A 64,321-nucleotide genomic window follows, 5' to 3' on the forward strand; every position below is an offset into this window, starting at 1 on the left:
CCAGCCAGGGCCACGAGAACTTGTCTCAAACCAAACAAAAAAAAAAAAAAAAAAAAAAAACAAGAACAAGAACAAAAACAAAAACAAAAAACAAAACAAAACAAACAAACAAAAGACCCTAGGGGCTGGAGAGATGGCTCAAAGGTTAAGAGCACTAGCTGCTCTTCCAGAGGTCCTGCATTCAATTCCCAGCACCCACATGGTGGCTTGTAGCCATCTATAATGAGATCTGGTGCCCTCTCTGGCCTGCAGGCATAGATGCAGACAGAATGCTGTATATATAATAAATAAAATAAATCTAAAACAAAACAAAACAAATTAAAAAACAAAACTAAACCCAACCAAACCAAAAGTCTTCTGGGGTAGGAGGTGGGTGGGGAAAAGAGAAAGGCAGAATGCATATAGCACCATCAGGAAGGGTATACTTGTTAAATAATCAGGGATTAAATAGTCAGCATACTAAAGGGGTCAATTCTTCAAGAGAACAAAGTAATCCTAAATATTTATGTCTGAATGCATAATTTCAAAACACATGGAGCAAAAGTTATGGCACTGAAAAGAGAAACAGAAAATCCCAAGACACCCATATGCAACAGTTGGTGGAATAAGCAATCAGAAAGCATGCAGGGGACGGCATGAGCAACACAGTCACAGGCCCTCCTCTGACATCGCCAGCACCTTCCATCCCAAGGCAGCAGGCTTCTGAAGGGTGAGTGGAAAATCTGCCAATACAGACCATCTGCTTGGCTATGAAGACAAGTCTTAATGAAATTAACAGGGCTTAGATCACACCAAATATGTTCTCTAATCACAAGGAAATTGAATTAAAATCCTATAAAAGCCTGAAAAATTAAAATCCACAACAGTAGCAGCACAAAGGACAGGGATGGGAAATGGAGACTGTCACAGTGAGACAGCAGACAATTATAATTCAGACTTCAAGGGGTTAAAGATGCCCATTGTCAGTCATAACACACAGGTGCACACGTGAATACACATACACACACGCACAGCCCAACTCCCAACTTCCTTTCCTCCCTCCCTCCCTCCCTCCTTCCTTCCCTCCTTCCTTCTTTCCCTTTCTCCCTCCATTCCTCCTTCCTTCTTCCCTTCCTTTCTTCCTGTACTGTGGGTTGAACCTTGAGTCTTACCCTTGCCTGGCAAGTAACTTACTACCAAGATATAACCCAACCTGGCCTTGGTCTTGCCCACCTTGTTAAGGCTGCAGACCCTCCCCCCTCTCTGTCCCCTTGTCCCCAGGCCCAGCCTCCATCACAGCTCCATACACAGGAATCTCAGTGCCCTGAACGTCCTCTGACCATCTATCTACTCATCTCTGCCCTTCTCCAGATTCTCACAACCCCCAACCCATTTCCTGTCTCAGTCGTTCCTACTTTTCCAGATTGTCATAGGGTTCAAGTCAAAGAAACTTCCAAGACTGTCTTCTTTATTGTGTGTATTTAAGCCCCTGACACGTCCTTTTGTGACTCAATGGCTTATTCCCATGGTTGTTCTTCACTGTTCCACTAGTTCTGTTGTTGGATGTATCACAGCTTTCATCTATTCAGCCTCAGAAGGACTGCTTGATATGTCCCAAGTTTAGGAAATGAAGAATAAAACTACCACAAACATTTCTGTGAGTTGTTATGGGGATATAAAGCTTCAGTTCCGGGAGCTAATTATCTTGGTGATGGCTGATTGCATGGTTATCTGAGAAACTGCCAGACTGCTTTATGGAATGGAAGAACCCTCTCACTTTCTTATGGGGAGTGAGTGTTCCTGATGCAACATTCTCAACTATGTTCAGTGTCCTGGATCTCAGCTGTTCTTTGGGGATCGGGCTGGTTTGGTTTGGTTTGGGGGACATGGTCTCATGTAGCCCAGGCTGGCCTTAAATTAGCTGTGTAGCCAAGGCTGATCTGAAACTTCAGATCCCCCTCTGTTGACCTCCCCAATGTTGGGGTTACGGTTGTGTACCATCACTCCCAGGTTATGAGGTGCTGCGGGTCGAACCCAGGGTTATGTGAATGCTTGTCATGCACACTACCCTCTGCGCTGTGTCTACCCGCCAGAATCTGTGTGGCAGATTTGGTAAGTTTTTAGCTAAGATATTTGGCCCAGGTTTGAGACTGAGTCGCCTTCTTAGCCACCCTTTCGGATTTCATGCATATTCCAAATAGTCATTGGTAAATATTTTCTATATGTTAATCTCTTGAGCATATCATTCACAGAGCATAACATTTTAATCGTCAGCTATGAATCCTTTCTTTCACAAATAACTTTTGTTGTCAGATCTAAGGAGCCACTGCCAGGTCCAGGAGCACATAGATATTTCTGTCATCTTAGCTTTGGGGTTCCCATGCAGCTAAAGTAACTTCAGGAAGGATTGTAGGGTCTTTGCTTAGATGCATTTTTTTTCCAAGTTGGATGTCTAGTTGTTGCAGTACTATTTGTCAGAAAAAGTTCCTTCCCCCATTAGATTGATTCATGCCTCTGTCTTTTAGGAACTGCTACTATACTGTCTTGATTCCTGTAGCTTTACAGCACATTTCAAATGCGGTTGTATCAACAACCCAATGCCACAGCTAGACAGATTATGCCACCAAGTAAAACCTCCAGTGCCTGGAATGAGTTCCATCTTGTTGAGTCATTGGCTACAGAGATCCCATGGACCTCTCCTCCCCTGCAACATCACAAGCGATTGCCAAGGCTATTGGTTACTATCCACAGTCTGATGGGAAGGCCCTATTGCTGAAGATAACACTTACAGAGAAGCTGAGCGGGTATCAAACTCAAAGCTTCACCCCTGCTGACTATCTATCATTCATGGTGCTGGCAGGTGCTTTGTATGGTACTGGAGGAGATAGGTAATCATTACCATCACCCAGCTACAAACACTGTAATGTACAACAATGACTTGCCTGCAAAACACACTGGTGCAATAGTGGCACACATGTTATAAGAGCAACCAACTTTAATGAGTTTTAAGGTCCACTTTATGAGACAGAACTCATACCTGACCCTGCTAATGTGACTAATAACCTGAAACTATTGGTCTAGGGGAAAACCTGTTACTGTTATTCTGCTAACCCAGTGGTTCTCAGCCTTCCTAAGGCTGCGACCCTTTAATACAGTTCCTCATGCTCTGGCGACATAAAAGTATTTTCATTGCTACTTTGTAACAGTCATTTTGCTACTGTTATGAATTGTAATGTAAATACCTGTGTTTTCCAGTGGACCTGAGGTGACCCCTGTGAAAAGGTCCTTTGACCCCCAAAGGGGGTCACAACCTGCAGGTTGAGAAACACTGTGTTAAAGGAACATAGCAATAAACAATTTCTAATGGCATATTGTTAACTCCCATAGATCAGCGCATCTCTCAGTTCTCATCAGAGAGGCGGCTTCTTGCAGTGGGTGGGAAATGCAAAGATTTAGCTAATGGCTGTCACTATGGCTGCCACTGAGGGTTCTTTTTTTGTTTGTTTGTTTGAGACAGAGTCTGACTAAGAACTATTTTTAAGAACGAAGATGACTATGAATGATAGGTGACAGTCTGACTATGAATGTTTCGGCGTATGACAGTCTTAGCCATAGACCTCCACAGCAGAAACAAATAACTCACACTCCAGGTAGATGCTCCACTTACAAAGCGGGTGAGGTCTGTTCATTTTTTAAAGACTTTTAAATTTTTTTTTTTTTTTTGGTTTTTCGANACAGGGTTTCTTTGTGNAGCCCTGGCNGNCCTGGAACTCACTTTGTAGACCAGGCTGGCCTCGAACTCAGAAATCCGCCTGCCTCTGCCTCCCGAGTGCTGGGATTAAAGGCGTGCGCCACCACGCCCGGCATAAGACTTTTAAATTTTATGAATGTATGTGAACATGTGTGCAAGTGACCAAAGGAGGCCAGAAGAGGGCATTGGATCCCCTGAATCTGGAGTTAACAGTTGTTAGTGAGCTGCCTGACATCTGTGCTGGGAATCGAACTCTGATCTTTTGAAAGAGCCCTCTGTGTAGCTCTGTAGACTTATGTTTTCCAATGAGTGTGTATCACTTTTCAAATATGATAGTTTTATTAATCCTTTAAGGATTTTATATATGCATACAATATATTTTGATCACATTAACTCCCTACTCTATCCCCTACCTCACCCCCTACCTCTCCCCTTACCCTACCCCCCTACTCCACACCCTCACTCTTCCCAAATCCCCACCCATCTTAACCTCTCACCCCATCTCTCAGAGTTTTCTAGGCCATAAAATAAGCTGTAACCAGTCTAACTACGGCCTGTTATTGTGTGCTAAGTCACCCTCATATTAGTTACGGGCTGTTTATGGAAGAAACAGACCCTAGCCTGGCACCAAGACTCAAGTTCCCAGTTCACCAAGACCTGACATTTCAGGGGTCATTTGATTTTCTCCAAGCAGAGGCCTCAGGGTTGATCCCGAGTAGAGATGGTTAAAAGGTATCCTGTGCATTCTGTAGTTGCAGGACGCTCCCTGTCTCCTGTCCATCTTATTCCCGGATCATATCTGGATCCACGGGATCAGGTCCAGGGAGTGACCACTTGCACCGTAGTTTAGAAGAAAACGATAATAATAAAAGAATTAGATCATTGTATGGTTGTTTGTAAGATTATTGTATGGTTGTTGGTAATATATATTTACATGTCAAAAGATCACACACACACACACACACGAGTGACATGATTTTAAATTTTAAATGGTCAGCATTTTCCTGGTTAGGTACTAACTACTTAGGCAGAGGAGACATCTGCTCAGAGAACAGATGCCATGGGCCAGGGTGAAAGCTCAAACAAGTCATCTGCTTTTCTGATGGAAGGAGGGGAGAAAGCCGATCCAGGAAGAGCATGCAGGAAGTGGCTGTGGCAGCGTCTTCAGTGGGCACCTGTTGTCAGTATAAATGGGCAAGTTGTCTGGCTAAAAAAAATGACAAGGATGCTTCTAGCACTGAACAAAAACTTTGTGTTTTTGTTTGTTTGTTTGTTTGTTTTGTCTTTTGAGACAGGTTTTCTCTGAACTCACTCTGTAGACCAGGCTGGCCTCGAACTCAGAAATCCACCTGCCTCTGCCTCCCAAGTGCTGGGATTAAAGGCGTGCGCCACCACTGCCCGGCGGGATGCCACTTTTTAATACTAGTGATTCTCTGAGATTGGGGCATGGCATAGTTTTGAGATGGTCTGTATATTAATTAGAGTTTGGGATTTTGGGAGATCCCCAAATTGCTTCCTCTTGATTACTGCACACTGCTGTTTGTGAGTAGAGTGTCTGTCTATGGAGTCTCAGCCATAACTTTCTGATGCCCTTGTTCTAGACGGCAGTGTGGGCAGAGCATTGTAATTTTCTAGAGCACCATCTCTTGCTGCAATGCATTCCTATACCATGTGGAAGTACTTTACTTATTTATGTATATGAGTACACTGTCTTCAGACACACCAGAAGAGGGCATCAGATCCCATTACAGATGGTTGTGAGCCACCATGTGGTTGCTGGGAATTGAACTCAGGACCTCTAGAAGAGCAGTCAGTGCTCTTAACCGCTGAGCCATCTCTCCAGCTTGTGTTGGGAGAAATTAAATGCCATAGGATAATGCCCAAGGAAAAGAGGTCGTGGCTGTGGTAAACATTTGGCTAGTGCATGTATAGTCATGGGTTCAAGCCCCAGATCGAAGAAATGGCTCTGTGCAGAGAAGGCTCTGGTAGTACTCCTAATACGGGGATTGCTGAGTAAGTCTTTAAGAAACCTCAGAAGTTCTTGGAAAACCCAGTATATTCTTTCATGTAGGAAAAGGGTCTTGAGCTTCAAAGTTAGAATTAGTCTCATAATATCTGTCAAGTCAGACTAACTTCCACTTCTATAATAAACCAGCCCTGAGACCCTCAGCAGCTGGAGCCATAGCTATTTCTCTCTCCTGAAGTTGCTATCTCTCTAGCTTCTCAGAAGACAGGGGCTGGCTCAGGCCTCGCTCCATTGCAAGGCTCTCAGCTAGGAGGGCCTCAGTGGGGAGGGCTCAGACCCACCACCTCCCAGGCAGGTTCCTAGGTCTACCGTATAGCTCAGACTCTCCTCCTCACCACAGACACAGGTACAGAAGCCTGGAGTGAATCATGACTGACAAGCCAGACTCACAGGAAGAAGCTGTACTAATAGCCGGAGATGTTTTTGTTAGTGGCTTAAGGGTTGAGGGTAGGGAGCAGGGAAGAGCGAGGAGGGATCTCATTTCTGACGTTAGCTTAGGGGTCTGACGGCTACAACTTATGTTCTAGAAAGCACTTGAATACACGCGAGAGGAAGCACAATAAATAAATCCATGCAGACAGATACAAAGAGCAGAAGGAAGTGGCTGCTAGTGATAGCGTTCAAGCATTCCAGACAAGTGGGTGAAGGGAACTGCAGTTGAAATACAGCCTTGGGCTTCCTGGGAGCCGAGGGAACCTGGGAGATACTGGGAGACCGTTAGTTAGCTCATCCTTAGGGACTGGGCTGGATTGTTTTACATATGTTCAGCTGGTGTACAGCTTAGTACATAGCATGGATTCAGGAGGTTCTATAATTTTTTTGTCTTGCTTTCCTATGTCATAGCAATATATTTTTTTAATTAAAAAAAATATTTATTTATTTGTTTGGACACACCAGAAGAGGGCATAGGATCCCATTACAGATGGTTGTGAGCCACCATGTGGTTGCTGGGAATTGAAGTCAGGACCTCTGGAAGAGCAGTCAGTGCTCTTAACTGCTGAGCCATCTCTCTAGCTCATAATTTTTTTTTTTTTTTTTTAGTTAGAAGATTGTTACTTTTCTTCCTGTGTAATTTCCTGGTTGGGTGTTAGTGATGCTTGGGAAAAAATAGCTTCCTTCCAACTTTTCACCAGTGTTAGACACTTTCCTTACATAGGCCCCCAAAGATTCTGGGGGCTCCCAGGAATTCTCCACTTGGGTTTCCTTAAGGAAAAAGGTGGGTTAGGAGAGGCCCCAGTCTTCACGAGTTTTTACCTATCATATTCTACACAATACGTGTCTAGTTTGGACTTGATGTTCTTCTGTAGTTACAGAAAGAAACACTTACCCAAAAGATATTAGAACCCAAAAGGTAATAAGTCCCATAGTCAACGCAATTCCTTGGTTTTGTAATTGAGTTGAGTGTGCCTCTTCGTTGCCAGCTAAAAGAGAATCATCACACATGAATATACACAAGTAGTCAGACACACACGGTGCAGTCAAACACACCACCACCACACACACAGACATACATAGATTGTAGACACACACAGAGTTCACTCAGACACACCACCACCCACACAGACACACACAGATGGCAGACACACATACAATGCAATCAGACAACACACACACAGACACAGATTGCAGACACACATGCATACCACCACACACAGAGACACACAAATAGATTGCACACACACACACACAGTTCAGTCAGACACACCACCACCACACACACAAACAGATTGCAGACACATACAGTTCAGTCAGACATACCACAGCACACACAGACACAGATTTCAGAGACACACACACAGTGCAGGCAAACCACCATACACAGGTACACACAGATTGTAGTGTAGACACATACACAGTGCAGTCAGACACACCACTGCATACAGACACACATTCACATAGACATACTAATATATACCAACACACACACAAATATACACACACATTCAACACACAGAGACATTGTCACACTGAGACACTGGCACACAAAGACACACACATACTTAAGACAGACACACATTCACACATATAAACACATAGACATACTCACATACAGATATATACAACCACGTAAGACACAGGAACATACACATAGGTACACTCATACACATTTACATACACAGACCACAGATACATTCACACACTGGCACACACCCACACAAGACCCAGACACATACATTCACACACATAAACACTCTTGTATACAACACAGAAACACACACACACAATCATATACAGACGTACACCCACACAAACACACATTCTGTGACACACACATTCTCACACACAGACACATAAGCGGTCATACACAGGCATACAAATACACACATTCACACATAAACACATAAACAGTACCACAAAGACAGACTAGAAAACACATAAGATATTTTTATTGCTCGCCCCCTCCCCACAACCCCCTCCCTCTTAGCAAGATCTGAGTTTTTCCGCTGGGATCTGAAGGCAAGTGAAAAGTGCTTTAAGCCTCACTGTTAAGACGGAACCTGATTAACAGAACCAGGCTGGATAGTTACATCGCCTGCTATGTAGTTACAATCATGTTACTCTTCCATCTCCTTCCCATTCTAGTCCACGGGCTTTAGTGATGCTGTTTTTGAGGCAGGGACTCATTTAGCACAGGCTATCCTTGAACTCGCCATGTGGGCGTGGATGACATTGAGCTTTGGATCCTCTGGCCTCCACCTCCTGAGAGATGGGATTGCGGGGATGTAGCACGAAGCCCAGTTTACGCAGTGCTGGAGCTCAAACCCAGGGCTCCCTGAATGCCAATCTAGTGTCCCCACCCCCACCCCCGCCTAGCCCATCATTAGTGGTGTTCTTAGACAGTCTTGTGTTTTGACAAACAAAAACAGGGAAGGGAGATGCCGTGAAATAAAATCAATCCGTTCTTTCGTGTGTGTGTGTGTGTGTGTGTGAGAGAGAGAGAGAGAGAGAGAGAGAGAGAGAGAGAGCGAGCAAGGATGAATGTTTACATCAAAGCTGTAGCTTGAAACCATGATTTAACCCAATTTGTTAAAAAGTGACAACTGTTAAGTACAAGAATTAAGATACTTTATTTCTGACACGCTTTATTTATCCCACCTACTTATTTAATCGAAGTAGCAGCCCCACCCCCATCCCGGGTTTCCGTATCAACTTTCCGTCCTTGCACAAGCCTGATGTTTGCTGTGAATGCACGTATGCGTGTGATCTGTGTCTGTGGAGGGCAGAGGTTAACCGTGGAATGTCACTCCTCAGGTGTGGGCCATCTTGTTTTGAGGCAGGGTCTCTCGGTGACTTGGAGCTTTCCAAGTAGACTGGGCTGGCCAGCAAGCCCCTTGGGATCGCCTGCCTTTGCCTCCTTCTCTAGTGCTGACATTACAAGCATATCCTTCACGCTTTGGCTTTAAAAGCATTTTGCTTTAAAACATTGTGTGTGTATGAACGTGTTCATGAATAGATGTATGAAAGTGAGTACTGTGCCCAGAGGTCAGGAGAGAGGGTCAGAGCTGGAGTTACGCGTGAGGGTGTGGTGGATGCTGGGAACCAAACTTGGGTCCTCCACTGGAGTAGCATGTGCTCTTGATCCTCCAGAGCTCATAGCCTGACCTCTTATGTATGTTCTGGGGACTGACCTCAGCTTCTCAGTACTTTATCTGTTGAGCCCAAATTTATTGCTTGGGGATGGGAGTGGTATCAGCACAGAATCTTACGGTGTAGCCCAGGCTGTAATGAATTTTCAGCAACCCCTGCCCTGCCTCAGCTTTCTGAGCACTGAGATAACGGGGAGAATTCTTTTAATTCAGACTTCAAAACCCAGTGTATTTAAAAATATATTGAAAAGATTTGACAAAAGGATTAACAAAAAATTACCCCACTCTTCAAATTGTCATTATCACAAGTTTACAAGCCAGTCTCACAAACTCGACTCCTGCATTTAAGTAAAGGAAAGACAGTTGTAAGTCACAGTATTTTGTTTTATCGGTTACACTATTGAAAACAGGTTTTCTAGGGTGTCCACACGGACTGTGTCATCTTGGTACTTTACAAGACCAACTGAAGTGATCCCATCCCAACAACACGGAAACATTAACTTGGTACATGTGGGAAGAGAAAACTCAGAACTTTGAAGATGGAGAACAAACTTAAAATGCAGTTAAACAATAACTATTGACGGTGGTGTTTTTAATTCTTAAAAAGTTTAAATTTAAAAAAATTTAAAATGTGTATTTGCATGTGTCTGTGCATGTGTGGGTACCCAAGGAGGCTAGAAAAAGGCCTCGGATTCCCCTCGAACTTCAGTTACGGGGTGGGGGTGGGGTGTGGGGGGGATGAGCCACTTGATTAGGGTGCTGGGAACCAAATTCAGGTCCTTTGCAAGAGCAGCATGCACTCTTAACAGCTGAGCAGGCTCTCCAGTTCTGCCCCACCCACATCCCCTAAAGGCAGGGGATCATTACGTCATTTGGCATATTTCTTAACATCAAGGCCAATTCTTACATTGGCCTCTGGGTATGAACATAAGGCTGCCTATGAACACTAACCTCATCAATATTCATGAACCTCATCAATATTCATGAGCCTCAGCCTTGGGGTCATAGACAAAGTTGCATTCTTGTTGGGTCAAGCAGAGCTGGGGAGACTTCTAGGAATGGATTGTTTAGTCAATCTCATGAGCACACCATCAGACTTGAAAGTCTCTTTAAGATTTATTTATTATGTACAGTTCTCTGCCGGCATATATACCTGCAGTCCAGAAAAGGGAACCAGATGGTTGTGAGCCAACATGTGGTTGCCGGGATTTGAACTTAGGACCTCTGTGCTCTCAACCTCTGAGCCATCTCTCGAGCTCAAGTCTTTGAGGACCGCCTGAGAGGACAAAAGCATCGATGTGGAGTTAGACTCCTGCATCTGCACTCTGGAGCCCCTCCACGGCCTCCTCGTCCACAGAGCGGCGACATTAGAGCTTCCCCATGGACTGAGAGACTGAATGAAGGGATGATCATAGACCGCCAAACTAGTGATCCATAACCGTCAACTATTCAAATGATGAAGGACCAAGCGGCTCTCAGGATCTCAAGGAAGTGGAGCAGAAATCTTTCAGGCACTGGCCTCACTCACAGATCTGCGTTAGTGTCTTCTCCTTGGCCTCGCTGTTGGGGAAGGGACTGGCTGGACATGGTGGAATGTTCACACTGTGAGGTTTCCAGTGTGCTCAATTAGAGAAACCTCACATTTCATATCTCCTGTGAGATGGGAAGGAAAGGGGGGTTGCGACGTGATCCCCCAATCTGGCTCCTTCCTCGCCGTGTTCCTCAGATGTCATGAAGATCACATTTCCTAGCAGGGAGAAGCCCTCTACAATTTCAGCCCCACAGCTGCCCACGCCCTCCCTGCTCTGACTGGCCAGTGTGAGTTTTGAGAACTCCAGGCCACTCTGCTCTTACCCTTTACTGAAGTCTCAGAATGAGGTGTTCTCTGCAGCTGCTGGCTGACCACCAGGCACGGTATCACTAAGTCTGCCTGGGTGAATTCTGACCAACAGATCTTAAAATGGAGAGCAAAAGGAAGAGAGGGAGAAATGGACCCAGCCAGCATTTGGAATTCACTGACCCGTAAAGGAACGATGTTTTAACTGACAGTGTTATGTGAATGTTGGTCAAACTGTCTTTGACACTCACAGCCTTTTATGACTAATTCCTCCCTTCTCAGTACACCTTCACCTTTGGAAACAAGGTGCCCAGTGGAACCTGGGATTTTCTTATCATTAATAGATCCTTATCATTTTTTTCCCCTAACAGTTAAGTAGCCATTGGCTTACACAACAGTTTGCTAGGAACTAAGTATACCAGTTCTCAGGCATCTCAGACTCTGGACAAATGTACTGTGTGAGCGTATAGCCAGGTTCCAAGGGACCATATTACATTGGGCTTCTTAATTAGGTCCACAGTGTACTGAGAACCACTCTAAATGGTGCCTGTCTGCAATTGTGACTCTCCTGGGCATTACATAGAAGCGAAGTTGTAGAATAGATGTTTGTGTGCCCACTCTGTTCACTTACTGTAGTTCATCCGGGTAATGCTGTGCTCTCTGCACTCTGGCCCTCGATGACCTCATAGTCTAACTTGAGGAACATGTTTATCTCAGCACGTGGGGATTCGTATGGCTTCACTTTTCACCGCCGTATACACAGCCTACAAACACCTGTGTACCTACCTATTTTGATTTTTCTTGGGTTCTGGGGTGCTTCCTCTCAACTTGAGGTGATCTAGACTCATCAAGGCATCTAGGTTCTGGGTGTGTCTGTGAGGGGAGCTCTGAGCTCCTTCCAAGAGTTAGGGTTTAGGATCCCACTTCTTCCTGCAGGAGCTAAATATCCTGTTGTCCTGTGTCTAAGGCTATTCTTCCTCTATGGAACCATTTTAACACCTCGGTTAATTATCATAAATGTAGCTCTCACTGTGGCCTTTCCATTCCCACGAATGGCAGTTAGCCTGGCAGTAGCAGTCTGCTACTTACAGGCCAGAGCTGTAAGCACTGCATGCTAACAGCCCACTCCTTCACTACACGGTAGCTCTCCATCGTTCAAGCATACAGTTTCCCATTTTATAGTCTGCAGTGCTTGAACTCGGAATTTATTCAAGTACAGAATTCTCCCGACGCTACTATAAGGGGAACCGCTTACTTTTCTTCTTAGGCTGGTTCTTGCTAGTGCATAGAAATGACTGATATTTGTACTAGATTTTGAAGACGGTAACCTAGCTGTTTTCTCTCAATCAGGTTTATGCTGGACATACCTTGTCATATTCAATCCCTTCAGAGACTGAGAGTAACTTTGATTCAACTTGAACTGAGAACTCTAATTCTAACCAAAATTATTTGGACTGAAGCACTTTTTTTTTTTTAAGACAAAACAAATTGGTTAAAATTTTGAATCTTGAGAGCAAAAATAAACCCCCCTTCGATTTCCTGGGACATGAAATTTTAGCGTTTGGTTTAATCTGGCTCGTGAAATAAGGCTTGTTCAATCCTGCACTTCTGTAGTGGTCATGTCAGACACTTCCTGCAGAAAGTGGAAGCCACAACCATGTCCCTACTTAACCACAGCCGATGTGCTTCTGTGCTCGGCACACTGGTCAAATACCACACACGGTCAGGACCTGTGCAGTTGAGGGACTGTGAGCTGCAGCTTTGGGGCTTTCCCATGTTGCTCCTAGACCTGACAGGCTGCTCCCCATCCCCCTTACTAGGTCAGAATAATTTTTGACATCACGGACCAGAGAATTCTTTCAATCACACTTATTAGCATGGTTGTAGTAGTAGGCTGGCAGAGAACACCTTATGGGAGTTACCCCTCTCCATCCTCCTTCATGTATGTATGGGGTATCAAAGTCTACTAGTTGCTTTTAGGCTTGGGGGCAGTCACCTTTACCTGACAAGCCTTCTTGCTGGCTTTTATTTGGGTGTTCAGCATAGAACATTTCCTTGCATTTTGAGACAACCAGGAAAGCCTTGGCTTCTGGAGGAAAGGACTCTAGACAAGAAACTAGAATTTTTAAAACAAACAAACAAACAGGGCTGGAGAGATGGCTCAGCGGTTAAGAGCACTGACTGCTCTTCCAAAGGTACCGAGTTCAAATCCCAGCAACCACACGGTGGCTTACAATCATCTGTAATGAAATCTGACTCCTTCCTCTGGAGTATCTGAAGACAACTACAGTGTACTTACATATAATAAATATACAAACAAACAATTAATTGGCAAAAGAGGCCACCCCCCCAAAAAACTCCAAAAAATAAAACCAAAAAAAAAAACCCCAACCCCACGTTAGTAGCTGGGAAGATGGCTCAGAGGCTAATGCACTTGCAGTGCAAGCTAAAGGAGGTTAGATACCCAGAACACAACACAAAATGGTGTGGAGGTGGTGGCTTGCCTATAATTCTGGGCCTGGAAGGCAGGGACAAGAGATCCCCCCAGCAAGCCACCAGCATGACTAACCTTATCAATGTGTTCTAGAATTGACTGTGAGATTTTGCCTCAAAAATAATATGGTAGAAACACGGGAAAATTTTGATATCAACTTGGGCCCCATAATGTATACACATGTCCATACACATGTACCCCACATGTGAACATGCACACACATATGCACACATATCCCCCCATACACAAAAAGAAAAAAATCAAGTCAAAACACTTAACAGATAACTTGACATTTATTGTGCAATTTTACCCCCAACAGAACATGTGGCATTCTAGAGGTATATGAGGTAAGAAAATCAATATTCCAATTAGAACACCCGAAATAATTAGCTCTAGTAACAAATGTCTCTTATAATTAAAAATATTGAATGTTTAAAAAACTCTTATAACATTTTAAGTTCCTAAAAGAAATGGCCTAACACTTAAAAAACAACTTACTCTTCTATATAAATTGTTCACAAAAATTTTTTTGCTATTCTATATTATACTATGTATTTTAGCTTTATTAACATATCCCTAGTGTGTATGAATTCTACACAGTACAATCAAATAGAAATTATTCCGAGAAGCCACAAGACTCCAACAATAAAAAATATTAGGATCAATGAATTTGTCACAGTTTCTCCACAAGTATTCATCATAGAAAATAGAGTAAAGGCAACTGGCCCCCGTGTTAGCTGCTACATGCCGTTCTGCAGAGGAGCAACATGAAAGCAAGGCTTAGCCTGGGCAGGGGCAGGCTGGACAGTGATTGAGTTCCCCGCCTGCCTCCAGCAGGCCTTGCTCCCAAGAGGCACAGGCCAGGCTCACGGTGGCCTTGGCATGCTTTCAAAGGATGTTAAGTCTTGAACTACAGGGGCAAACCCAACAGGTCACTGCAGTCTTTACATAATCTCTATAGTTCTCACAGTGACATCGTCAACTAAAACCTCTCCATCCTACCAAATTGGAAGTGTCACCAGGGGCTGCAAAACCAGCCACACAGAGATGGGAACACTGACCAATAGCCAAGGCTATCACCAGGTGTCACGTAAGATGATCTAATCACAAGATCCAAAGTTTTCCTTTATGTTCCTGCATCTTTGTACAGGGAATCTAGAAAAGCGGGAGGGAACTAGATTTCTGATATGTCCACTTTAAGAGTTTCTGGTCTCCCTCACAAGGTGTCAGTCAGGCCAAGCCTCATGCCAGCCCTTTGACAGCTCTGGAGGCCTGGGCTGTACATGCTTGTTACTTAAGCACCTGTGTATTTCCAAAGCAGATTTAATGATACAAATACCAACTTTCCCTTCATAGCATCAGAAAATCAAAAAATGTTCACTCCCAAAGTGTTGGTAGACTTTGAGAACTACGCTTGACTGGGGCAAACACAAGCGGCATTCTGCTTATGGAGCTCAAAGAAAGCTCAGGTGAGCAGCCCGGCAGGAACAGCTTAGGGCAGCTGAGAAGGTGCGAGGAGAGGGGAGGATGCACTAAAGTGCTTATCAAAGCAACTAGCACACACGAGCCAAGAGTCACACTTAGGTAGCTGTAGTGATTTCCAATGGGACCAAATCATTCCACAACAGGCTGAGGCACCTCTGGCCGCTTGTCCTGGTGCCACTGTACAGAGCGACCCAGGTTTTTTGAATGGGTATCGCTAGCAGATGTACTTTTGTTGCAATTTGGGGAATGGTGATTCAACAAGAAGAACACAGCCCTTGCAGCCAGCTACGAAGCTTAGAATCAAAAATTTTTGGTAATCTACTGCCTTCAGTAGTCAAACTGACAAGGCCAGTAATTTAGTGTGGGAATTCCAGTTCTCCCAGTATTTCCTAAAATCCAATATAGTATGGGGAGTGTGAGTGGCCTCTAATTCGATGGGGTATTACTTTTTGCCCTCCACATTGCTGATGTCAATTCTTCCTTCTACACACACACACACACACACACACACACACACACACACACACACCCCTGGCTGATAATGCAAGTAGCTTTGCCATCAGCTAAGTGACATTTCCCTCCAGTGTTTCAAGTGGTTATTTTTATCCAGTACTTATATGACTGAAAGGAGCCATCACTGTGTTTACAGAAATACATCATAATGACACACACTGCTGTTGCGACACATTTGCATTAGAGCTGTGACTCAAGCATCCCTTTTGACGTGTTTGCCAAGCAGCTTTGGCAAGTGTTGCTACATTAAGCACACAGCAGGAAGACTCACACCGTGTGTGCAAACCCACTTTCCATTACATTTCTACAAACCCAATGTGAAAGCTGTCACAGACTAACACAGACCTGTACTGCGAGATGATACCGCACTGAGGAAATTATACACTTCAAATTCTAAGTCACCAAAAATGACCTTCAAACTACAAAAAAACCCAAAACAAAACAAAAAGATAACTGGTCTATACAGAAACTAAGGAGGTAGTCAGTGGGTATCAGGGCTAGTCTAGAGTACATACATGGTTGACCCCCTGTACCGCAAAACACAGAACTCAAATGAGGGTCATGTTTGAGTTCTGGACATAATTCACACCTTCCCAGGAGTTTCGTCCACTTTCTCAGTTGCAGAAGAGGCACACGTCATTAAATGGCAGGGATATGCAGAAACCACACACCTGCAGATTCCTAAGTTTAGGAGTTATTGTTTAGATTTTGTGTAAACAGCAAATCATTCAAGAATCATTACTGGACTGAGGGAAAACCACAATCCAATTGTGTCAGTGCCGACCACCTGATGCCATGCAGAGAAGCTGCACCAACTAAGACTGCAGTAACATGTCTCTTTACCATCCTGACAAAGGCATGGATGGCCTCGGTGCAGATCACTGAAGGGTAAGGGGCAGTCTACAGGAACAGCCCACTAGCGACTGGCAGAGGCACGCGCTTCCCTCACCACCTGACCAAGAGATCAGCATGCTTTTACTCCTCCACTCTCTACCATAGGGAAGCCTTATGAAACACATGGTGACCGACGAGGAACAGGGCTAAGGACTTGTAGAAACAGCTACACTCTTCTTGATACCACAAGAGGCTCAACACCCACACATGGGCTGATGAGAAATGGGGCCTTATCAAATGTAAAACTCTGTTCTGCTCCACAGGTTCCTGGTCTCAGTCCCCTGACAGCTCATGCCAGGGCCATCATTCTCTTGGCAAGATCTGTGCCTGGGGTTAAATCCTTGTGAGAAGCAGGCATTTTAATGTCGAAAATAAAGGATACACCAGGAAAGCATCACTGTGAACTATTGAGCCTTTGACACCGGGACTCCGGACCCAATCACTGACGAAAAGGCCACATTCAGTTACACCAGCCCGGCAACCACATTTTCCTCACCAATGACAGGGCACAGCTGCATCCTGAGATATTTTTAACTCAGTTGGAAGTCTACTTCCAACCAACGCTGAACGACTCAGGGTAATTCTAGCAGTTGACAGAGGACTAGGTTTTGCATCAGGAAAACAATATGTCTGACTGCCCGAATGACATGGAAAAGCCAACCAGGTCGATCTGACAACATCTTCAGACCTCTAAACAACAAACTCAAGGCATGTGGGGAAATCAGGGTCATCAGCTTTAACAAGGAGTTCTGACAGAAGCGGCAACTTTTGCAGGCTGACTTAATACTCAGGGGACCACACAGGAAACCACGGTGACTTGAGTAGCACCCCAGCCTTAAATGGATGCCCACAAAGGGAAAGAGCCAGCAGAAGGCTGAAACAACCCTAAGTGTTTGACTGCTGTGTGAACTAGGCGGTGTCAGGCGGTGAACTAAGCTGAAGAAAACAGCAATCACATAAGCAGGCAGAAAAAAGGGACACTTGACTAGGCTGATTCTAGGCCCTCATGTATTAGTCCTTAGTCTCCACATATGCACAACAGCTAGGTTCCTGACACTGGAGATCTCCTAGGCCAGACTTTCCAGACCTTGGATCACACACCAAGAAACACCCCTTTCAACATCATATTGAATGATGTTCCAGATGTAATTGACAACAGCTCATCAGGAGCCCACTGCACTTATTATTATTATCCAGACCTTGCAATACAGTACAGGAAGCAGCGGGTGCCCTCTGCACATCTGAAGCAAGTGGCAAGAACCCTCGGTGTAGGTATACCCACAAATGATTTAGATACCCTCTTCCTTAAAGCTACATTTGATAGTGAAGGTGATGTAGGCCCTTAGTCAATTAAAGCTAATATCCGCCTATGCAGAGATGACAATTAGAAGCTGCATTGACAAAGGCTTGTCCCAGGGCATGATGCTACCCAGAGTTGGTGTTGAGATCAGAGCCTTTAAAGAGGCAGAGGAGGAACTCAGGCCTCTCCGTGGGGACTGTCTGATTCCTTTATGCTAAAGCTCTAAGGCCCTGAGGCTAGCTCCTGTTAACTTCCCAAAGTTGCAAACTCGTGGAAGAGAAAACTCAATGGATCATTTAAAGACTACAAGACAACCAAGGGAAGCTTGTCCAAGCTTAGTGACCAAACTCAGTGAGGTTGAACAGGCTGTAAATAAACCACCAAAGAGAGGAACGGGACTCAGCAGTGCAGATAAACAGCAGTATGAGAAGTCTTCGGTGCTACCGATGAGGATTTTAACAAGATGAAAGTGAGTGCCCCAGACCAGCAAGAAGCTATCAACATTAATGCTATCCTGGATGTAATCCAGAGACAGTTTTCATAGTTAGGAAAAAAAAACCCAACAACTCTTTCTCTTGGACAGCCAAAGACACTGGTCTTGGGTCCACTGTAAATGACAGCTCATTTACCCATTTAATTTCTTTTACTTCTAAACGGTTCAGCTGATTTGTTCAATATTTGCTAAATATTGAATCTAAAGGATGCGTGATTATTCTGACAAAACTGGCCTCCCCAAAAGTCCTTTTCTAAACAGATAATCACAGTCTGAATTTCTACCCCATTTTCAAAGCTCTCTGCTGTGTTTGTAGATGACACTCATAATTTTCATAAACGCTGCCCATTTAGCTTTTGGTTCCACAAAGAACATAGTAATCTTGATTCGTTTAATAAAGCCAGTGTTCTCCGCAGGTCCGAAGCGTAATCTCCATCAGTAACAATTATAATTATAGCACCTCTGTAGCCTTTACTAGGAAGTGGTTCCCAGGGCATCACTAACCTCACATACGGATTCCACAAATTAAGCAGGGAAGCAGAAGGGTAACTCAGAGCTTAGACCGAGGAGGATGGGCACAGCTGGATGGGGCGTTTTCACCCATGACAATGGGAAACGGAAGTTTTATATATGCTAAACCTTCACTCAGCCCAGCAAAGGCCTCAAATTTCAGAGAAATCACCCACCAGCCATTGCATAGTTGTCAGAACGGCCTTGACGCTCCACGTCTACAATACCAGACCCCTGATCAACAGCAGATGCCGTCGTTCATGCCCTGCGTTTGATCTTACTGAACAGCTAGCTTGTGGAGGTTCTTGCTGAACCCACCACCCTGGCACTGTGTCAACCAAGGATGACTTAAGGCTACGGAAGCTGTGTATTAGGAACTTATGAAATGAGGCATTGGAAAATGGTTTTCAATCTTTGGATGTTTCCTGAAGATATAAAGAGAACCTCCTGCTTGTAAACCACAGCAAGGAGATTGCCTTTCTGATGGACACAGTGAGTTTTGTCTGTAAGGTAACAGAAAAGTAGCCGACTTCCACTTACGCACTCTCTATAGACATGGCCTCTGTTCTGGATTCTTACCGTAAGAGTTTAAAACGGATGGAGGCTTACAGTGTCACCTAGCTTTTGTCTTTGCTGAGAACTCTGAAATGAAGTCTTAGGAAATCGAAGACAGCTTACTTGTTACAGTTGCTTGTCTTCCCTTCACCACGTGCAGGAACACTAACTGAGCCTTCCCTGGAGACCAGCTCTGCTCAGGAGGCCAGGCTTCCCTGAAGATCTGGGACTGGAGACACCCTCAATGTCTAGCTAGAAATGACTTCATGTCAACTGTACATTTTCCTCTGTGATATAACACACCCCAAATCTACTGCAGGTGCTAGAGATTTCCCCCCGGAAATCCTAAAGTGGATTTCTGTTTGGGAACTGTGGCAGTGGGTCAAGAGTTTTAACTCCGAGAATGTGTAAAGTGTGACGGAATAACATGCTTTGGACTCTAAGTGACAAGGGAATGGACGTTCACAACTGGAGCTCTTACACAAGAAACCAAACAGCACTGGGACGATTGTGTCCACTAGTCCCCAGATCCATCCTGTGTACTCTTGTTGAAGACCTCATCTTGGGAAGCCTGGTGATCCATCCCTTCATAAAACGAGCCACCGTTGTGCAGGAAAGTCCCCACTGCCCGCCCCTGTCGGGCATGACCTACAGCATCGCTGAACACTTTGTTTATCTGCTCCTCTGAGGGCATCCACCAATCAGGGTTTGAGGTACAGTGCATCCTAATGAATTCTGTGGGAATAGAAACAACAGTAAAGACGAGAGAGAAAACAGCTGGTTTTTTGACAGATGATAGGAAGGCAGCTTAGCCTACACCAGAGGCAACTATCAGTGAAGTCACATGAAGGTCCCCAGCAATGCAATGACAGCACCACTCACTACATCCAACCTACCCCACGCCAGTGCTCTCGTGGGCAAGGCCAACACTATTATCTACACTCTCTAGGAAATATTTGCTGCTGAGAAGAAAGTGTCTGCCCCACGTGTCTTTACCCAGCTTTTTATATGGGTCATCTGAACTCAGACCCTCAAGTTTGCATTCTACTTACTGAGAATCACTTCCCCAGAAGGGATAGAGCTGCTCTAAGTTTTTATTACACAGATAAGAAGTGCGAGCCTCTGCATCTCTGTGAGCAACTCCACCACCTTTGATGATGTTGGGGAATAAGAGGCATTGCGGTCAATTAGCTAAATAAGATAGATTCTAGAACTTTCCAACAGCCTGGTCATGCTGGAAGTTTAGACTGGTCCACAGGACTGATACTAGTGAATTCATGTATTCCCGTGGCAGTGGCTCCCCCAGACCTGGCCACTTGCATGAGAGTCATCTAGGATGGTTGAGAGTCATGCATGCACCAAGCCTCTAATCTCTGCTGAATGTGAATCTCTGGATTGAACTAAAGAAGCCTAGCTGCTTCCCAACAGAACATGTGTGCTCTTCAGGCAGCAGGGCGTACAGAGTTCAGGGATCTAGGGGAAGGCTATATCTTGGGCTGAGTACAGAGAGAAGCCTTGCAATCGTCAATGTGGTATAAATATATTTAAATTAAATAAACTGTGACTTTCTCCCTAGGGAGAATTTGGATGCCTATGCAGACTAAATCAACATGTCCTTCTGGTCAATAGAACTGGTCCTGAACTGTGGAGGGCCTGCTGCTGTGCCTGCTGCTGTGCCTGCTGCTGTGCCTGCTGTTTTATGTGCTGTTTTATGTTCTGGTGTCCTCGTCGCGGTCCTACGTGTCTGTGTTTATCCTGAAGCTGCCCCATCACCTGCTAGTTCCCCAACCTCTGCCTGACCTGCCACTGACCAGAGCCGTTACCTAAAATATCAACGAATTGTGTTCTCTAAGCAGATGCTCAGCTTTGAACATAGCAGCTTTATAAAAAACAAAAACAAAAACTAAAACCAAAAAACCTAAAAAGGTTTTATGGATAAAGCCTATTTCAGGTATGCTATGTACCTAACAAAGCAAGCTAGATGGAGGCCCATGGAAGCAAGATACAATCTTTTTTTTTTTTTTAATCAATTACAGAACAGCACATAGTCTCTCCCTACACTCCAGTTTTGCTAAATGTGGCCTTCTCTGGCAGCAAAGAAAATCCGAACCGAAAGCGTGAAACATGAGGTGCTATGCGATGCCTTTGGACATTACTCGAGAGCGAGGCTAAAGCACAGAGTCATTTACAGAGCTTCTCGGTACCAAGTAGATGGGCCACATGAAGCCTGGAAGGTCTCGGTACAAAAATCAAAAAAAATAAATAAATAAATAAATAAAAAAAGATACAGTAAGGGCCGAACACTTGTGTGGGGAGCACAGCCAATGCAGTGAAATGGGAATCACGATGGTGACACTGAGGGGAAGGATGCAGTACCTCGGAGGCACGTGACTTTAACTGGATCCAGAGGGCGTCTTTCGGGACCTGTCTCTCCTGACTGCACTGACCTTTTCCTTTTCCCAAGGCCGCATGAGTACTTAAGCTCATCTGTGGTGAAGACAAATCTGATGAGGTAGCGCAGGAGCCGCCGCCCGTCCTTCTTGGAGGAGTTCACAGCCTCGTCCCACTGTTTGCTCGTTATGTACACAGGGTAGTTGTTCAACAGCTGCTTGCTTCCCTGGAAAAGGGAAATATTTTCTCATTACCTGCCGCGCCAGCCAGCCAGAAGCCAAAGCCATCTCCATTTCAAAGGCAAACACGCTTTTTAACCAAGTGGCTACGCTGACAATGAACCGGGCACTGAAGAGCACACGTAATTGCTCACGCTCAGAACGGGCACTTTTCAAATTACATTTGCATTTTCTATAACAAGAGCCAATGAGGTATAATGAACACCTTTGAAAGAGGAGCTATTTATAACTCGCATTTTAACAGGTAGGTTAAAATGTGTCAAGATCCAATGACAGGGAACGCTATTTAAATATAACCTGTAACTTCCCTTTCAATCTATTAAATATGCAAAAATGACTTTGAAGAGTGTGATCAAACAGGTCTCTTCATCCTCTGGCTGGCAGTTCGGTTCTTAGAGGAATGGCGCCACGGTCTATTTTAATAGGCACGGCTTGTGTTTAAGGCACCTAACACATGGCTGTCATTGTGTTACAGTGAAAACATGAAAAGAGTGGGTTTCAAAGGAGAGAACTAAAAAAAAAAAAAAAAAAGCAAAACAGCCCTTCTCAAATGGTAGCTTCTACAAGCGCCCCAAAAAATGTCAACCCAAAAAATGCTCTTGCTTCTCACCTTCCTAGTTTATGACTGCTGTAAAATCCCCAAGCTAACCAGCTGCAGTGGGGCTAATTAAGGGGACTTCTGTAACGTTTATAAAACCGTGTTTCGTCAACTGCACCCACGCAACCATTACTTTAGTTCTGGCTGTCCATAAAATTCTATAGTCCAGGACAAATTAATTAACCCATGATCTCAGTTTTAATGTACTTCCCCAGTAATTAAGGTGTACAAAATAAAAGGAGAGAGAGAGAGAAAGAAACTCATTCAGTTTTACAACTCTGAAAATTTATTACAGGTTATAAATCTGGCACTGTTTGGGTCTGACAGGGTTTTATTTCAAGAAGTGCTTGCTTATTTAACCGTGGAGAAGGTACTGGTATGAGAGCCAGCAGGACAGTCGGGACTGGGTTTGACTAGGGAGCAGTCAACGACTCACCAGTACACACAGAAACTCATTACTCCTGCACCCACACTTTCCTGAAGGTGACAATGTGACTTGGTTTCCTTTAAGGAAGGGAGTTGAGGTTATGGTTTGTGTACTGAATTTAGAGACAGGCTAGGTTTAACTGGGTTCTATGTCTTCCTAACTTGAGAAAGCTCCCCGAACTTTTTTGGAGTAAAGTTCAAAAACATAGGACCCACACTACACTGAGTTTCCATAGCCAACAGGTGGTAGCTTACAAGGCCCTTGGCTCTGGGATCTTGTGCACAAGTATGTGCGATAAGACATCAGCAGGAGCCAAAGCTCCACGGCTCCTCTCGGTGCAGCTGCCCTTAAGAGGGAGGTGCTGAGAGTGCAATGTGTGTGCAGTCCTGGGCAGTGCACGGAGAAAGGGCGGAGGAAGGCAGGTGGGCAATGCGGCTAGCCAGGCTGAGGAACACATGATTCCTAAGTGAAACGGTGCTGAGTCGTACGGCTGATGCAGAAGGGAGAATAATGCAGTGCTTCTCATGGACAGAGAGGAAGAGGCTCAGTGGATCTCCAGTGAATGACCAATCAACATAGGCAGTGGGCGGAGCTTGAGGTGGGTGGATTCCAAACTGGCTCAGAACCACTCACTCTCTCTAAAGCATTTTTGCTGAAGCCCTTTAATACCAGCTGCACTGTGTTCTGAACAATTAATGGGGAGCCTGAGGCATTTGCCCCAGGTAGTACAAGTATAAAGTCTGGGATGGGGTGGGATGGGGGGGGGCTGGGACTAGAGAGATGGCTCAAAAGTTAAGAGCACTTGATTGATCTTCCAGAGGACCTGGGTTGAATTCACATGACAGCTCAGAACTATTTGTAATTCTATTCCCAGGGCCAGAGGGAACTAGGTAAAAAGATATACATACATACATATATATATATATATATATATGCAAAATAAAATAAAATAAAATAAAATAAAGTTGGGCCATGGGTTCAGCCCGGGAAGAGGGCTTTCTCAACTTCAGCTCTTTACTGTCAAAATAGGACTAAGATACCATATTCCCCAAACATCTGTAACCCCAGCACTCCAGAGTCTGAGGCAGGGAATTTGCTTGGAGTTCAAGGGTAGTTTCAGCTATATTGTGAGATACAGGACAGTTTTAAGTATAAGTGAGATCCTGTCTCAAAAGCACTGACAAAGCAAAGCAACAATTACAAATGACCAGTTTTGGTTAAGGTGTCCGTCCATCTCCCACCATCAAAATCCTGCCCCATAGGCCTCTTTGGCTTCCGAGGGTACTGTATGAACACAGTGCACAGACACAGGCAGGCAAAGCACCCACATATGAAAACTGAAAATGAAGATTAAAAAAATAAATAAATTTGTTCTCTTACAGCCCCTATGACTCCATGCATTACCAGCCTCACAGGACACCTGCACTACTATTTCTTGAACTGCTTATTTGATAATAATAATAATAATAATGCTGTTAGTGCCTGTTTCCCTGGTTTGGGTGCTTACCTGCAAGGGAAGGTTATGACTCTATTTTACCAAGGTTGTATACGTTTCTCACTTATCCGCTAATATTGAGCTATGTCGCTAAACTATTTCAAGATGAGGGCGTCTGTGACTTACGGAGCTGGTAATCCAAGACAGGTACTTTTTCAAATCTTTGAGAAAAATCATACAAAAGCCCTGCATAATTCCAAAGCACAGCAGCTCAGCATAAACCACTGGCCTCATAAAACTCGGGATTACCATGTGGAGGTAATTCTCATCAAGACACAGAAGAGGAAAGAGAACTGGTAATTTATAGCTCCAAACACAGCTCAGAATGCCCTGTGGGTTACAGATGAGAGTCATAATCCTGCTTTAGCACAGCTAAAAGAAATTTGATAAATAATAAAAAATGAGAAAACTTTCAGGTGCCTCAAATGACAATAAAAAGTTGTATGGTAATAATGATGATGACAGGCAATAAAGTTTAAACGGCCCCATCCAAGGAAAAACAGCCAATCCCGTCCCCATGTCTTTGTGTGGGGGTCTGAGTGCAGTCTATGCCTGGGCGTGGAAGGCAGGGCTCGATGTTAGGATTCTCTTTAACTGACTCTCCACCTTAATTATTTTTCTTGGAGACAGGGTCTCACTTTGCTGCCACAGTTGTCCTGGAACTCACTATGTAGACCAGGCTAGCCTCTAAGTCACAGAGATCCTCCTGCCTCTGCCTCCTGAGTGCTGGGATTGAAGGCTTGAAGGCATACACCACCACCACCACCACCGTGCCTAGTCTTTCCACCTTAACTTTGAGACAGAGTCTCTCACTGGACCTGGAGCTCTCAGACTGGCTAGGCTGACTTGGTTAGCAAGTCTGTCCCTGCCTCCCCAGTGCTGGGGTTACAGCTGCATGCCACCATGAACCACACTTGCTATCCTTATGGGTGTCCGGGTATCCGAGCAAGTCCTCATGCTCGGAAGGCAAGCACCTGCACTCAACCAGCTGAGCCTTCCTCCCAGTCTCTTTCTAATTTGGGGGGTGGGCGGGCTGACTATACACTTCAGTTAGCCACCAACAGGTTACTAACCCTATCCTATTGTCGAGAAACACTCTGAACAGCCCTCACTGTCTTCAAAGACTTGTAGCCAAATGGAAGTCGTAGGCATAGATTTACAATTTGGCCAATTCTGACTTCAACTTACAATGTGCCATAACGAGCACAGGTATTCAGTCACTTCCTGGAGGAGGCACTCATTTATACTTGTGTGTAAACCGTAAAATGTAAAGCTAGCAACTGTGGTCTTCAATTATAGGATTTAATTTAGGTTTGATCTTTAATTTACAAAGATAACTTTGCATTGTGCAAAGTGGAGGAGAGGGGTTAAAAAGCGCTAAGGTTGACCAGAAAGGAGACAAGTAATAGGAGCCTGTGCCTGGGCTTGGTCAAGTCCTTCATGGGCAGGTTGGGTGTCCTATGCACAGAACGAGGAGGCTGTGGGCATCCCACAGACAGCCCGAGCAATGAAGAGTGATACAGAACTGGCCTGTGGGGACCTTTCAGTGTTCATGTGTCAGAGAAAGGGGAGAAGTAGGCAGAAGAGGAAGAAGAGGGGGAGGAGTAAGATGAAAAGGAGAAAAGGGAGGAAGGGGAGGGGCGGAGGAGGAGCAGGAGGAGGAAGAGGGGCATAAATCACCTGAGACAGCAGACAGCAAGAGGAAGTAACTCAGAAGGGCGGATGAAAGGAAAGGGTCATGGGCGGGGAGGACAGGGAGCCAAGAGGCAGCACCGCACGAAGACCTGGGGGAGAGAGCTTGAGGGGTCAGCCTGGACCAGACACCCAGGAAAGGTGCTAGGGAGGGCGGGAGAAAACAAGAGTGGGAAGCACACAGACAGACCAGTCTTACACATTTCATCGCTTAAAGAAAACCATCACTTGGAATTCGCGAATGAGACCCTTCTCCAAGAGACACCAGGGTGCTAATGGGGGTGAGCAGAGCTTAAGAGCTGTGTAGCATGGGAGTGCTGCCCGAGGGTGCTTTGGGGGCTCGCTGCCGTGAAGGATGAAGGACGCACTGAGACTCAGAGTCACATTCTCAAGTCTTCAGAACAGGAGGCAGTAACATACTCAAGACTGGGCTCTGAGAATCTTATAAAAATGTCATCTGTTAAACCATCCCTCACATCAAGAGATGATTGCCCTAGACGACTGGAGACTGGCGGCTTCTCCCGTGGCTCCGAGAAAGAGAACAGCTGTGTCACAGTGTCTGAGAGATAAGGTTAAAACCCCAGAGGATGTTGGTGTTAGACACCCCAGAGCGGGGCACATGGAGACCTGAGGGAATGCTGGATCTTATCTTCACCTCCATCTTCCCTGCATCAAAGGAACGAGGAAGACTTGCCTAAGCCATTGAAGCTGCAGTTTCTCCTTCCTTCCCAAGGGCAGACGAATCTTGGTGAATTAAATCCGCACACCACCCTTCTACACAGAATATGTGCCCACATTGACAGACCCACAAAGTTCCCACAGTCAGCAGGCCTCGCCTGCGGGCCCACACCCCTCTTCCCGGAGGCCCAGTCCTACCTCGGTGGGCTGCTCGGCGGGCTGTGGCAGAAGCTGGTTGTGGTGCAGCAGCACTGTCTTTAGGTAATCGAGGACGGTCTGGCAGGGCACTGTGAGGAGGAACAACAACGGTACGCATTAGCTGGTACGCATTAGCTAGCTTTCGACAAGAAGCTGCTTGCCATCGGTACCTGCTGGCAAAGGGGGTCAGTTTCTCCAATGGAGTGTCACTGGGTCTGTCAGCCACACCCCAGGGCAGGCCCCATGCCCCGGAGAAGCTGCCAAAACAACCCAAACTCCATGTCTTTTTTGTTTGTTTGTTTTTAATGGACTTTCTGTCTCATTTTGTTTGTTTCTGTCTTACTGGTCTTTTGCTTGCTTGTCCTGATTTTTATTTGTTTTTTGTCTGTTTTTGTTTTCCAGGGAGATTGAGAGCACACAGTTGAGGTGGGGAGGCTCTGGGAGGAGTTAGGGGAGGGCAAATGATCAGCATAGATTGTATGAAGATTTTTAATTAAAAAAGTAGCTGGGTAGTGGTGGTGCAAACCTTTGATCCCAGTGTTTGAGAGGCAGAGGCAGGTGGATCTCTGAGTTCGAGGCCAGCCTGGTCTACATTGTTCCAAGATAGCCAAGGTTACACAGAGAAATCCTGTTTTGAAAAAACAAAAAAAAACAAAAAAATAGTATGGGGGGGGGGAATGTCAGGTGCCCCTAATTTCACCAACCAACTAAAATGTCAACCCACGTTGTTGATTCAGTCCTGGGAATGTGCCTCTGGTGTTGAACGTTCACTGGTAGAAGAGCAGAGAGTTCCTCACGGTGGCTACACCAGTTCTGGGGAGACTGAGGTTCAACGACGGTGAGGTCCAGGCCAACCTGGGCTACATACCGAATCTTTTCTATCTTTCTAAGGCAGCAGAGTTGAGAAAGGAACGGATGTGTCCTGTGACAAGTGTATGGCACAACCCTGGATTTGGCATGGGAACTGTAGCAAAATTTATAAATTTTCACTGACTAACTGGGTTTTGAATGAACCTCCCGTGATCCATATTTTGCTCTGAGATTATGGAATTTTAAATTTAAATACAGAAATACTTACACGGCAGCTTACAAAATAGAAAACTCAGTGTAACTTTAATGCTGTTGGTACGTAGATTGAAAAGAGATGGGGAAGAGTCGGTGTCACCCACAATGACTTAGCTCAGCTGTGGGACTGCAGATGTGGGATTATCATTTGACTCCATTATCCTTCCCATGGAAAGCAGTACAGAGTGAATATCTTTTATTTAAAATCCAAACCGTCCTCCAATCTGAAATTTTCTAGAGTCAACATGATGTCACACGCAGAAAATTCCATAGCTGACCTCATATGGTGGTTACAGTACAGGTACATTAAATTTTTCATAAAAGTAAACCTAACTGAATTATACTGTATATATAAAATGTATATATGAAACATGAATATACGGCATGTTTAGACTTAAGCCTCATCCTGAAGATGTCTCATTATGTATATGTAAATATCCTTGCATCCAAAATGAGGAGAACTGTAACACAGTTCTGGTCCCAAGGATTTTAGGGAAGAAATACACTTTTGCATATTTTACAATCTTTCTATAGTGGGCATTGCTTAACAGCCACTGAAAGCTGTCTGAAAAACCACTGAAGGAGTTGTTCCAGGCCTCTGAGACACACAGTGTTGGTTATACAGCCATGGCGGGCTGGAAGCTCACTCCATCACTTCAGGCATCCGGACATTGAGGCAGCACGTGGAGCAAGCGCTAAGCAGGCCTGCTGACTCGTGCTGGGAGGATGCACTGAGTGTGTCCTTCTAGTGTCAGGAGCGCAAAGGTAAGTGGGTCCTGTGTACTGACACTGGAGACAAAGCGGAAGGCCAGGGAGACCAGAGTGTGCTCACATCAGCCAACTGTCCAAGAGACTGAGGTAGGCGCTGGAGAGGCAGCTCAGGCTAAAAGCACTTGCTGCTCTTGCAGAGGACCCAGGTTTGGGGCAGTTTACAACTGCTGTTAACTCTAGCTCCAGGGGACCCAATGCCCTCCTCTCTACAGGCATCTGCATGTGCACACAAGCATTAAGTACCATCATTTTTTAAACTTAAAAACTCTGAAATGACCTTTGGACTCCCCTCCTCCCACCTTCCAGGTTTCCCCTTGCCATCTCCCTTGAGACAGAGACCTTCAGATATTCCCTGGAGGGTCAGGCAGAGTAACTCTTGGCTGGTACATGTGTGGCACATTTGCCTAGAGTTATACAGGGAAGCTGTAGAATGAAGTGAAATGTTTTCTGTGGGGAACGAAACAAAACCAAACAACAACAAACCCTTGGTCGGTCTTGAAAATGGAGACCGGTGAGCTTAGGCAGGGACGAGCCTGTCCCAGTTGCCCTGTTAGGCCAGCCCAGGAGCGATGAAGGCCGCAGCCAGAAAGTAATGGAAAACCACCTGCCTTGTTTATTCTGATACTGTACCTCTTATGGGCAAGAGGGGAATTCTCGAGTGAGGGCATGTCACTTGCAGATAGGGACCAGTGCGGCCTGTAAGGTTTCTTCATTCATTTCAAGTTGCCATGTTCCTATGGCCTCTAAAGAGAGGAGAGAGAGGCCTCCCCGGAGGCCTTAAGCAGAACCGTATCCTTGAGCACAGTGAGCACCTGAGCAAACTGCTCTGGCTGGTGAAGAGCCAGTGACCCACTGGGCAGGGTTCCTTTGTGGCCTTGCTCGTTCTGCTGACTAAGTGAGAAAATAAACGAGGAAGAGAGAGATAGAAGCTTTTGCTGAAAGGAGAGACTGTGTGTGGTGGCACACATCTGTCATGCCAGAACTTGGGAAGTGAGGAAGGGACCTCTCCAAGTTCAAGGTAAAAGCTTGTTCCATAAAACCACTGAGAAAGAAAAGAGGCTCACAAAAGAATCCAAGATGTATCCAGTGCCCAGCCCCATCCGGATGCTGCTAGCCTTTCTCCCTCTAAGGAACAATGTGGCACCATTCGCCCATCACATAATCTGAGAGAGGAAAAGGTAGCAACAGGAAGATCTGGGACAACAGCAAAGAGACTCCCTCTGCAACCCTAGTCTCTAGGGCTGCTTTACCTCAGTAGGGAAAACAGCTAAATATAAACTAGCAGTTCTACAGTCACTGCTGGCTAGGAGCTGACTCTAACATTCCTTACGTGGCCCTGGGCAAGTTACTCAACCTCTCTGAGCTTCTGTTACCATGCTTGTAAAACTGGGATAATGACCTGCCATGAAATTACTGTGAGGACCAACATTACCTCAGTAATGTATGAGAGACAGAGGCAATGTATCCTGGGCGCTACCAGGATTTTAAAAGTAGCAGTCCGGCGAATTCCTCAGAGGCCTCTAGCTTGGCCACCACCTCAGTGCCTGAATGGCAGCTCCCACATATGGCTCTTCTTTCAAAGAAACCACTATGGTTTTGCTTGTCCCATATGAAGGCGAAGCTGGTCCTCCAGCTAATAATCATTTTAAGTGTACTGGCACTATGTATCAGCTACGTAGCCCAGGCTGCTCTGGAGCCCGCCATCCTTTTGCCTCGGCTTCCTGACTGACTGGACTGCAGGCTAATGCTACCACACCCAGCTAAAAGCTTCATCAGTTGATCTCTGCTCCTCAAGCACTATTTTATCTACCTAGCCAGCCAAAGGCTTCAAACTCCTCAAAACATGACTCAACCATTGTATAGGAATGTTGGATTCTCTTTACTGCTGACAATCCCAGCTATCTGTTGTGTTTAATCATCTTCAAGCAGCCTAATTATATTGTCCCTCCAACGTAAAATACGTTCCTGAACAGAAATACTTAAATCAAATGATCGGCAATAAGTATCAGCCTCGCAACAGTCACATGGTTGAATGCTCGGGTAAAGACAATGCCTTGTTTCAACAGAAACTGGGACATCAAGAAGATAGGCTTCGTTTCTGCCCTCCAGCACCATATATGACCCTTCATCTTATCAGGACATCAGGAGGTAACGGCATACTCTGGGTAAACACAGCCTCGAAAAGGACTTTAACAGAAGTATCCAGGTGTGTGCAGGGACACTGCAAAAGCTCTCTCACAGAGGGCCCTGCCTGAACTGGACACTGAAGAATGCATAGGAATTTCTCAAGAAGAGGGCAGCATGTTTTGGGAGTGGAAAGTACAGGGGTTAGGACAAGTGTCTGCTTGCCCAGAAGTCACAACTGTCCAGTGAGGCTGGGCACTCGGTGAACTGTGGCCATTGAGGACTGAGTCTTCGAAGATGCTCAGGAGGAGGGCCAAGTACAGCTGTGCATGCCCTGTAATCTCAGCTCTTGTGAGAAGCAGGCAGGAAGATTGAGAGTTCAAGGTCACCTTCAGCTATACGGGTAGTCACAGTACCTCATCTCCCCAAAAAGGACTCCAGGGAAGTGAAGACTTCTCTGTGACAAGGGAACCCAAATCTGAGGCTCTGTGGCTCCTCTTTCTGAAGTCAGACACTGCTTATAGTTTGGGGAATCCTTCAAGTCTCTGCATTGCTAGGCACACAACAGCTGTGCTCTCTTTTTGCCCTTTCTTGGTTAAGATGGGGTCGCGCTACGTATCCCAGGAAGGTCTTGGACTCTCTCCTGCCTCAGCCTTTTTGGTATTTGGATTACGGACATGCCCTACATATATCAGAAACAATTTTCCTCTAATTCGTCTTTTAAGATTTATTTAAATCTTAAATTTAAATTTAAGTGTGGTGTATTGCCTGCATGTGTGTGTGTGTGTGTGTGTGTGTGCACCATGTGTGTGCCTGGTGCCTGTGGAGGCCAGATACTGGACCTCCTGGAATTGGACTTATAGATGTCTGTGGGCCACCATGTAAATTATAGGAACTGAACCTGGGGCTCCTATGGAAGAGAAGCAAGTGGTCTTAACTGCCGAGCCGTGTCTCTGGCCTCGGGAGCAATTTCTCTTCAAGGGGATACTAAGTGTTCACGGGAAGATTTACTGAATCTAACACTTCCATATTCCTATAATATTGTTAACTTTGCTTTAAGGAAGGCTCAGAATGGGCAAATTACTGCCAGCAGTCACCGCCAGCAACATCGAGGAATACAAGTCCACAGCTGCAGCCACTCTTAGGGGCTTTTGTTTATACAAAGTCCATTTACCCCAAACTGGTTGTTCCTATTTCCCTTAGATAATGGCACTGAGGGACCTGACAGGGTTAGCTCCTTATCTGCAGCATGGTGAGTCACCACTCACTCTTGGATTCTGTATTTTGCAAGTCTGCGTGCCTGCTAAGGTATGCTTGGAACTCCCCAAACCGGAACTTTTACGAGCCATTCGCTGACTTGTGCAGAGAGCGCTTTGGAATTTGAGTCGCCTGACAAATGTCCCAGCTGTGATCGCCTGGTTTCCGTTCTTATGCTGGAAACAAGTGTCCCTGTCCTGGTCTATTTAGGGTTGTTCCTATATGTCTGTTTGGGATCTCACTATTAAAATGGCTCTCCACTGTAGTGCTCAAGTGCCTGAAGCACAAGAGAAACAAGGTTACGGACTTGCTAGTTGAGGGCTCTTGGAGGGCCTGCCCTTTGTACTTCTGCTGCAAGTAATACCAGTGATTGCCAACTAATTCTTCGGTGACCATTCAATACAACTACGCTGACAATAAACCGACCTCAGGTGGAGGGTTACAACTTGGACACCAAGTTAGAACTCTTGGACGACACAACTCTCCTCCTACAGTTGCTCTCCCGTGGATTAGATGCCAACTTCCTGTCCGTAAGATGAAATGAAATAGATAGCTGATGTGGGCAAGAGCACCAAGTGTTCTAACCTCTGAGCCATCTCTCCAGCCCCCAAAACTGAAGGCTCAAAAAAAAAAAAAAACCCAAAACCTTACACCATCCACAAAACTCAACCACCAATTCATAGACTATCACTAATAAGAATTACAGAGAAGACCTAAAATTAAGACCAGAAACTATAAAATTCCTACCCGTGAGAGTCAGCTCAGTCAATGAACCGTTTCCTTACAAATATTAGGACCTGGCTCCAGCCCCGGCACCCACGTAAACAAAACAACAGGGTGTGGTGATGAAAGATGGTCCCCTGGGGCTTGTCTACACGTCCCCAGCCTAGCCTAAGTGTGAGCTACAGGCCAGTAACAAACCCTCTTCCCTCTCTCTTCTCTGCCCCCACCCCTTCCACACAAACCAGGCAAGAGCCAGCACAGTGGTTACACACATTCCGAAGCCATTAACAAGAAAGACAAAACTCGATCCCACTTTCCATGCCTTGGAATGAAAAAAATCAAAAGATAACAGACCCTGGTGATGGTGTCCCCAGTGGGTGAGAAGGAAGACTTCTGTCCTCCGTGTGCAAAGATTACCGAGGTTTCTAAAGCTAAGCACAGCATTACTGTAGGATCTGGAATCTCCCTTCTTGGACTACATTCAAAGGAAATAGAATTACCACCTTGTGAAGAAACCCACAGTCTGCGTTTACTGTGACATGGAAAGACACGACTTCCCCACATCAACAAAACAGGCAAAGGGAAGTGTTCAGTGGAGTATTAAGAAAAGAGCTTTGCCATCTGCCAAGGTGTGAGTGAACTGGGGGGTGGGGTGGGGGAGACAGGGCAATACTGTCTGGTCTATCTTCTCTTTTCTTTTAGTTTTTACTTTCTGAGTGTATGTCTACCACAATGTGTTCCTGGTGCCCAGGCAGGCCAGAGGAGGGAGTCAGATCCCTTGACATGGGAGTTACATTTGTGAGCTGCCACGAGGGTGCTAGGAAGTAAATCTGGGTCCTCTGTAAGAGCAGCGAGTGCTCTTCACTGTCGAGCCCTCTCCAGCCCGTCGCATCCATCCTATGTGTGGAATCTTAAAGAATCAAATCAAATCAAATCAAATCAAATCAAATCAAATCAAATCAAAAATGCAGAGAATGAAAATATTCAGCCAGGCATGGTGGCACATACCTTTAGGCCCAGCATTTCTCAGGCAGAAGCAGGCAGATCTCTGTGAGTTCAAGGTCAGCCTGGCCTATACAGCAAGTTTCAGACCAGTCAGGGCTGCACAATAAGACCCTGTCTCAATATATTCATTAATTTAAAGATTATCTTCTGTATACTTGGTATTTACACACTTAAAGGAATTGTAATTGGTATACATGGTGCTCTTAAAGACAGGTTTTCAAGCTCAGGGGATGCAGCGCTTGGCTAACATGCATGAAAGGTTTCTTCTCTAGCACCACACACATGGGGTAAAGGAGCAGACAGCCCTGTAACCACGCCACAGTACTACTCCAGGGGCAGAAGGAATAAGTTCAAGGCTATCACTGGTTACACAGCGAACCAGCAGCCAACTTGAAAACCAGGAGAAACAAAAAATAAAATGCCAACAAACACCCCTCCCATAGTTTTCCTTATTTTAGTATCTATGGACTTGGTATTAAAAAATAATTGTTGTGAAGCTCTGCTAGTGCCTGGCAAATACAGAAGTGGGTGCTCACAGTCAGCTATTGGATGGAACACAGGGCCCCCAATGGAGAAGCTAGAGAAAGCACACAAGAAGCTGAAGGGGTCTGCAACCCTATAGGTGGAACAACATTATGAACTAACCAGTACCCCCGGAGTTCGTGTCTCTAGCTGCATATGTATCAGAAGATGGTCTAGTCGGCCATCAGTGGAAAGAGAGACCCATTGGTCTTGCAAACTTTATCTGCCTCAGTACAGGGGAAGGCCAGGCCAAGAAGTGGCAGTGGGTGGGTAGGGGAGCAGGGTGGGGAGAAGGTATAGGGGACTTTAGGGATAGGATTTGAAATGTAAATGAAGAAAAATCTAATAAAAAATTAAAAAAAATAATTGTTAATAGACAGCTGAGATTTCTCAGTGATTTCTTCTGAGAGGTGCATAAGAGAGGGTATGGTTTGCACCTGTTGGCATGTCAGGTTAGCATGGGATCTTTATGTCTATCCTCACGAGCATGTTTGATTACAGTGACTATGAGCTCACTAGGCGTCCCTCACCTGACGTCCTCTCCACTGAGGAAGTGCACCAGGCACTGCTTCCAAATAACCCGGAAGCACTTCATATTCCTGGTCCAAGTAGCTCCTTCACTCATTCACTGTAGCTGGTTTAAAAGATTTACTTACGTATTTTATGTATATGAGTGCTGTATTTGCATGTATGCTTGCATGACAGAAGAAGGCATAATCAGATCCCATTACAGGTAGTTGTGAGCCACCATGTGGTTGCTAACTCAGGACCTTTGGAAGAGCAAGCAGCCAGTGTTCTTAACCACTGAGCCATCTCTCTAGCCCATGCAGCTTCTTAAGCTGTTTTTACCTCTTATCAAAACATTTTTAAAAAAGGACAAACTTCCAAATGTCTATCATGATGATCTGATATAAAAGGAAAACTGCCAACGTGGGCTCCTCAGGGTGAGCTGTCTCCAATCTGAAAGGACCTCGGAGCACCTACAGCTTCTGGCTGGCCACACTTCACCAGCAATACATAAATAACCCTGGTGGAAAGCCCTCCCCAACCTCTTTAGGGTTAGAACTAACACCTTCCCTTCCCCTAGGACCATCCAAGCGAAGCACTTTTCCTTGTGGGCTACCCGGCCACCCTCTTTAATTCACTTCCACTCCAGGTATAAAGGCTTTTCAGGGAAGAAAATGAAGCCCCCGTGCTCCTGGCAGTACCTTCAGGAGAACCTGAAGACACTTGGTCAACTGATCTCAACCTTCCTTATTCCATCTGCTGACTTGCGGATGCTGCTCTCTCCTTTGTGCCTATCCGTCCTGGGTGTCCTGCCACAAACTGACTGTCAGATGGAGTAGAAAACAGCCCCAGGTCTTCCTATGGGAATGCACTGTCTCTAGGACAAGTGCAGAGCTACTGCCTGAAAAACACATGTGTAACCAGCCTCTCACTCACTGTACTCTTCTTCAGGTGGGGGTCTAAGGGCATAGTCTTCCTAAAAATACCGTCACCAAGAGTCAAGAATGGAGTCTTGAATGAGTCTCTCATTTGTAGTTCATCCAGAGACTAGGAAGAAGGCAAGACGGCAGTACTTCCCCTTCTCTTTGGTCAAGTTTCCATCTTCAGGCGACACTTTCAATCTCTTTCCCGAGATAGCGATCACATTTGACGACAGGTAACCACCAATCAGCTTGGGTGTTTTCCCCCGCTACTCCTTTTTAATCTGTGCATAATTCATAGCCTGATTCTTCATGTGTATTGCTGGGCTTCCAGACATGGTGAGAGGGACTCACACAGCCCACGAAAGCCTCAGGCTTGGTATGTAGTTGAAGAATCCCTAGAATGCCTGATCCTCCTGCTTCTGTCTCACTGTTGGGACTGATACTCTGTCTCAGTGTTGGCCACCAAGCCCAGCTCTCCATACATATAGAATGCAATTTCGGTTCTGTGTAAATGGCGATTAGTTCAAGGTTCATGGACAGTTGCTCCTAAGGCTGGGGTAGCCACAGTAACTCTAGTGATCATTAGACCACTGACTTTCAGCCAGTGTCATTCGATATCTGATCATCAAGAGCGCTTAAGGAATTGTATCATTTTTCACCTTTCTGGATGTCCAGACAGTGACTAGTGGCAGGCCACCAATGAGCTATCCCTGACACCAGCACCTGGCCTGGCTGAACCCCAAGTTTATGATATGTCAAGAACACTGCCACATATTGAGGACTAGGAATAAGTCACGTTCTGACATTTGTGTCACCTCTTCCCACACCCAGGATGAGGCTCAGGAGGAAGGCTCCCAATGGCTATTAAGCCAGCAGGAGCCTGGTGTTCTAAACCTATGGGGACAGCAGCACCTGGCCTGGCTGAGCCATAAGCATGCCCATGGGGACGCACTGTGAGTGGCTGCAGCCACCCCTGAGAAACAGGAGGACTGAGGGTAAGACAAACGCTAGAGGTAAACTTAAGAATGAGTGGAGCCTAGCTGCAGAGGTGTAAACTCAGCGCATTAGCTGAGACCACCTTTCCCTGACTAGCGGAGACAAGGAACAGTGTGGTTCCACACAGCCTCCTGGGTTCTCCCAGGATGTTTCCTGTAGGCACGACAGCCTGCTTGGAAGAGCATCCCGACTCCCCTGACCCCATATTTACTTCTCTTGTCTCTCCTTCCAAGACCAACACACTGAGCCAGACTCCACAATGTTCTGAGCCAAATTTCGGCTCCATTTGGAAAAGACCTTTAGCGAAAGATGGGAAACAGCTTAATTTTTAATTTGGCAACTTGTGTGTGTGTGTGTGTGTGTGTGTGTGTGTGTGTACTTGAGACAGGTTTCAATTAACTCATGCTGGCCTCACACTTCTGTAGCAGACGATGACCTTGGACTCCTGTTCCTCTTGGCTCCGTCTTCCAAGTTCTGGTACTACAGATATGGGCCGCCTCACCTGGCTCTGTTGGGCAAATCATAATAGCCATTTCTGGTTTTCTGTCTTATGTGTCCCAACAAACAGAGACTCTCTTCTATTATTTCTAGATGAGCTACCATTTATATGGTACACTGGCATACACCCACACACCCCAGGCTTAAACAGAAGATATCACTTCTATTTATGTATTTTATCAGTCTTAAAACTTCAGACATTCAGCCGGGCGTGGTGGCGCACGCCTTTAATCCCAGCACTCGGGAGGCAGAGGCAGGCGGATTTCTGAGTTCGAGGCCAGCTTGGTCTACAAAGTGAGCGCCAGGACAGCCAGAGCTATAAAGAGAAACCCTGTCTCGAAAAACCAAAAAAAAAAAAAAACTTCAGACATTCTTATGCTTTGAACGTATGAATATAGCTAGGAGTGTAGATTGTGGGGCTGTGGCCCTGACTTTATCATCTTGGGGGGTCACATGACTAAAACAGCTCAGAGATCTTGTTCTAGCTAACAATTCTGCTGTCAATGTAAGCCCCTCGTACACAGGAACAAACTCAAAGATATAAGTTAAATTAATAATTTTTTTCAAAAATTTTAAATGATTTATATTTCATGTGCATTGGTGTTGCCTGCATCTATATCTGTATAAGGGTGCTGGAGCCCCTGGAACTGGAGTTATACACAGTTGTGAACTGCCATGCCATGTGGATGCTGGGACTGAACCTAGGCCCTCTGGAGGAGCAGCCAGTGCTCTGAACTGCTGATGCATCTCTCCAGCACCCATGCACTTTTGTTAATAGCATAGGAAAACACCACTCATAACAAAAACTCAGGTCTTGTCCTAAGAAAACTCCAACTCTAATACTGTGAAAATGGAGGATGTTTGAGGGGACTGCCTCAGACCAGGGCCACAAACAGTTTAGGGCCAGCTTAATTAATGGTTTATCTTTGATCTCCTAGTTTGCAATGTCTAAATTAACTCTGCACGGAGGGACTCACATGCTGAATCAATTCCATGCTGCAATTTAGCAAAGGAGGCCAGGGAGAGGGGTGGACAGAATAGATCATGTTCTTTTGCTCAGCGCTGAATCCTGCTAACGCAAAGATGGCTTTGTTCGAATTTCTACCTGGGGACACAGATGCCATATTTAAATACAGGACACTTGTAAAGGGCTCTCTCAGCCTCCTAACAGTGAATGCACATCACTGTAAGGCATCACATTTAGGAATTACTTACACACCAATAGAGATATCCTGCATGAGGACCGTGGCCTTCAGGGCTTAACCCAAGAACAGGAAGCTAAACACAGACAAGTTAGCTCCTGTCCTGGAATTCCTGCCTGGACTGGGCAAGCCAAGGACATCTTACACATTTGACGCTTTTTCAAGTTTTCAACATCCTGGCTCCACCGCCATCACTAAAGCCGAACCCACGTACGCACAGAGGTACGGATTGGAGTTGCCGCTGTCTTCATACAGTGTGAACACATACCTGGGATGCTCTCTAATTTTCTTCTGAGTTCTTCGTTTTCTTGTTGCAACGAGATCACCTCCTGCTCCAGCTCCTGGCATCGAGGGCAGTAGCCTTCTTCTTCCTCATCCTCTTCCTCCTCGGGCAGCGTGGAGGAGGATGGGTGACCGTGGGACTCAGATGTTGCTGGGGAGGTCCAGCCACCTAAGGTGTGCACCGGGGAGGCTGAGAGAGGGTCCACATCAGCCAGGTGGCCATACTCACTGACTGATGAGGTGTTTGGAGTCGGGAAGCTCCCCGAGAGCAGATAATTTTGGAGAGAGTCAGTGAACACTCTCAAAAAGGCAGAAGTTTGTTGCTTTCTTTGCATATATTGCATTTCTATGTCTATGTTGTCAGAGGTCTGACTCTGGACCCCTTTCACAATGTGACACTGGTCCTGTCTTTCGTTATAACTAGAGCCTTCCTGCTTGACGCAAGAAATCATGGACTGAGAGTGGTTGGAGTCCAGAAGTTTTCCTCCACAATTTAAGAGACTAAGAACACGACTGCACTGTTGGGCAAAGGCATCCAGGATCATCCGGCTCTCTGGAATGGAAGAAGAGAGATATCAGTGACCAACAGCCAGGCATGGAAGGAGCAAGGGCCTCCATTTTCAACTTAACCTTATAGCACAAAAGGCCTAGTGAAGCCACCCCAGAAATGAAGCATAGCTCCCTGCTGTTCTGTGACCAGTGGGGGGCCCCAGCCCCTTATTCTGAGAGAAGCCTGGGAACCAGATGAAGATATCCCTCTCTGGTCTGCACAGGTCTGAACTTATACCCTTGGCTTCATTAATATCCTCACTCTAATGAATCGAGCCAGCCACTGCAGACTCAATTCCTCATTGATAGGAGGCCTTACTGCAATCATTACTGCTATTTCTGGAGTGCCCTCTTGCCCTTGCTATTCATCAGCTGATACAATCCCTGCCACAACCACGCAGCTCCCAGATGCAAACTGGAGCAGAGAGATAAGTCCTTGTGAAGAGTGCACTAGAAATCTAAGGTAACACGGCGGACTCTACAGGCAAAGGATGCGCATGAAACAAAACTGTCACCAACACCTGGGCTCAACAGCCTTCCTACTCTGGAATGCTCGCTGAGGTCAGGGTTTAGAGATGCAGCAGCTCTGTCTGAAAATGGGTTGTTTCTCTTCTCAGAGCCATTTGCACTGGACTGTCAAGTCTCCTAAAAGGGGAAAAGGCATGGGTGGGGACCACAAAGCCCACATACCTGAACTCTACACACACTGCCAATCAGTGGAAAGTAAAAAACAAAGAGAAACCAACCAACTTCCTACAAAGACAAAGAAAAAACTCTGTCCCACGAAGCAGGATGTTTGATCACACCATGAACCCCGAGACTGTGTTATTTACTGAAAAACAAAACAAAACAAAATAAACCTGTTTCTAGTTGTGGTGTGTCTGAGCCTTAGCATGCACTTTTAATCCCTCTGGCTGGAATACGGACACACCCTTAGTACACATCTTTAATGAACTTAAGTCCATAGAAGGAAATAGCCATGTTTGAAAAGTGATGTCTAATTGACTGGCAGACAAAGTGACGAATCAGAGAAAGGTTTGGCAGACTAGCATCTGCCCAACTCTCAAAAGAGCACAGAGAGAAAAAGAGAAGAGGAGGCAGTTTTCCTGGGCTGGTTGTATGGAGACAGGCTGCACAGAGAGAACAAGCTAGACGCAGGAGAAGACAGAACAAGCAAGGGAATGAGAAGGAGTCAGATTAGAACACATGGCTAGAGCTGGTTGGGACCAACCAGAGCAATTCAGGAGAAGGCCAGAGAAGCCATATGGAGTTAGCGTTAAGCCAGAACAGCAGAGGTGAACCAGCCAACTAGAGATGAGAAAGAACAAGAAAGGGTGAGCTTATTCAGCAGCAAGTCTCAGAGGCTGGAAACATTCTAGGCTCAGATTAGATTGTACAGAGCCTAGAAACTTCTAGGACTAGATCTAGGTAGCAGACTGAAGCAGTTAGCCTCAGAGACGAGTATCTTACACTTCCAAATTCTGAAAGCATTACTTAGTGTAGTCCAAAGTCATCTTAAATATGGACATAAGTGGTTGCCTCTCCTCCCACTCACCCCCATGTAGAAACAGCTCTCACTAGTACAGAGTGACACTTTTCAGGGTGTGTTCTGCAGGAGGAAGCTGCCTCACATTTCTTCTTCCCTTTACAAGATTAATGGAGAACTCAGGTGCCAGAAACAATTGATGACAAAACTGTAGCTAGTTACTGGCTTTCTCTGAAAACACTGGCTAGATACTTATGTTTTGTTTGGTCTGGGAAAGAAAAAAAGGATTCTTTTAAGTAAAACACAGTGAGATGAGGTCTTCTTTGGGGTAGAGATGACAGATGTAGCAAAAATCCCCTAGAAAACTCAGCGTGTGTGATGAATAAAACCATGAGTCTAGCAGTCTGTGCTATCCATGAGCTGTGCTACAGAAGTATGGCCCCAGCTACACAGGAGACCAAACGGGAGGATCATTTAAACACAGGAGTTGGGGACCAGCTTGGGCAGCACAGTGAGGCCCCTTCTCAGAAAACATGGTGGTGGAAGGGTAGGGAAGAGGGGCAATAACACAAGGCAGAGACAGACACTGAACTTCTGTCTTAAAACTCAATGTCTACCATGGTTTGTTTCTTAGTGCATTTTAATGAAGTAGGTACTAGGAAAGTAGGTATTGGGGAAGATCCAAGTGTCCTGGTTCAATTACTTAATTGGAAGACATAAAGAAATTCTAGCAGTGCCCCCAGGATACAGAAGTTTCCATTCCCCCCAAGTCTGTACAATGCTACCATTCTGGGGAATTCTGAGCCCAAACTCTTCTCTGTCTAGGAGAGGGCTATAGACTACACTGGGGTGGGAGTCAGGTGATTACAGGGTCTCAAATATTACCCACTGAGGGATGGGGAGACAGAGCAATTGGTAAAGCGGCTGTCACACACACAAACTTGGATCCAAGCTCCATCTCCAGCACCCATAAGAGATGGATGTAGGTCCATGTTCGTAATCCCGTCACTGGGAGACAGAAGGGTTACTCTGGGGCTCTCGGGCTGCCAGCCAGCCAGCCAGCCTAGCCTAATCAGTTAGACCCTGTCTAAAACCAAGGTAAAGGCTGGAGAGGTGACTTCTAGGTGAAGAGCCTGCTGTACAAGCACAGGGGTCTAAGTTCCATCCCAAGCACCTATAGAAAATAACAGGGGGCCGGGGGTCAACAAATGCCCGTAATCCCAGCATTGGGGAGGCAGAGACAGGAAGCCACGTGGCACTTGCTGGTTAGCCAGTATAGCTAACCAGCCAGCTCCAGGTTTACTGAGGGACCCCATCTCAAGAAAATGGGGTGACTGTCTAAGAACTGCCTGACTCAAAAGGCCCCATGCCTTAGCTATTGGCAGTTGATAACGCATGGAGAATGCCTTTTTGGTGGGGGTGCCCATGCTCGAGTGCACTGCCACACCCCCATGTATATATGCACAGTGCCAAATGGGACCTAGTGAGTTGTTAGAAAAGAAGACATCAAGTTGGGAGATGCCCCTGTGGGTCAGGAGGCAGGGAGGAGCTAGCAGGGAGAAATGAGGGTTACATGTGATCATATTTGTTGTTCCTATTATTATTATTATTCCTATGAATTCACAAACATAAAGAACAGGATGGGCAATTGAGGAAGTCACCCAACGCTGACCTCTGGCCTCCACTCCCCCTGATCATGCCCCACCCCCCACAACACAGAACCTTTTGTTTTAATAGCGTTTTCAGGTTTAGTCAAGGCAGGGGGTGAAAACAAGATCACCTCTGAGAAGCTAAAGTTCTGGGGCCTGCTTTCTTCTTGGTACATTTCCTGACTTTCTCTTCTTAAAAAAAATAATAATCTGTGTGTGGAGGGATGTGTACCATGTGTTCTGTAAATGTCAGGCTAACCTCAGGTGTCAGCACCTTCTATCGTTTCGGAGCACTGTCATCACTGCCTTCCCAGCCTTGCCTATCAACACCCAGAGAGTCTGTTTCCTTCTCCTACCTTGCTATACAGGGGTGCTGGGGTTTCAGGCTTGTGCTACAGCGTTTGGCTCTACACACTTGCAAGGCAAGCAGTTTACCCATTGAGCCCTCTCTCCAGACTACACCCTGATCTGGGGAGCAACACCACCCTAGTCTTCCTTAGATTCTCCCATGACAAGGTCAAGACCTAGGAATCTTTCCACAGACCTCTCTGAAGGCCGAGGCTGGTCCCCTCTCACTTGGAATATCTAGCCAAATAAATACACCATGGGGCCAGAGCTCAGGAGTATGGACCATCTCAGTGAAGATACAACAGGGTTGGCAGAGAACATCATGGCTCAGCACAAAACCCTGAACTCAAGCCTGACCACTGCGTCCTACAGATCCTTGGGTGCCATTTCTTTATTGAACTGCACAAGTGGAGAGGTGTCTCACTCTTGCTATTTTACTTCCTTGTTTTTGTTCTTTTATTAGTAAAATCAAAGGATGGTATTGATCGGGGATGTTCACCTCTACCACAAGAGCGGTTTTCATTCTGTTTAATCCTATAATCCCACACAAGACCTTACGTTGTATTTACTGTTTGCATTTTAATCATCGAGGCTCCAATTGATTTACACCTCATACCCCCCTACCATAACCTTGACAAAAGGGAGGAATACAAAAGGAAAGGCTAAGACAGAACCTTCTAGAAAGAGCTGCACCAATACATTTGTTCAGTGTCCTACAATACACTGAGTAGTTTTAACCATATTGATGAATCACATTACAGCATGGATTTTTAAGGGGAAAAAATCTGACTTAGGGACAAGCGTGATTTGTTTTCTTAATTGAAGGATAAACTCATAACATGCTGAGAAAAAAATCATTATGTAATATACTACATTATGAAGATAATCTATTAAAGTGCACTCAGAAAAACCAGAGAATGGCGATGATCACAGAACAGTTTTTGCCTGCAGATCTAGAAAGGCAGATTTTAAATGATTCTGAATTTGCTCTCAGAACCAATCTATAGGAAAATAGTGATTATAAACAGTTAAGGTCAAATTTTCCCTGTTTTCAAAACCTTGACCTATCTGGGCAGTATATCTTAACATCAACACACAGAAGAGTGTAATAAAAATATTAGCATTGCACTTAGAGGGAGGGGGGCCTCTTAACCCATATGCTGCACAACCAGCAACACTTCAACTTCTGGATGGACCTACTGTCAGAAACCCACGAGCTGTGCAGTCCCTTACCACTAAGAAACGGAGAAAAGTTCTGTCCCTGGGAATGCAACCCGATGACTGCTGGCCCTGGAGTCTTCACTGAGCAAAGCACAAACATGGAGTTTTCATTTTTTTTAACTGTTTTTTTTTAATCTCTCGTCATAGAGCGTCTCACACTCAGGAAGCATAACGTCAACCATCTACAAACGGACTTTTAAAGGCTGCCTATCCCTACCGTCTCACAATGTTAATAAATCCCTATTCCAACGCCCTCTGGATGACCACTTAGCATGCTTTACAGCGCGGCCTACTGGGAGATAAGAGCAGGCTGTGAACTGTGCCCACCCTGACTCTAAAGGCCTAAACTCACGATGATGATTATTTTTTTTAATTAAGATTTCCATTTCTTGAGATCCTTCTGCACTTGTGGTTTTAATCCATCCTCAAGCTGTGCCCGGGAGGAGGATGGAAGGCAGGCTATCGCACACACTGCCTTTTCTCTTCTCTAACGGCCTTCTTTGTAGGGAAAGCGGTGCACAGACTGTGCCCATCACGGCCGATCCCTCAGAGAATTCCGCCTCTGCGAGGGAGATCACAGCACTGAAGATTAGTGGTAACCTTTTGATTTTAGCTCAGCCAAGGGTAAAATACATTAATATTAAAAATGTAGAAGCAGGAAAAAAATTTTAGTGACCTAGTCTGTAGCCACATCTATCTATCAAAGGACTTCCAACTAGTTCAAAATAGAGGGTTCCCTTAAAATTGGAACCTCTTTTTAGGAGGGCTTTACGGCATGGTACAGGAGACATAAGTTAGAAAATTAGATTGTCTTGGAAAACATGACCAGCATCTTAAATCAATGAAGGATGCCTTAAAGAGAGAGAGAGAGAGAGAGAGAGAGAGAGAGAGAGAGAGAGAGCGCCAACCAATTTTTTTCCCATAATGGCAAACATCAACACAGCAAAACAGAATGCAATTTTTCTAAATAAATAAATCAATGATGTGTCAAAAATTAACAGATGAGTTAATATACTCGGAGCCACCAAAAGCAGGTGGTGCCTTCCTAATATTCATCCTGCTCAGTCAATCCCTGAATATTTTCTGGACCATCAGTATATAAAATAGGATGCTGCTATTTGTGATGGCAAACAAAAGCAATCATGCCTGCCAAGCACATAGTATAACAGGCAGCATTTCAGCTCTGCTAGACAGAAAGTAATTAGAATGCTTTTAATGTCCAAAAGAATGATGCTGATAGGCTGCCACAGATGTGTAGATTTATGAATATTTATATGGTGGTTTATGGCTGACACTTTTATCAGTTGAAGAAGATAAAATATCTGCCTGACTCAAAAGCTTGACAGTCAGGTTAATAAAATCTCATTAAAGAGAATGACCTATGCAATTATATAGGATTTATTGTAATTCATTTTTGATTGTACTCTGCTTAAAGATGCAATTTCCCATTTCCTGATGCCAAATTTAGGCTGCGTATCAAGATCTACGTGGGTTTTAACTCTAAGCCTCCCACAGAGGAAAAATATGCTTTTAAAACTATGGTGTATTACCCCTTTTAAGGAAAATTATACTCTTCATGAGTCTTTATAAGAATGTTGAAAAAAATCTATTTTTAATCACATATTTCTTCTCCCAATGGCTTGTAGCATTTAATGGCAAATAAGACTCACTCCAAGGACCCTTTCATCTTTTCAGCATATTTACCCTGGACAGTCAGTCATCTCTTCTACGCAGAGCTCATTTACCACAATGCTGTTTGACTATTTCCAGCTGACAAGGTGGCCTGAGCACTCAGCATGATTACTCTGCTGAGAGAGAAGGCAACAGGCAGAGCCCCACCTGCCCCACCCCCAGGCGGTTAAAAGGCCCCTTCGAGCACAGAAGCTCATTGGCTCAAAGTGGCACCATTAGTTCCTCAAAGAACCAATCAGCTCTTCAGGTAGCTGTCCCTCTGATGGCTACTCACATGGCTGTGCCTGTTGAGAGATGGTCTGCTCATTAGTGATTAATATTACCTTAGTTCTGTGGCTTCCCCCTCTACATCCAGAACATTCTCCATGACACAGAGAAGAAACCTACTGTCCAGTTCCCATCTTTCCAACACCACTAGGTGGGCATCCAGAGACCCATACACACACAAGAAAAGCCCCAACCAGAACAGCCTTGAGAAAACTGGTAATAAGTTTGGAGGCAAAAAAAAAGAAGGAGCCTTCCTATCCTTAGATTCAGCAACAATGGCTTCTAACTTGTGATAGAGACAAACTAAAATAGGAAATTGGAAAAAAATACCCAGGGGAGGAGAAAACAGACCCCCAAAAATTCCAAATGAAGGAAAGATGGCAGAGTAAGTTCCGGAACAAGAGCAGCCATGGGAAGAATGGTGAGAAACTGAGGCTGAGAGAAATAACCCGGTGACTGTCGGGGAAGAGCAATCTAAGGATGCAAATAGTAAGGAGGGGTAGGACCATAGTATTCTGGAGAAAGTCAAAGACTGAACCGCAATAGCTTGAAGGAAGTGCTTTATCAAGGGCTGAACCAAGAAGGTAAAGGGTTGGTCCCCAAAGGGTTGGCTGGAACCAACATTATACAAGAGTGCAAAATATGGGAAAAGGGAAAAGGACTCACACTACTGGAAAGCAACATACAAAATCAAAAACCGCCAAGCAGGGGTAACGGGCACAGCCAAGAAGTAGCAGGGGAGCCCCCAAAACAAGTTCCAAGCAAGACTCTGTTTCAAAACCAAAAGCCGACAGAACATGAAAGCAGGGGAGAGCCCAATGATGAATATAAAAACACAACACAACGGGGTATGAGGCCAATGGCAACGGAGGAAAAAAAACCACCCCAGAAATAGTAAGGAAGCCCATGTAAGAACTCCAATTCAGAATCTCTAACATCTCCAAATCATTGGGGAGACGACAGAAACAAGTCTTCACTATAACCTGTAATTAGATTTTCTTTCTCCAAACCAATCCTTCACATGTCAAAATATTGACAAACAGCAGAGCTCTTAGCATAGGCATCTATAACTCCTTCAGAGACAATGCCCATCTATTGTCACTAGGAAGAAAAAAAAAAATCCAACACAAAGTCTTAGATTCGCTGACAATCTGAATCTAGGAGGCTCTTAAGTGCCCTGAAAGGCCTGAGCAGGTTCTGATGAGCCCATAAACGTGGCTGTGTGTCCTTCCCTCAGGAGCAGAGACTGGGTGCAGGCCTTGCTCAGTGCTCGCTCACATTCCCTAGAGGAGATAAAATCTCGACCTCTGGGTAGGTGATCCCATGGAGACTCATTGACATAGAAACCAGGGTCTCAAGGACAGGGTGGGTGGGGATTTTAACTCTGCTCTGTGGATGCTCCTGTGCAGCGACCCCTTGCCCACGCCAAAAAATTTTCACTCCCCACCCCACAACCCAGAGCAGCAGAACCACGGATAAAGCTAGGGGGACTGTGCGCCATGGACACCGGAGCGCACAGAGAACAAGAAACCCAGAGACCCCAGGAGGAGCCCAAGTGGTCCAGGTCTGCCCGACTGGGGCCGGGATCTTCAAAGGGGTGAAGGTCAGCTCCCCCCCCTCCCCCCAGGCAAAGAACCTCCGAGAAGGACAAGTAGACCTCGGGCGGGCGGGAAAGGGAAGTGTGGTGTGGGGGAAAAAGTGAAGTGGCGGGGAATAAACTGGGCGTCTCCTCGGAGTGGCCTCAGCCCGCTGTCCCGGGGCCTGTCCCCTCCCCAACTCCCCGCCCAGGGCCTGCTCTCTCCGCAGGCTCTCCCGCCGCCAGCCCGGGTGCTCGCCAGGAGCCCGCACCCCACAGCCACCTGTTAAGGCGCGCGCGCCGTCGGAAGCTCGGGCCACCGCGGCGCCCGGGAATCTTCCAGAAGTTACTACTGCCCGAGCGTAGCACGCTCCTGAGGCCCACGGGGACCGCGTGCACAGCCTCCCCGGAACCCCGATTCCCACGCCCCCCTTCCACGCCACCGCCGTAGCTCCGCAAAGTTGCGGCCCGGGAGTCTGTACCTGCACTGAGCTCCAGGCTGGCGCCGTCGCTACCCGCGCCGCTGCTGCAAGCGCCGGTCGCCGGGCCAGGGCCGTACCTGACGACGGCGGCGAAGGACGACGACGACGAGGCGGCGGGGGCCGCGAGCGGCGGCGGCGGCGGCGGAGGCGGCGGCGGTGGCGCCGGAGTCCTGGGATGGCCCGGGGGCGCGGCGGGTGTGCAGGACGGCGACGACGACGAGGCGGCGGGGGCCGCGAGCGGCGGCGGCGGCGGCGGAGGCGGCGGCGGTGGCGCCGGAGTCCTGGGATGGCCCGGGGGCGCGGCGGGTGTGCAGGACGGCGACGACGACGAGGCGGCGGCGGCGGCGGGGGCCCGGCCTGACCCGGCCGGGTAGGACGGCTGCGTCGGGAACGGCGGCGGCTCGCTGCTGCTGATGGGCACGGCGGCGAGCGAGGCGAAGGGCGGCGGCGGCGGCGGCGGCGGCAGCGGGGACGGCCGCGCGGGCGACAGCTCGAGCAGAGAGGGTCTGTCGTAGCGCTTGGCCAGCGCCGGCCGCCGGCTGGGGAACGTCTTGAGGACGCTGTAGGGGCCGCGCTGCTTGTAGATGCGGGGCGCGCTGGGCCCCTCCTCCGCCGCCTGCATCTCGGGCTCCATGCCGAGTCTGAGGCCCTGCCCGCCCCGCGCGCGGCTCCGGAGGTGGCTCGGCCGCCGGGCCGCCTGCTCTACCCCGGCGCGCGCCGGCGGGAAGGCGTGTGTCTGCGCCGTGGCCGCCGCCGCCGCCGCTGCCTGTCGCCGAGCCTGGCATCTCCGAGCCCCCGCGCGGGGGGCTGCCGCCCAGCGCTGATTGACAGCCCGCCTCGCCAATGCCTGGAGGGAGAAAGGAGGTAAGGAGCAAGTGTTTAGGGTAATATCTGCTAATGATGATGGGGGCGGGGCGGGGCCTGGGCCCTGGCGGCCCGCGCGATCGGCGCTTCGGACAGGGTCGTAGGGGGAGGTGGGGAGGGGGAGCCCGCGGCCCGAGGGGACCCGGTGGGGGAACGGAACCTGGAGGGCGTCCCGGTGGGGACAGGTGGAAGAGGTGGTGTCCCGGCTCTCTCGGCTGTGGACGTGAGGCGGCCGCGGTTGTCCGCAGGGTCCGAGCTTTGGAAAGGAGTTCCCGGCGCCCTCCTGCGTGACCTCCCAACTCTCGGAGTGCACGAAGGGGGTGGTACCTAGAAGTTAGGGCGGGGTCGCCAGAGTGCAAGGGTGGGACAGCTAGTTCTTCTAGAAGGAAGCTACACCTCCCTCCCCCCGCCCCCCTCCCGAAAAAGAACATCTCGAAGGACTTGGCACAGGCCGCTGGGAGGTTTGTCCTGCCTTAGGGTCTTGCTGTCCCAGGTCTGGCGGCCGAACCAGAAAGCGCTCAGGGCCTAGTGCTTCCATACTGTTTCGCTTGTTCTCCATAGGGAGCTGGGTGAGAGATCACAGAGGCGCCATCGTTTCTCTCCATTCTACAGGTTTGAAAACTGAGGCTCTGAAAGACTAAAGGGAAATATGCAAATTCACGCAGAGGAGTTTGTGAGTGAGTTGCACGGTTGCATGTAGGTCTTCAGAATGTAAAATAGCTGGTAGACAGTGCAATTCAAGGGAACAAAATGACTTCACGGTTCCCTCTGGGATGGCGACTGCTTTGAACATTATTATATTATCTATGCATATACGTTGCAAGACCAAAGTGGTTTAGGATCTCCCTTTCCTTGCGTTGCTCATACTACCCAGCACCACCGGGCTAAGGATTCAGTGATGAAGACCTCAGTAATTTGCCGAAGCTGCCCCGTAAGGTTCTTCAAATACAAGGAAGGGTTCCGGCCTCTGCCAGTCACTCCTTCCTGTCTCAAAGGGAGCATCCTCCAGTTAGGCCTACCCTAATCCCTGCATCCCCTCTTCCCAAGCTTGGGTTTCAACCTCGTTCATCATTACCCAGGTCCTTGATGGATGAAGCTCATCTCTCCAATCTGGAGTTGCTTTTTTATTCAGAGCTATCCTTCAGTCTTGGGAAAGTGACCCATTTTTCTCCTGGGGGCCAGGTCTTTGGCCTCTCATTTTCCAGATCTCTCTTCCATTGGAAGAGTCCCTCTCCCTTGCTGTTTCCAGAGTCTCTGCTCACCCGCTCTGGACTGTCTTCCTCTCCTCAGCAAGCTCCTCTGATAGTGCTGTGCCCCTCCCCCATTTATTAGAGATGAAATAAATAATGCCATAAATAAAAGTATTTGGGAGTCCAGGAACTGTCAGGGCTGATTAGGGCATAGAGGACATTTTCTTTCTCATTATGCAAAAGCATTTCATGGGGAAATAAAAGAGGTTTCATTGTAACTCATGCATGTCATATTTCAAGGAATCCGTGATATTAATCATATTTAACATTATTTGCAGCGTTTCTTCTCCCTGGCTTCTGAAAACTGCTAAATGAGGACACGTGGATCACTGGGAAGAAAGGGCGGGCGATGAGCAAGTGAGGGACAGTTAAGAAATAATGAAACGCTGGTGAAAGACAGAGAGAATGAGATGCCCGGGAGATGTTTCTTAGGCACAGAAGGGAGAGGTGGGGGAGAGGCTCCCGAGCCGGGAGACAGCTGAAACTGAATGATATACAGAGGAGATAAATGGTAACAAACCTCCCCTCACTTTCCTGTCTAGAGAGCAGTTCTAAATTTTGCATCGAAATCTTTCCCTCCCACATTACTCCCTGATAATTTGCCAGTAACTCCCTGCTTTGGAAAAGAAATTAGGGTGGTCATGGTGGTGGTCATGGGGCTTAGCAGAAGAAAACCTTCAGTCCTTTGGTAAGAAACTGATTTCCTGTATCTGGGGCAGAGCTTTCTCTTAGATTTATTAATTTTATTTGTATGAGTGTGTTGCCTGCATGTGTATATATGCACTGCATGGATACCCGGTGCTGGAGGATCTGGAACTGGTAGCACAGATGTGAGCCACCATGTGGGTGCTGGGAATCGAACCCAAGGCCTCTGGTTCAACAACAAGTGTGGCCACCTCTCTAGCCCTTATGTACATATTTTAAATTTATGTTAACCTTGCCACTCAAACACCTTGAGAGACCGGGAATGATACTATCTTCATGTTTTACTGACTAAAGGAACCATCTCTATTTTATATCCCCAAATAGCCATTTCTACAAAAGTGAATATTCTAATGAATGGTTGCGGTAATTGGGTTGGAAGCGTAGTCCCCAGTACAACGGGATTGGGAGATGGGGCCCAAGGGTAGACATTTAGTACATACAGGCTGTGTCCCCAAGCTTGGATCAATGCCTGTTACAAAAGAGTTTGAGATTGTGAGTTTGAATTCTTGGGTGCTCGTGTGGGTGATGCCTCTGCCACTGTATGGTGCATACTACAAGAAGGCTCTAAGCAGATGCTGCTGCCCGGCAACCCTGGATGTCTCAGCCTTTGGAATTACAGAAAGAAACAAAATAAAACAAAACAACCCCTCCCCCAAATAAACCTACCTAATTGATGATATTCTGTCATAGCAAAAAACCATAATCTTGTATAGGTAACAAGACAAGGATTGTTGCAACAATTTCTTTGCAATGTGAAAATGCCCAGGTAGTAGAGTATGGAAGAATTTGGAAGCATAAATTTGAAAAAGCCTAGGTTCCTATGAATGGAATATTAATGCTGATTCTAATAAAGACTGTTGCAGGATATTTGATCACATGGCCTCCTCCAGAACTCTGAACTGGAAATCTTGTTACTTGTGGCTCAGTCCTCGAGCACAGCTTTAACCCAAGAGCTGCAGACAAGAGCTAAATAAAGTCGATGGTAGGCTAGGAGGTAGAGCTAGCAACCAGTTGGTAGGGAGTGTACATAAGAAAACCCAGGAAGGCCAGGCGTGGTGGCACACGCCTTTAATCCCAGCACTCGGGAGGCAGAGGCAGGTGGATTTCTGAGTTCGAGGCCAGCCTGGTCTACAAAGTGAGTTCCAGGACAGCCAGGGCTATCAGAGAAATCCTGTCTCAAAAAAAAAAAAGAAAACCCAGGAAACACGCCTTTAATCCCAGCACTCGGGAGGCAGAGGCAGGCAGATTTCTGAGTTTGAGGCCAGCCTGGTCTATAGAGTGAGTTCTAGGACAGCCAGGGCTACACAGAGAAACCCTGTTTCAAAAAAGAAAGAAAAGGGCTGGCGAGATGGCTCAATGGTTAAGAGCACTGACTGCTCTTCCAAAGGTCCGGAGTTCAAATCCCAGCAACCACATGGTGGCTCGAAACCATCCGTAACGAGATCTGACTCCCTCTTCTGGAGTATCTGAGGACAGCTACAGTGTACTTACATATAATAAATAAATAAATCAAAAAAAAAAAAAAAGAAAGAAAAAAAAAAAAAGAAAACCCAGGAAAGAGAAAGGAGGGCCTTTGAGTTGAAGGGTGTATACGACAACCTGCAGAAGAAGGAGTTCTTTTCTTTGGGGACATTGGGGACATCGGGGGAGTAGGAAAGTCAACTGCGTGGGTGCTTCTCCTGCCTCTTTGAGCTGGCATGGTATCTGGCTCCTGAGTCTTCGTTTGGTAAATTGAACATTTGGGACTTTGTTTTAAAAACCACAGACGACTGGGAACTATAGGTAAAGTGTGGGACTTTTTTTTCGATGAGCTTAAGCAGTTTTCATCCGTGGTAGAAAACTAAGCTTTGGTGGTTGGTTCATGAGTGTAATCCCAGCACCATCCCCTCGTCTGGCACCCACTGAGGAGGCTGACTCAAGTGGCCTGACCTGTAACACATACCCAGACCCTACTGAAGAAGGAGGGTAGAGAGAAGAGCAGCATTCTGATGAGTGTCTGATGGGAATGAGGAAATGAGCTGGAGTGAAGATTATCTTCATTTGAGCCGGGCAGTGGTGGCGCACGCCTGTAATCCCAGCACTTGGGAAGCAGAGGCAGGCGAATTTCTGAGTTCGAGGCCAGCCTGGTCTACAGAGTGAGTTCCAGAACAGTCAGGACTGCACAGAAAAACTCTGTCTCGACTCCCCCCACCCCCCCAAAAAAAAGACTATCTTCATTCCACAGAACTCTGTGTGTGGAAGGCAAAACTTACACATAAAGAACAGCAAAGTGCTAAGATGTTTGGCAGAATAAATATCTAAGTAGTTGCAAAGCCTCTTTTGCCTAAGAATGGAGAGATGATTTTAAAATGGAATTTATAACTGAAGGGAATGCAGAGCAGAAAGATGGGGAGATTTTCAGCCTGGCACGGTAGGAGTGAAAAAAGCATGCCCAGGAGAGAGTGCTATGAGTATAGCCAGTCACCCTTTTGCTCAAGAGATTATTTGGGCTCCCTTTGCTCCAGGTCTAGTTCCCAGGATAATGAGAGAATAGCCTTAACCATGTTTCTGAGACTTTTGAGACAAGCTAGGACTTTGAAGGCAAGGTTTCCAGAAAGGCATTTGCTGGCCAGAACCACCTTGAAAGGCATCTACATTCTGGGTGCAGCACTCCCTGGCTACTCCAGGTGTGCCTCAAGTTAGACTAGGTTAGCATAGAAGGGCAGAAGTGGTGCGCTTTGGAGGCATCTGTGGGGGCCAACTCCGAATACAAGCTGTGGGACCAGTGTTCACAGATATGCTAGACAGTTTGGAGCTTTCAGCAGAGACATGGCTGGGTTACTACAGAGCATTCCACCGAGGGCGGTGTTTAGAGAAGGCATGCTTCCCGCTCCCCCCCAAACAGCAGAGCCGCTAGCGTCCAGCCCCATTCTGGGAAAGCCGAATTAGTGAATCCCAGCAGAGAGTAAAGAATGTGCTCCGAATACTTGCGGGGCCCAAACCCTTTAGGGCAATGATTCTCAACCTTACCGATGCTGCGACCCTTTGATACAGTTCCTCATGTTGTGGTGACCCCTCCCCCAACCGTTCTTCAGAACCGTAAGCTTGCTAATGTAATCATAATGTAAGCATCTGATATGCGACCCCTGTGAGAGGGGGTCGTGAGCCACACGCTGAGAGCCACTGCTTTAGGGCCTCTAGGAGGCGGCAAGCAGTTATCCTGGGGTCCTATGCTTTAAGTATATAGTTTAAAGATGATGGCTCCCCTGTTGGGAACCGTCATATTTGTGGTTTTGAGATAAGGTCTCACTGCATCCTAGAGTGGCTTGGAAGTTACTGGGTAGCAGAGTACAGACTAGAATTTGAAGTGATTCCCCTGCCTCAACTTCCGAAGCACCAGGATTACTGCATGCTGGGGTTACAGACCTTGGCCACCATTCCTGGCCTATAGTTGTATTTGGATAATGTGTTTGAGTTCCCTGACTCCCAGTTGGCAAGGAATTAGCCTGAGGATGAATTAAAATACCTGATTTAAACACCACTCCTGGACTTGGGACTTGTAACCTGGCATTGGAATGAATTTACGCTTTGCAGGATATTGAGGTGGACACTTGTATGTATGTATGTGAAAATAGCATGCATTTTTGAGGACGGGGGGGGGGCACAATACTAATGATTTGAATCTGTCTCCCAATAATATGTAGCAGAAACAATCCCCAGTGTGACAGTGTTGGAAGCTAGGGCCCGGTGGGAGGTGATTAGGTTCTAGGGGTTGCCCCCGTCCCCCATGAATGGATGGATATGGAGTATATAGGATAAAGCTTCAAGCATGTCTGTTGTACTCCCTCACCCACACGCTGTCTGTTGTGTCATAGAACAGGAGGAAAGCTCTAGCCAATAAGACCTACATCCCTGGACTTCCAAGTCTCCAGAAATATAAGCCTAACAAATGTCTAGGGTTGGCACATGACCCTCTCTGGAATTCTGTTGTAGCATCGCAGAAATGAATTAAGACAGTGGCTTAGCTTTGCTTCCTATAAAAGGTCTCCTAGATGAAACATATTAGAAATGTAAAGCAGACACCTTTCATGTCCACACACAGGCATCGTCTTAGCCCGCATCACAGAGAATGGTTTTCCTAGCTGAGAGCACCTGTAATCCAAACGCTATGGACGCAGAGATAAGAGAATCCTCACTTGAGGCCAGTCGGGACAGCTTAGTAAGACCCTGTCTCAAGACAGAATTTAAAAAATGCCAGTAGTCTAGCTCAGCCGTGGAGTAGACCCCTTTAAGTTGTGACTATCACCCCTCCCACCTGGGTTATACTGAACCCAGAGCTGCGTGTGGATGTGTGGAGCAGAGCCTGCTTGACCTTGACGACCAGAACACTGCGATTGTGGATTGATGGACAGACACTCAGGACCAAAATTACTCTGGGCTCCTTAGGCCCTTTCCCAGTCCTTTCCTTTCAACCCCGTATCTGTCCTAACATCCTTGTGAGTGGGCTAACATCTTACAGTAAGTCACTAACCTTAGGGGACCGGTGACTTCCACCAACTCTAAAGCTAAGAGAATTCTGACATCTCGGCCTGTAGAGAAGACTTCCTTTCCACCGTGTGGTAGCTTCTCCGAAATTGTCTATCAGTGGTCTTGAAACGTGCCTGTTTATCACCTTTGTTCTGTGGCTGTGAACAAAGCCTCTTCTACAGTGGAACGTGCTGTTCAGAGAAGCTCTAATCTGTGTCCTAACCCGTGGTCACTGTCTTTGCCTAAGAATAAGCTGTTTTCTTTTCTCTTTGAATGCCAAGTTGTTGCTTTGGTATAAACGCAATAGAGCTAGGCACTTTTTAAAAATTACATTTATTTCTTATTGATTACATGTATTTATGTGTCTGGGTGCATGTGAAGGTCAGAGGGCATCTTGCTTGAGTTGGTTCTGTCCTTTCTTAATAAATTCTTTTTTTTTTTAGATTTATTTATTGTTTTATATAAGTACACTGTAGCTGTCTTCAGACAAGGCGTCAGATCTCATTACCGATGGTTGTGAGCCACCATGTGGTTGCTGGGATTTGAACTCAGGACCTTAGGTAGAGCAGTCAGTGCTCTTAACCGCTGAGCCATCTCACCAGCCCAGAGCTAGGCACTTAACAAAGCCATAAGTAACACTCAGTAAACATCTTGCTCTGCTCTGTAGTCTTAGTCATAGGACAGTGACTTCACCATTATCTGCTCTTGGGGGCCTTACAGAGATGGTAATGACATGATGGTCATGCTTTCTAGCTCTTTAGATATTTACTCTTATCTCAAAAATACGAGATAGTGACCTTTTGAAAGCCAAGGGGCTATATATGGACAGGGTGAGTTTTTTGATTGGCAGCCTGTCAATTCCTTGAGCCATCTAGAATATAGCTTTTAAATAATAACTCAGCCATGGGAAATGCTTTTTATTGCACCAATTTCAATGATATTTAATGAGCTTCTGATTGACTGTTTGATCTCCCAATGTTTTGTGCTACTTTTAATTCATTTCGTATAATAGGAAAAAAAAAGTAATTGGAATAAAATTTTGTGACAAGATAATGACCTTCCACTTTGAAATTAAATGTCTGATTAGCTTCAACATTTTAATGCCGAGATGATACTGCAGCAGGCATGGGAGTGTGCGTACTATCATCTCATAGGAAGTGACTGAGAAATACACCTTTGCTTTACTTATGGCATGGTGAATGGGTGTGGTGGCTACAGAATCATAGACATGCAGGCCTAGAGGAAACGCTGCAGTCTGACCGAACCCATGTCTGTAGTTTTTAACATCTCTGCTACACGGTGGTACAAACCATGTTTCAGTACCAGTGATGGAGATCTCACTGCCTCCAAACACATCATCCATTCACCCAGATATTAGTCAAAAATATTTATTGTGTGTTTACTATGTGCTAGGTGTCTTTGTGGGCACCGAGGGATATAATGGTGATTGCAAGTTTCTGAGAGCCGTAATTACTGAGAAAGGTGGGTAAAGAGTGTTCCCGTCCAGCCTCTTTTCCTTCCACATAGCTCAGGAAGTCTCAAACCTTCTACATGGTTGAGGGTGACCTTGAAAATAGGGAAGACAGCCGTTAGGTGGGGTGATTTGAAGAGCAGAGAGAAAGGCAAGAGGTTAGGCGTGTCAGGCAAATGGCAGAACCAAGGGCCAAGAGCAGGTGGAGACTGAGCAGGGCCAGGTTTGCCAAAAGGATATCAGAGACCCGTTCTAACTGCAGTGCCGACTCCGGAGGGACCTGAGCTGTGGAGTGACATGAGCAGATTGATGCTATTAAAATCTAATTTTCAGCCAGGCAGTGGAATTGCATGCTTTTAATCCCAGCACTTGGGAAGCCGAGGCAGAGGGATCTCTGAGTTCCAGGCCAGACTGGTCCCAAAGTGAGTTCCAGGACAGCCAGGGCTACATACACAGGGAAACCCTGTCTCGAGAAAACAAATAAAACAACAGAAAAGACCATTTTCAGAAAAGGTACAACCGTGACTCTTATAAAGACAGTAAAAACAAGCATGTGCTAGAGATTTTATTAGGTGTACTTGATAGCCTCATGGTTTCACAGGAAATCACATGTTAGTATCGAGAGAAGAAAGGAAGGCTAACAAAATGTGTAGATTCATTGTTCCACCGGAAGTGGGCAAAGGTGGAAGGGAGCCTTTTCCAGAAAGGATAACTTGGATGTCTAGTAATTATCTGAACTTGAAAAGTAGAAAAATAAATAAATAAATAAATAAATAAATAAAACAAAACAAATTAAAACCAGTGGAAGACAATGAGAGAGTTTCAGCAGATAACTACAAACCGAGAGCCATTAGACACAACAGCGTGTCCCTATGAAACCTAGTATTTTCTGCACTGCTTTTTAAAAAACAAAAGGACCATTTTTTAAAAAGATTTATTTATTTTATGTATATGAGTACACACTTTAGTTGTACAGATGGTTGTGAGCCTTCATGTGATTGTTGGGGATTGAACTTAGGACCTCTGCTTGCTCTGGCCAACCCCACTTGCTCCGGCCAAAGATTTATTTATTAGTATAAGTTCACTGTAGCTGTCTTCAAACGCACCAGAAGAGGGTATCAGATCTCATTATGGGTGGTTGTGAGCCACCATGTGGTTGCTGGGATTTGAACTCAGTACCTTTGGAAGAACAGTCAGTGCTCTTACCCACTGAACCATCTCACCAGCCCCAAAAGGACCATTTTAAAGATCATTTTCAATTCACAGGAGGTCAAAAAGACAGTATAGAGAAGTCCCAGATACCTTGTATCTAGTTTTTACAAGGAGCACACCATGTGCTATTATGTTCGTTGCATGAAATATACACCCTTTTGAGGATTCGCATGTAACTCAAGGCCATTGAGACCCACCTACGTTTGCTACACACATGAATAGTATGTTCCTTTTTATGACTGGAGAGTAGCCCTTGGTATGGATACACTATATGCTTTTAGCCAGTCCTTTTTTTGTGGCTCATTATGGCTGTTAGCAGTCTGGAGGGATTATATGCATCTAGCCAACCTCAACAATGCTGTGCAGGTTTTTTTGTGTGGAGGTAAGTTTGGTTGGGTTTGGTTTGGTTTGGTCTGGTTTTTCCAAATAGGATCTCTCTCTCTGTCCTAGAACTTGCTCTGTAGACCAGGCTGGCCTTAAACTCAGAGATCTGCCTGCCTCTGGCTCCTGTGTGCTGTGATTAAAAGGATTAAAGGGATTAAAGGCCTATATTTACTACTGCATAGTAATTCTTATTCTCTGGGGCCAAGTGGCTAAGAATGGGCTGTCAGTGTGCTTTGATGTGTCTTAACAATTCTCCTTTCTTTTTTCTTACAGGATTTGTCTGACAGCAGAGAGACAGTTTTCAAATCAGCAGCTGTGTGATCCTTTTAAAATAGAATTGTGCTTCTCTTGGGTGGGTGTGGTGATATACGCCTATGATCCCAGCATTTGGGAGGCAGAAGCAGGCAGACCTCTGTGAGTTCAAGGCCAATCTAGTGTACATCGTGATATCTAGGGCAGTCATAGGGCTACATAGTGACACCCTGTAGAGACCGTGTCTTAAAACAAAACAAGACAAAACAAAAACAACCACACACACACACACACACACACACACACACACACACACACACAATCAGTTTCCAGTCTCCCCTTCATTGTCTTTCCCCTCTGTGGCTACACTTTGCTTCTTAGAGCACACTCCTCTCTCCACTGCAGCCTCACTGGTCTTTTTGAGCAGGTCAAAGGTATTTTAGCTGGCATGTTTCTCCCTGGAGTGTATACACAGTTCTTTTCCATATCTCTTGTACGTGTCCCTGTTTCAGTGAGGCCTTCACTAAGCTCCCTGCTTACAGCTGTAACCCTGGCCCTCTCTTGTCACACACACACACCTCCCTTCCTATCTAGCACTGTCACTGTCTGTCATATTATGAAGTGCCATTGTGGTGAGATTGTAACTCCCTCACAGGAAGGGAGGTCTGCTGAGTCAGCAGGTAGACTAGTGCCTAGCACATGAAGGAGCCCCAGTGAACCTGCTGGGTGAGGAATGGCTTGAAGAGCCGTGGAAACAGCTGGAGGAAGTGCTAAGATTACCTAGATGGAGAGGCAGCAATCATATTAGAGGGATGAGAGAACACAGGCAGAGTGTTTCAGGAAGCCCATATCCTATTGCAGCCAGCAGAGGAAAGGTGGTCTGCGTTTGGAACTTAAATGTCCTCATTAGTTTTTCCCACCTGTCGGCCTTAGAATTACTCAGGGGAGGTTCAACCTTCATTCTCTCTTCCAAATGAAGTCCGTGATAGTTTTCTTTCCTTTCTGTAAAGGAGGGTCTGTTGGGCCTGTTTGGAAAAGTGATTTCCTTTTAAAGAGTATATAAAGGCAGTCATTTTAAAAAACGAAATTACTGGGTTTTTTTTTTTCACTAATGGTATTCTAGATTTGTGAGAACTCTTATAAAGAGTAAGAGACCTCCCAAGATGGGGAAACAGCGTAGGGGAGAAGGAAGCTGATTGTGTGTGTGTGTGTGTGTGTGTGTGTGTGTTTTGAGATAGTCTAACTACAGGGTGTCATGATGGAGCCTAGCCTGAGGTACCCATAAGGACTGGAGCTTAGGTGGTGCAGGGTAGACAAGCATGCTCCTGAGATGTTACTAACAACCCCCTTTAATCTGCCTCCCACCTGCTCTTGCCTTCGTGTCTATCTGTTTTGCTGGGAGTCTGTGTGTTCCTTGCCAGTTCACATGGCCCCAGAGGTTGTCAGCTGTGTGCAGAATATCTATTTCTTATCAGATTCGGAGGTGTCAGCATAGAGCACCGTTGTCTAATTGGGTCTTGATGATTGATGGTTTCATCCATGAACACTTCCAATATTACAATGTGAGTAGCATTTCCCTTGAAGCAAAGAGAAAAACAAAAGACTTGCAGATTTCCCCACACCCACAGCTCATTTAAAAAGTTTAACTGAAAACTCTCTGATTTAACCAAAGTAGCCGGCGACCCTTTTGAAGTTTCGCAAATTTGACCCTTTCTTTAGTTTCTTATTCTTTGCTTCCCTTCAATGCCTAAGGAAAAATCACCCCCAGAGAGCAGAAATCACCATGGACAGAAATAGTAAATGTTTGAGATATTTAAGAAAACAAAATGGGATATTGAAGCCGGGGCAGGAAAGAGAAAAAGAAAGCATAGAGAGCAGAGAGACAAAATGTGTGTGGTCCAGGTCTTCAGCTTCCATGGTGCCTCTGCTGGCTTTCCCTGCCTGGGGACTATATTGTGATGGAAAGACCAAAGTGTCACGGGTTGTATATGCTCGATCGGCAGGGAGTGGCACTATTAGAAGGTGTGGCCTTGTTGGAGTAGAAGTGTCATTGTGGGCGTGGGCTTTAATACCCTCCGCCTAGCTTCCTGTAAGCCAGTATTCTGCTGGCAGCCTTCAGATGAAGATGTAGAACTCACAGCTCCTCCTGTACCATGCCTGCCTGGATGCTGCCATGCTCCTGCCATGATGATAATGGACTGAACCTCTGAACCTGTAAGCCAGCCACAGTTAAATGTTGTCCTTATAAGAGTTGCCTTGGTCATGGTGCCTGTTCACATTAGTAAAACCAAGGTGATACTGTGTCTTAAGTGTTTAAGCCGAGGTTTAATCTCACAATACCACAGGAGCGTCTTCTTCCACAGAGAGGTTCCCGAAGTGAGCCAGTGAAATACAGTCCTAGATATTGGCAACTATAGGCTTGGTAACAACACTCAGACTATCTAAATTAATCTGTACCATCAGCCCCTCGGCCCCCAAAGCAACTGGATTTGACTGGCTGCCTGAGGTCTTTCATAGTTTGTTAACAAATTTGCTGTGAACAGTCATATTTCTGTTGACTTTGGAAACCAGTAGAAAAAAAATGTTTTTAGTGCACAAAATTATTATTCTTTTCTAACTAATTTTCCCACTCTGTAGGTAGGTTGCTGGATGCTTTGGGTTTATCTTCTGGGCTGGGAAATAAAGGTTCTTTTGTTGTTGTTGTTTTATTTTAAATTTCTTCTTCTGTCTTTGTAAAGCAGCTGGTGTTAATTTCATGGAGTGCACCAAGATTAATAATGACTTACTAGGCAATGGGATTGTTCAGTGGGTGAAGACACTCGATGCCAAGCCTACTGACCCGAGTCCAACTTCTAGGTCCTACATGGCAGATGGAGAGAACCGGCTACTGCAAGTTGTCCTCACCCACTAAAACGAATAAGTACACACTTAACAATGATTTACTGTTGCTTGTCACTTGAACCTCTGGGTGACTCTCCCTACCATTGTGGCATCAGTAGTGACTGACGACAAGAGCTTAGCTGCTTTGTTTTATCAGAGACTTTCAAGAGCTTCCTAAGGCTGCTGGAGCAAAGTACGACAAACAATGTCTTGAGCAAGATGTATTTTCTTAGTGGCCAGGAGCTTAGAAGTCTAAAGACCAAGCTGAGTGCTATATTGTACCTGTAGGCCAGCCACCCAAAATAGCTGAGGCAGGAGGATCACTAGAGACCAAGAGATCAAGGCCAGCCTAGAGAAAATAGGAAGACCCTGTCTGTCTTATTTACTTTTATCCTTATTTTGAACATAAACACTCCAAACACTTTAAAAAAGGAAGAAGGGCTTATTCTGGTTTGTGGTCTTAGAGAATTTCATCTGTAATTGCTTGCTCAATCCTGTTTGCTTGGGTAAAGCATCGTGGCTGTTGGAGCCTGTGGGGAGGTGTGAGGAGAGAGAGCCGTAACTTCATGCTGGACCATGGGAAGAGATGCAACACAGGAAGACAGAAGAGCAAAATAAGACCCCCTAGAATACCGCACACTGACTGACTTCATACTACTGGCTCCGCCTCTAGCCCTCCAACGCCTGTCAACAACCCACCAAAGAATGAACCCATTCACTGAGCCAACCCCCTTTTTATCCAGTCTTCTCTGGGAACATTTCAGACACAGCCGGGGTGTGGAGGGGTGAGCTTTACTCCTACCTCAGTCTAAGCAAATTGGCAAGATACCCAGTGTTCAACCCACACAGCAGCAGGACTGCTTCCTTGTGACTCTCTAAGGGTGAATCTGCTTGCTTCCTTCTGGTTGGTTGCTGGCCATCTCTGGGGTTCCTGCCTAGTTTCCACCTTTACCTTTACTCGGAATTCCCCACTGGAAACTTTCCTTCGAGTTCAAGTTTAAGTCACTTGGCTTACAGTCCTTTCTTTCTATAGTCCTGGCATAGCCCCATAGACTAGGCTATACGATCTTTGCTAGTTAGCAGAACGAATCATGGCAGAAGGTCAAATCCTGGTTTTTAAGCGTTTCGGAGTCTTTATAACTTAATCTACGTGCATAGATGATTTGAAGGTGGAAGCACTGTGGGCACAGCTTTGGGTTCTCAGTAGCTCCCAGAGCACAAGGCCAATGCCAGTGTCCACTACAAACAGGCATCATTGTACTCCAGCAACATAAACTATACCAAGCACCCCACACTTGGCTTGAGCACAGTGGCCAACCAGTCTAACTGTCTGGGGGAGAATTTTGGAAATCCTGATAGTCAGACCTATCTTCTAGATTGAAACCAAATCTCTGGGCTGAGACCTTGGCATTAGTAGCTTAAAGTAACTGTCTAGGAAGGTAAGTATAGCCCACGCCGATAATTGCAACAATTTGTAAGTAAGGACAGGTTGCTGTGAATTTGAGGCAAGTTTGGGCTGCAGAACAAGACCTGTCTCAAAAGCAAACCAAAACTCTTTAGTTTATTTGTCTGTCTATGCCTGTCCTGGTATTCACTGTATAGCCTAGGGTAGCTTCAGACTCGTGGCCAGCCTCCTGCCTCAGCTTTCTGAGTGCTGTGATTATAAAAGTGAGCAACCATGCCTGACTATCCAGTTATTTTCAGAATTACTGCTTGAAGTGACAGCATTGTACACGTCACGACACAGGCTGATCACCAGGAAGACAAGGATACCTTCGAGATACCTGAGCACATTGTCATTTGTGACTAAATACACATCTCTGGGGGACAAAGCTACCACAGTTAGAGAGCAATCACATATCCTTCACATGTGTGCTAGGGACCAAGCCCAAAAGAAAGAAAGAAATCCAACCCAGAGGACTGAGGCTCCAAGCAACAGGTGTATTGGGCCTAAAAGAAGAAGCATAGACCTTTCTACAGGAGTGGAATTCATTAGGCACAGGTAGGTGCCTTTGTGGGAGGCCGAGGCAGCAATGTAAACTTTCAGTCCTTTATGTTATTACTTTTGGTTGCAAGGGACTGAAATCCAAGACAAACTAGATTTAGGGCAGAGGAAATTTGTCTTCTTCCATGCCCAAGGTTAATATGGAAGAAAGGGAGGAAAAGGAAGGGAGGGAGGGAGGGAGGGAGGGAGGGAGACATTCTATCCTTGGGATTAGAAACAGGCTCACTAATTGCAGAATTTTTTTTCCCTTCATCTTATTCTTACCTCTCAATTTGCAGCAGCCACGACCCACCACAGAAATATAGCTACCCCATGCTGTCCTGTACCCTTCCATTACTGAAGGAAGTTATTCCATGGGGTTGCTAGGGTCCCCAGCACAGCCCGGGAACTGCACATGAGGAGATGTGCTCTCCTCACCAAGGAATGCGAGGGATACAAAAATACCTGTTTTTCCTGCATCAGAGAAAAGAAAATACATGTTTCTCTCTCTCTTTTTTTTTTTTTT

General features: G+C 46.0%; 1 protein-coding gene across 1 annotated transcript; it reads right to left on the reverse strand.

The window, feature by feature from the left end:
- Positions 1-13,956: 13,956 nt before the first annotated feature.
- Positions 13,957-49,357, reverse strand: Bend4 (BEN domain containing 4). The gene is made up of 7 exons (XM_021163735.2): positions 49,312-49,357; positions 48,561-49,134; positions 48,288-48,440; positions 39,004-39,570; positions 27,143-27,231; positions 21,801-22,041; positions 13,957-20,159 (listed from the first exon to the last, which is right to left on the reverse strand). The coding sequence occupies exons 2-7, from the start codon at positions 48,919-48,921 to the stop codon at positions 19,942-19,944; spliced, it is 1,629 nt and encodes a 542-aa protein (XP_021019394.1). The 5' UTR covers positions 48,922-49,134; positions 49,312-49,357; the 3' UTR covers positions 13,957-19,941.
- Positions 49,358-64,321: the final 14,964 nt, after the last annotated feature.

This window comes from Mus caroli, chromosome 5 (assembly GCF_900094665.2).
Source record: "Mus caroli chromosome 5, CAROLI_EIJ_v1.1, whole genome shotgun sequence".
NCBI classification, from domain to species: Eukaryota; Metazoa; Chordata; class Mammalia; order Rodentia; family Muridae; genus Mus; species Mus caroli.

Bases quoted from the DNA above. Each gene is read 5' to 3' on its own strand.
- Bend4 (XM_021163735.2), bottom strand. From the start codon at position 48,921: ATGGAGCCCGAGATGCAGGCGGCGGAGGAGGGGCCCAGCGCGCCCCGC. The intron at 48,441-48,560 runs CGCCACCGCCGC...CGGCGCCACCGC, and splicing joins GGGCCATCCCAGGACTCCGG to CGCCGCCTCCGCCGCCGCCG. The intron at 20,160-21,800 runs GTACTGCATCCT...CTATTCCCACAG, and splicing joins TAAAGTCACGTGCCTCCGAG to AATTCATTAGGATGCACTGT.